Source organism: Zeugodacus cucurbitae, chromosome 3 (genome assembly GCF_028554725.1).
Source record: "Zeugodacus cucurbitae isolate PBARC_wt_2022May chromosome 3, idZeuCucr1.2, whole genome shotgun sequence".
Taxonomy (NCBI): domain Eukaryota; kingdom Metazoa; phylum Arthropoda; class Insecta; order Diptera; family Tephritidae; genus Zeugodacus; species Zeugodacus cucurbitae.
In genome coordinates, this window is record NC_071668.1 from 42,152,548 (window position 1) to 42,224,636 (window position 72,089).

Sequence of the window (72,089 nt, forward strand, 5' to 3'; positions counted from 1 at the left end):
AGTGTAACCAGGTCGCTCTCCACCTGGTCCCTCCAACGGAGTGGAGGCCTTCCCCTTCCTCGGCTTCCTCCGGCGGGTATTGCATCGAACACTTTCAGGGCTGGAGTGTTTTCGTCCATTCGGACAACATGACCTAGCCAGCGTAGCCGCTGTCTTTTTGTTCGCTGAACTATGTCAATGTCGTCGTATAAGTCGTACAGCTCATCGTTCCATCGTCTGCGGTATTCGCCGTTGCCAATGTTCTGAGGACCATAAATCTTGCGCAAAATTTTCCTCTCGAAAACTCCTAGTGTCGTCTCATCTGATGTTGACATCGTCCAAGCTTCTGCACCGTAAAGCAGGACGGGAATGATAAGCGACTTGTAGAGCTTGATTTTGGTTCGTCAAGAGAGGACTTTACTGTTCAATGCGCTGGATTTCGAGGCTGATATTGTTCGTGTTGTTGATGCTGGTTCCCAGGTTATATTATATTTATTTAAAAAAAATTTAAAACTATTCATAAAACACACATAATTTTTCAATTGTTTTGGAAAGCCACACGTCACTCTGTGGTTAGCAGAACCATCTGAAGTCGTTTGTTTGCTTCATCATTTTTATGGTCACCCCTTCGCCACAGGAAGTAGTCATTTGTGTGGTCACCGCCTATTTACTAAAATTTGGTTCGTTCATGCTACCTGTTATCTTTTATTTTGTTTAGAAATAAAAAAAATTTAAATTGTTGTTTTATTTTTGTGGCTATTATTTACACATTGAAAAAATTTACATATTTTACATAAAAATTTTTTTATTAATTATTAAATTTTTATAATTTATAATTTCTTAAAAGTTTTAAGTATTGATTTTTTGTGTTGTTATACAATACAAATTACATTTCACTACTATTACGATTCTTACAAATATTCGTAAATTCATTTGTATATAGACGCTAATTTAACAATATTTTACATTTAAATTAATAAATTAAGTGCCATGAGTGTCTGGAACGCATCTATGAGCGCTGCCCCGCCACGATGTCAAAATCGTGCTTGGCGATTTCAACGCTAGGGTGAGTAAAGAAGGTGTCTTTGGCACAACAGTCGGAAAATTCAGCCTCCATGACGAAACAATGGCCAAACGGCCTGAGGCTGATCGACTTCGCTGTGGCCCGAAATATGGTCGTCTGTAGTACCAGATTCCAGCATAAGAAAATACATCAAGCTACTTGGCTCTCTCCTGATCGAAACACGCGTAACCAAATCGATCACGTTGTAATAGACGGAAGACATGTATCCAGTGTTTTAGACGTGCGTACGCTCCATGGACCAAATATAGACTCGGATCATTATCTGGTTGCACCAAAGAACGCCCGTCAACAAACACAAGGAAGGTTCGACGTCGAAAAGCTGCAAACACAACAGACAGCCACGAAATACTCTACTCGACTTGCACTCCTGCTCTCTGAGAGCACTCATCAACATCTCGGTATAAGGGAACTGTGGGACGGCATCTCAACTGCGTACCGCTGCAACCGAAACCATTGGCTTTCGGAAAAGTCAAAAAAATAGCTGGTTCGATAAGGAATGCCGTCTCGCAGCGGAGAGAAAACAGACTGCCTACCTCGCAACGTTGCAAACGACCACAACACGTGCGGGATGGGATAGATACCGAGAGCTGAAGAGGGCAGCGAGACGCATCTGCTCGAAAATTTTATGAAAAAATGAAGCGACTTAACGAAGGTTTCAAAACCGGAGCATCCTCATGTAGAGACCAAGGTGGTAATCTGGTAACCGATGTCCAGGGCATACTGGGATTATGGAGGGAACACTTCTCAGATCTGCTGAATGGCAGTGAAAGTACAACACCAAAGCGGAAGGGCCGATAAATTACCGGCTGAGCTATTCAAATACGGCTGCGAAGAACTAATAAGGTGCATGCATCAGCTTCTTTGCAAAATATGGTCGGAAGAAAGCATGCCAGACGATTGGAATCTCAGTGTGTTCTGCCCAATCCATAAAAAGGGAGATCCCACAAACTGTGCCAATTACCGTGGGATAAGCCTCCTGAATATCGCCTATAAGGTTCTATCGAGCTTACTGTGTGAAAGACTTAAGCCTACCGTCAACAAACTGATTGGACCTTATCAGTGTGGCTTTAGACCTGGAAAATCCACCATGGACCAGATATTCACCATGCGCCAAATCTTGGAGAAGACCCGTGAAAAGAGGATCGACACACACCACCTTTTTGTCGATTTTAAAGCTGCTTTCGACAGCACGAAAAGGAGCTGCCTTTATTCCGCGATGTCTGAATTTGGTATACCCGCAAAACTAATACGGCTGTGTAAGTTGACATTGAGCAACACCAAAAGCTCTGTCATGATTGGGAAGGACCTCTCCGATCCGTTCAATACCAAACGAGGTTTCTGATAAGGTGACTCACTATCGTGTGACTTCTTTAACTTGTTGTTTGAAAAAATAATACTAGCTGCAGAGCTAAATAGAGAAGGTGCAATCTTCTTCAAGAGTGTACAGTTGCTGGCATACTCCGATGATATTGATATCATCGGAAGCAACAACCGCGCCGTTTGTTCTGCTTTTTCCAGCTTGGATAAGGAGGCGAAGCGAATGGGTCTGGAGGTGAATGAGAACAAGACGAAATATCTCCTGTCATCAAGCAAACAGTCGGCGCACTCGCGTCTTGGCTCCCACGTCACTGTTGACAGTCATAACTTTGAAGTTGTAGATAATTTCGTATACCTGGGAACCAGTATCAACAACACCAACAATGTCAGCCTCGAAATCCAGCGCAGAATCACTCTTGCCAACAGGTGCTACTTTGGACTGAGTAGGCAATTGAACAGTAAAGTCCTCTCTCGACGAACCAAAATCAAACTCTACAACTCGCTTATCATTTCCGTCCTACTTTATAGTGCAGAAGCTTGGACGATGTCAACATCAGATGAGACGACACTAGGAGTTTTCGAGAGGAAAATTTTGCGCAAGATTTATGGTCCTCAGAACATTGGAAACGGCGAATGCCGCAGACGATGGAACGATGAGCTGTACGAGTTATACGACGGCATTGACATAGTTCAGCGAATAAAAAGACAGCGGCTACGCTGGCTAGGTCATGTTGTCCGAATGGACGAAAACACTCCAGCTCTGAAAGTGTTCGATGCATTACCCGCCGGAGAAAGCCAAGGATGGGGAAGGCCTCCACTCCGTTGGAGGGACCAGGTGGAGAGCGACCTGGTTACACGTGGAATCTCCAACTGGCGCCGAACTGCAAAGGAAAGAGAGGAGTGGCGCGCTTTCATTGATTCGTCTATAACCGGCTAAACGGTTGAACGCCAATCACATACATACATATGCATAAACGGGTATTTAAAGAATCTAACAAGAATTGCCTATTGGAACTACACAAAAACTTTATGAGCTTGAAACGAGATGTGTTCGACTCCTTATTAAACAATGTTTTAACAAAATATGCCATGGTCCTTTGAATAGGTATTTCAAACCATCGGGTCCAAGGCAACAAGAATCAAAATCGTAATTTAATATTAATTCAAGTTTTTGAAGAAATGTAAAAAAACACAGGAGCTTTTACTAAGTTTGGCTAATCGTAAAAGTATATCCGTCTTCCGTGTTAAAGACAGCACACAATTGTGGATTTTGAAATATACATTATACATATAACCACATAAAAATATGCAAATTAATTCCTCTGAAGGCCAAGGCTTGAAAAGTTTGCGAAGCACTATCTACATACTCTTTCAAGATTATTTAGTGAAAATTATTCAAAGTATTTCTTAGTAATCGTATCTTTTAAAATTTTATAGTGCCAAATGCACCAACCCACGGATGTATTTATTTGAATACAATATTTTAGAAATAGTTGAATGGCATTATACATTTTTACATAAAATATAACTAACTTACCAATAAATAATAATTTAAAATAATCTTAATATAAATTAAAAAAAATTATTTTATTTGATATTTATTTAAGTACTGTTCATCGGACATTAACATTTTTGTGAAGATTAAATACTAGCACAACAGCGTAATTGCCACAATTGTAGCAAAAAAAGCGAAGCACACAACCCAAGTACGCCTCGGTGGTGTGTAGAATTATGAAAAATTATGTAATCAAACCAAATGTTTTCTACTGTATATACCGAGCTATCCATTGCGTAGATCCAAGGGCATCATAGAAGGCACGCCGAAAATTATTTCAACTGCTACTCCAAAAGTGCGATGTAATTTGTTGTACATCATCCGATGCCTGTAAAATATTTTTAGTTGGTTAGAAATAAATTAAATATCTATTTTCGTAGAACAAACCTTGTTATTTGCCGGTTGCGTTTTCGATTTCGACTTGTATTCTGAGTTTGAATATGTATTAATTGTTGCTGCAACTGCCGGTGTTGTTGTCTGAGTAGTGATTACTTGCTGGTTAAAGGCTTGCACATGTTACACTATTTGGCCACCATTATTTATTATAAGCATGGGAAGCAGAGAACTGCAATTATTCCCTTTTTTGAGTCATTGGTTGAGTAACACAAAAAGAAGTATTAGTGCATATAAGTCAAAAATCATCAAACACAAAGATCCACTAAAACACATTTACGCACAGCACACAAAGCGAGAACATGAAAAATGAGTAAGTTTCTCTTCATACGTATCGTTGAAGTGCTCAATTGTCTCATGAGACAATAATTCAGTCAAGTTAAACAAAAATGAGCCATACCACCAAAATAACACCAATAGTATAGCTAAATAAATAAAGTGATACGAATAGGATCAAAGTAAAACTGACGAAGGCTGTGCCGCCGCTAGGCAAAAGTGCCCTGCGGGAAATGACTAACGATGTGTTTTGTTCTTTGATGTCGTGTATTACATTTAATGTTTTAAGTTAATTAATGACAGTAAAGTTAATACTTTTAGGTTCTAATATATTTCTTTTAATAGTAATGTATTGAAAATAAATAAAGACGCACGAAAATGCATGTTCAATGATATAATGAAACATGTAATGTGACAAAGTTCCTACTGGGTATCTTTACTTTCGTGCTCAGCTACGAAGTCACAATTCCACTCATGCCGATCAGTGTAGCGAGCTCATTCAAGTTTATTTTCATCGTGACCAATGAACAAGTGAGTAAAATGAAATTTTTAATATACGCTCGTTTGAGTCATAAATTGACGGCACATATAAGTGTAGAAATACTATGAGTTTTTTTTGGTTTGGTGGAAATGAGTCTTTGTCATTTTTGATATTTGTATTAGTACTCATTTACACCAATTTGTTTGGCTCATGAGTTTGTGCACTAATTTCATTATTACTCAATGCAGATCTCTGATGGGAAGTAATACCATATCTGTTAAATAATAAGAATATCAAAATTATTGTTTTGTTTTAGTTTTGCAATTAAATTCATTTCAATAATACCTGTTGTTGTAGAATATTTTGTGTTGTATTTTTAGGTGCATGATTTTTGTTACTTCCTGACCCAAAGGACCACGAGTGCTTCTTCCATGATACGGCGAATTCTAGTTCGAATTTATATTGTACGATTGATGAGCGATTGCCGTTGTATGTGTTGAAGAACTGCTGGTAGGATTCCCCGTGGGAACTTAAGATGGTAAGTTTTTTTCCGAAGCTTGCAAATATCTGAAAAGAGTAATAAAAATATGATCATGATGATCTTAATCCTTCTGCTTCTATTTTTGGGTTCGCATGTTTGTGTTTGCATGTACGCTCGAATTAACTTCAAAAAGTTGGTATTGTGTATGTGTGATAAACTGAAAAACTGCATGTGTAGTGGTGTAAAATAAAATTTTAAAAATTTCTTGTATGTTTAATTAGGAGAACTTTTTTTATTATATGTACATATGTGTGTATGTACAATAATGCATCTGTTGCATTGTGTCCAAAATATTTATTTAGAATAATTTTTATTTTGATGTTAATAGGTTGTTTAGTTATTACAAGCATTAAGCTCTGTATATATATATACATATATATATCTACATACGTTTGTTTTTTAGCATTATTTATATTTTCATTATCCATTTCAGATATTGAAAACACAAATCTTCTTCTGCTTACGCGGTTATAGCCGAGTCCACAACAGCGCGCCACGCATCTCTTCTTTTGGCAGTTTGGCGCCAATTGGTAATACCCATTGGAGTGGAGGTCTCCCTCTTCATCGGCTTCCACCAGCGGGTACTGCATCGAAAACTTTCAGAGCTAGCCGCTGTCTTTTTATTCGCTGGACTATGCCTATGTCGTCGAACAACATATACAGCTCATCATTTCATCTTTTGCGGTATTCGCCGTTGCTAATGTTTAAGGGACCATAAATCTTCCGCAAAACCTTTCTCTCGAAAACTCCTAGTGCCGTCTCATCGAATGTTGACACCGTACACGCTTCTGCACCATAAAGTAGGACGGAAATGATGAGGGACTTGAAGAGTTTAGTTTTTGCTCAACGAGAGAGGACTTTACTTTTCAATTGCCTATTCAGACTATAAACACAAATACTTTGCACAAATGGAGGATTACAATAGCTACAACTTTTCTTAGGTTTGTACTACGAATACAAATATATTCATATTTTCTAATCGTTAATAACAATTTCTATTTCTAATATTTTTCAGGCATGATGAACAAGACAACAACAAATCCCATCGGACATTTAAATTAGCAGTTGCACAACCTATTTCCGACGAGCTGAACCTTTTTATGATGTACATATGGGATAGGATTGTGTGGAATTGATATCAAACAATATTGGTTCATTAGTTTTGTTGGATCCTTACATGATAGTTATAAGGAAATCGTTCGCATTTAGTATTAATTTATTCATTTGCTAATTCATAATTTAGATGTAAAATATTATTAAATTATACAAATGAATGTTCGAATACTAATAACATTCGTAATAGTAATGGGATTTTATTTGAATTGCATAACAACAACTACAAAAAAATAAAAATGTAATAATTAATACTAAATTTATATATGAAATATGTAAAAAGTAAAAATTTAATAATTAATACTAACTTTATTTTTAAAATATGTAAATTTTGTCAATGTATAAATATAAATGTATAAAAATTCAATGCAAAAACGTTTAAAAAATCAATGTATAAATAGCTGCAAAAACGTTTGTAAAAAGTTCACTTTGTACAATACTAATTTATATATGTAAATATATCATACAATTATAATAAATAAATAAAAATAAAAATAAAACAATTTAAATTTTTAATTTTTAAACGGAAAAGTAGGTGACCTATAGAATGAAGACCAATGGAGACCAATAAACCAAATTTAAGTAACGAAACGGTGACCCAACAAATGACCAATACCTGTGATTAAAGGGTTACCCTGAAAATGATAAATCGAACAGTCTCCACCTATAGATGGCTGATTAAAAAAAAACTACTACAGGGGGCTCTTCTAACCACAGAATGACATATGCCTTTCCAAAACAAAGAAAAATTAGAGCAGAAAGACATATGCAGCATTGGCTCCAAAATCAATGAGAGAGAGCGAACAAGATAATCACACCGACATGCCGTAAAAGAGGAGAAATGGTAACTTTTTTCCTGCTGCTAGAACAAAAGATACCAAAATAATAATACAAGTTTTCTTTACCGGTGACCAATATTCCATAATACTATGTTTACATATAACGATATTATCTCCATTTACGAGCTTAACTCGATAATCTATAATTAAGAAACGAGATTTCCCATAAAAAATTTCTCTCTGGATAATCCGAGATTATACAATTATCTCTTTTTATACATCTAGATTTTCGGTGTTATTCCTAGGTTTATCGATAATTTTGCGAAGAAAAGGAGAAATGTCAAATGAAAATATAAACAACAATGGCCGACAGCGAGAGAAATATGTGTAATACAACAACAAATGCAACACATTTGACAATTGATAATCTCATTTGGCTATATGTAAACGGTTAGATTATTGAACGAGCTTAGAACGAGATTATTTTCATATGTAAACATACTATAAGATAAGTAACTCTACCCGTCTTGCAGGGCTACTTTACAACTCTAACTTATAACTTGTTTACACTTTGCTCGACAACTCTCTCTTTAGAATTGTCCTCACTCGACAACTCTCTTATCAGAACTGTGTCTTGCTGCCAGCCCGGCAGCCCTTATATAGTCGATTGCTAGCATGTTATCGTCACTCGAACATTCTGGCAACTACGAAAATCGATGTCTAGATAGATTTGGCAAGTTATCGATTTCGATAGTCAATTCTAGTTTGTTCTGGTACCATTTTCGTTACAATATTATTGCCAATCAGCTATTATGGGAGTTTGCCTTTGCTGCCGTCTGTCACCCAAAAAAATTGGAACTGACTAAAAGCGCAGTTAATCGGGAATAACTTTGCTGTCTGTCTAGCCCATAAATCTCTTGCGAACGCATACCGATTGAGGACACGTATGTGTATCTTGTATGGCCACTTTAATGCACCAAATCATGACTATATAATTAATCTGCTTGTATATATACAATAATTTGTGCCAATATTAATATATAAATTTTTTAAACCGATGACACATACATTAATTATTTAATCTACTTCGATAATTCTAAACAGCTATTAAAGTTGAGGTTGGATTAAATGTACACACCCTAATAAATGATTTCGTTGTTAGAAATGACACAAGGCATTTGGCTTAATGAAAAGTGCTTCCAAGTTAAACATACAAAATATTTAACACAGTATTGTTTTTAAGAACTTGTGTTTAGATGTACCTGGTATTTACTTTTGTACATACTTCTTTAAAATATTAAATATGGGAAGCTCTCGTTCGTCGCGGAGCCCTTCAAAGCGACATCATCGTAAAAGCAAACATAAAAAAAGAGGGAAAGACCGCGATAGACGTAAAAATGGTGCGCATGGAAGTGATCGGTCTGAAGAACAATTACGGAATACTATATCTATTAGTAAAAAAACTAAATGCAAGGACTCTATAAACCATTATGAATTTGAAAAAGATGTTCGGAGAACTAGGCACTCAAAATATAGGTGTTCATTGTACTTGGCATTCATATATTCTGATGTACTATCTAAAATTGTCCATTCTTTTTAGAAAACAGACGTGTGTAGCCAATAGTTCTAGTGACAGTCAAGATTCGGAAGACTATTACAGTTATAGTGTTGAAAGAAAACGTAAACGACTGAAAGAAATTGAAGCAGATCGTGACGAAGAAGTCAACAGAATACGACGTCAGGAAGATGAAGAGCGGCAGGTAAGGTTTGCTAAAGAGTTGCTTCATTATTCTCTTCTACATGGCATTCACCCGGTATACACTTATAAAAAAATAACTGTGATAACTGATTTAAAAAAAATAACATAACGTTGAAAGATTATCAATTTGTACCATCATTCCTTAAACCAATAATTAAATAAAATTTTAAAATTAACAAAATATTCTTTTTGGCGATTGAAAGCTTTTTGGGTCGGTAAGTTAAAATAGTTATCCATTTATGTGTACTAAAAGACTCGATCCAACTCCAATCAACACTTCAGACCAGTGCTGAACCAGAATAGAGAAGCTACTAACATCTTCAACAACTGCCTGCATTGTAATAGTAACGGACTAAAAAATATTTGGTCATGCCATGAAAGCACTTTTTTAGGGTGTTATTCTTCGATATAATTTCCATCTAAAGTAACATTTGGTTGTAACGATCAATATTTTAAATCTCTAGTTATCATAATTTTTTTTTTGTTATTTCTATTGCTTTTACCCCTTATTTTAGTATACATAAAATTAGGTTTTGGAGTTTGAATACGTATACGTATACTATCACGTTTCAGAAATACTCTTCGTCGACGTGAGCCATTATAGAATCGTATCATATTATAAGAGAAATCATATTTTAAAACAAAACACTAAATAATTTTATGTATTTTATTAGTTAATTAAGGACGAAACGAGTAAGCGCATTGAGCTGTTGGTTAAAAAACGTGTAGAAGAAGAGTTAATAAGGCGGAAAGATGAGATTGAAAAGGAAGTACTGCGTCGAGTAGAAGCTGCCAAATCTGAAATGGAGATGGAACTGATGTTCGAACTGGAAAAGCAACGTGAGCAAATTCGCGAAGAAGCACGACATCGAGAGGTATATATGTTTAGTTATATTTTTTACTCTCAATTATGAAATATATTCGGTTCTTTATTGAATTACTAAATTTTAACATTGGTATTTTTAAATATCTGAAAAATTATTCACCGACAACTATCATTTTATAAGAATATAGCCTTAAGGCAACATTATTTTATATTTACATATTGGTTTTATAACTCAATCTCAAAATAGATGTATGACTTTACACACAAACTAACATAATTTTGTATATTTATTTCAAAGGAATTCGAGAAAAAGAAAAGAGAGGAGCTGGAAGATATATTTGCGGAAAACAACCGGAGAATAGAAGAAGCCCAACGGAAATTGGTATGTAAAGTTCAGAGTATATTGCTTGTTTATATCAATCTACGAAATTACATTATAAATCAACAACAACTTAAAGGCGTTTGATATGTGATAAGGTTTAGAGCGAGTATCCGAATTATATTTAATGAAACCTAATTTCGATGATTATCGAGAAAATTTTAACGCTAAAAGTATATGAAATCAGTCCAGACCTCCTTTCTGGTTGACTTTGTGCACATTATATAAGTTAATATGTGATATTTTTTGTTAACCAAAAATTTCGATGTTTTCCCAACCCTGGAACCCGCAACTTAACTGGCCTTGCAAAAATCAAAAATATTCTAAATACAAATTGTCATTATTTGACCTCGTGCTTTATAAATGGTCATAGAAAATGCTAGGCGGATTGAATACTCTAAATATTTGGAAGGTATAAGTGAATCTGAAGGAATCATTGGTATTCATGGTAGAAGTACAACTTCACCATAAAATTTTCCTAGAACATAGATTTTTCTAGAACATAGTTGACAACTTCATGAGAATCCACAACAGTGTCATTCGAATGTAAATTCATTATCAGAGATTGTTTGTTGTATTTTGTTAATCATCATGTTGCAAAATTTCTGGGAGTCCAATATTGTGTGTATCTTAATTCAATTGAACTTTACTACCAAAGACTAACATTTGCCCATCGAATTCAGACACTTATGGACCATTCTAAAGTTGAATGCGCATATAAAGAGTGAGAGCACAATTTACTGACACTTCGACAATGGTAAGATTCTTTCAAACATCTGAACGTCCGTATTCTTGGGGCCTTGTTTGGAATTGTTTGCATTAAATGCACTAACCACTCGAAAAACTTATTATTTTAGATTTTTAATAATCTGGGGAAAATACATAATTAAAAATAATGTGTATATGCATTTAAATTCTTTTTTTGTTATACTCTCTAAACAGGGAGTTGCAGAGAGTATAATAGTGTGGCGTAGCTTCGCTCCCTAATAGGTTATCTGTATATAACTCGCTTCTTTTGGGTCAAAACCATATCTCAAGAACTATTAGTTTATATTTGATACGTACTATTTTCTGATACCGATAGAAAATTGGTGAAATCGGTTTACGACCACACCTATTTCAAATAAAAGTATATATTTTGAAGTCTATCTGATTCGTTCACTTTGCAATATTTAAATCCAGAACAAACGAAGATACCGGAACAAATTTTTTTGCATAAACACTGCATCGAGATCGGGCTATACATTTTCAAGGCCGCAGATAACGAACTTGAAGACCACAGTGCCAATGAATAATTTCTTACCGAAAATGTTGGTAAAATTCTCCAATATTTTAAAGAAATTCAGAGGGAATCTTTTTCCTCTAATAATGTGCATCTGTTCCAAAAATGGGTAAATCAGATAAACATTTCCCTAGTCCCCATATACCCAATATTAACCCTCTCATGACCGAATTAAAATGGGCGGAACTACGATTTTTTTATTACAGATATACAGTGGAACTTCTCAAACTCGAATCACCATAATCTGCAAAAAAAAATTAAATAAGCATAATTTTTTCAAAAAGCTGTAAAAAATAGATTTCTACGCAGTTTTATTAATTTACTTCGCATAAAGTTGTATGTAGATACGTTAAAACATGTATTCTGTAATTTTGTTTGTTGCACTTTGCTATTGTTTGGCTCAAGAAGTTTGAAGTTTATTAGAGCAATATCATATTTTTTATTCTCCTTCATACGATATAAAATTGTGCCTCGATAGTAAAATTTTAAATTTTGTATTATGCGCTGGTCGAAAAGTTCGACTATGAAATTTGCCTTCTATTGTCATTTCAAGAGTTCGAGTTATGGAGATCTTCGAGTTATGGAAGTTCCACTGTATATTAGTCTTAACTCAAATATGAATTGATAAAAATTGCAAAGTACTTTGTATCCTGGTTCATTAGTTACAGGATGTTACCTATAGGCAACAACGAAATTATTATAAATAAACTAAACATTTTTCTCATGACTGATTTTATAGTTCACTTGAACACTTATTGTATAACCACTTTTGTAAAACTTTTTTCGCGAAACGATTTTGACTCACTCTGCGGAGAATGCCTACTTAATGAACACGTGCACAGTTCATAACAGAAAAAGTAACTGTAAGTTTGCTCAACAAATAAGTCTACATAATTGAAAACACCGCTGGTCAAAAAAAATTTAAATAACGAGAATTGCATGAAATCATAAAGGGTTAAGGCTTTTAGACTTTCCGTGATTTTTATAACGTATGGAATTATCTGTTAATGTGCGAGATATCTTCAAGTCTTGACAAAATTAAATGATATAATGTAGCTTAATGAAAAAAATAAATGAAATCGGTCCTGGAATTACCCCATCTCTCATATACTATATACACATTTTACACTTATAAATATTTTATTATATATTTATCATCTCAGTTTACATAATTTTTTCCTGAATGTATGTTTTTTGTATTTTTTAGGCTGAAGAACGATTAGCTATGATAGAAGAGCAGCGACTCATGGAAGAAAAACGACAACGAATGCGTAAAGAAGAAGAAAAGCGTGTCAAAGAAGAACAAAAAATGATACTAGGAAAAAACAATTCGAGGCCGAAGCTCTCGTTCTCTCTTAAACCTGGGGCCTCGTGATTTAATTTAATTTAATTATGTTACTACCTTAAGTTTTAATTTAAATATTTCATTATTATAGTATAACTACATAGAATAAAATATGCAATAATATATTTATTACGATTAATGATTATTACTATTTTCCGCAGCAAATTTAATTAATTGTCTACATATTTAAACTCTATAAAATTTTATTGCCGTGTAGCAGAGAATGTCCACAGTTAAAATCACAAGCATTGTACTACAGAAACAGCCCACGTCTTAAACAACATGATCATAAGTCCGCACATCATAAGTCAATATGGAAGCCAATAGACGATGCAAAATTTTTTAGTAAACACAACAAAAACGTTCTCATTCATGAACGCAAGTTCATAAAAGCAACGCCACAAACATCTTCGATGAAAAAAATCATAAATTTAATAATGCTCTAATGTTGCCTCCAAAAGGAAAAGTTGCAACATTGCAAAAACCTATTAACAACAGATACCATTGCTATTGTGGTGATTTAAAATATTTTTCAGCTTCAATTCTGAGGTTCGCAAAAATGTATGTCAATTTGTGCTGGTTTACACCGTTGACATTCCATATACAAATATTTAGAAAACTCACTTTTTAGATAATATTGTTTCGATATTTAGTTTCTTGGATCATATTTTGCATAGTAGACACAAACATTTTCATACATTTGGTAAGGTTTAGAATCATAGTTTTAATATTTTGATTAGATGGATTTGACAGATTTCGAACTCTGGTCTGTGATTCCTATATTTTCGCTCCAAGGCAGCCACTGTAGTTTGTAGGTGATTTCCTCCAATATTTCTACATTTTTTATTTGATTCCTCTTTTTTAACAGTATATTTTGATGTAGGGTGTAAATAATCAACACTGCGTAGAGCGCAATATGATTTGATATGCCTATAGTCTTGGCAGTTCTGCATTGTACCAGTGCATTTCTTTTATGTGGTGTGTGTTTAACGTTAATTTTACGATGGAGCAAATTTTTTAAATTAAATAATGGATTACTTAAAGTCTCTATACTTTTTACAACACCAGCTAGGCCCTTCGAGTTCTTCAGTTGGTTAGAATAATAGTTTTTATTTGACTAAAGATTAGCTATTTCCATAAAACTTTTATCAGTGTATACTGTATACTGTATTTTTGTTTCATCTATATCGCGTTTTTTCACTATATAAAAATTGTTAGTGTCATCAATAGTATTAGAGCTACCCTCGCTCAAATACATTGGAGGCGGTTTGAACTTCACGACTGTGGTGGTACCCTTCGCATCGTCCTCTGAACCATTGCTTAATAAGGCAAATTTGTTGCCATTTAAAGTTTCAAGCTTATTGGTAATAAGCGTGACGGGTTAATTTTTTTTTTTTTAGAATTGACCGCTGACTTTATTCGACTTGATTTCCTTTCTATATTAACGTAGCGATGAATGTCAATCTGGACAGATGGTCCCATTCTTTTTGGTACACAGTCACCATGTGTTGTGTTCTGATTTGACGTCCGCCCGTTTGATGATTTGTTGTTGTGCTATTGCTTTTTCTGTTTCAGTTGATCCTCAATGCTGTTGAGTTGGTAGCTTCGATGACTTATCTTTCTCACCGTTGAATTGTTTATTTGTTGAAGTAAATTTTGTAAACTGTTTTGGTTTAATTTTCGCGATAAATATTGCAGTTGAAGGTTTATAGATTAAACTTTCGTAAAATTAATTTAAAAAATGTTCAACACAAATTTTATATGCAGATTTTTACAACTATGTATATTAATAAGATTGTAAAAAAATATAGTTGAACTGATGGAGAAGTATCCTGAAGCGGTGCGAGGCAAGACGCAATTCGGAAGCAACAAAAACCAAAACCGGGTTTATGTTAGTAACGCGAACATAATGAAACACACTACAACCGTAAATACACTTTTTAAAAAAGTAAAGTAAAATATTAATTATGAAACGTTTCGCTTATATTTAGTCACTTCGCTCTAATACGTTTTTCCATAATATTTAAAACCGCCTTCGTATACATCGCCAGTCTAATGTCGTCAACTAAAATTGGATCAATTTCGTAATACAAAATTTTAGTTTTGTTGATCTGCAGTTGAATTGTCTTAACTTAAATTCCTTTAAACCAATATTTAAAAACACATTATTTTTGGCTTCAAAAGATTTGTTGTTACTAGAGAATGTTAGTTCAAAAAGATTTGTGCAAAATTAACTCAAACTCACTTACTAAGGGGCCATCCATAAATTACGTCACACGAATTTAAGGACTTTTTAACCGCTCCCCCCCCCTGACGTGACGTCACCCATTTTCCAATTTTATGGATTTAGCATAAAATAAAAAAACAGGTTATTCTATTTATTCTTATATTTATTGAATAAACTTTAATAAAATCAACATTTAGTTAAATATTAAAGTACAGAGACAACGAATGACTAGTAAAGAAATAATAGATACTTAATTATGCTAATTAAAAATACTTCAGAATACTACGACTTAGAAATTTATGACTGTTACACGGCAGAAGACGATTGCCAAGTAAACAATGGGAACAAATAGAAGTCACTGCGCCGGCGCGAAGCATGTGCGACGGCACTTGTCAGTCTTGCAAACAACAACAAGCATGCATACGCAAGCATGCGCGTGATCGGCGTGGTACAGAGCAGCCAGTCGTCTAGCACCCAGGAGCGCAGCAGAGCGGGAAACGATATTGCCCGAAATTTTGAAATGTGATATTTGTGATATTGTACGAGAGCCCACGACCAAAATTTTTGTCTCATAGCAATACGGCCAAAACCGCATCAAATCGATAGATACGATTATCTTGAACTCGAAAATACCAATATCAGACATTTTCCGCGTAGCGTTTGATCTGACCGAATTTTCAAAATTGTCAAAGAATTTTACAGAACTGCATCATAGCAATATGTCTGATTTGCAGACTGTAGTTGAATGATAGTTCTGAGATACCGGAAACATATTTTTCAGACGTTAGTGGTGTAGCGCAAACCCGTAAAATAACTTACAAAAATAAAAAATTAGAAAAAAAAAATGTCTCATAGCAATACGTCTGAAAATCTTTTTTATTAGTAAATTTTGGTTATTTGATGCGAACAAAACAATTTTCAGACGAAAATGTGAACGCATTAAATTTTGAGACCGTTTTGAAAATGTTAACAAATTTTACGGATCGGTATCATAGCAATATGTCTGAAAATTGTTGGACGTGATAAAATAAGTTGTCCACATGTGCAAAAAATTTATATCAGACAAATTAAGTGTAGCACCTTCTCTATCAGACAACTTTTCGATACCCAGATACCATTCCAACGTTTGGAGCAGCTGGCGAGTGAGCTGTATAATAGAAAGAAAGAGACAGGAGCGTAATGGCCTGTTTTCACTTTGATTAGAATTTAGTGGGAGTGAGCGAGTGGAGGAGTAAAACAGTGTGTTCTATGATATCTGTAATCTGTCAAAGTACTTATAATAGACAAGGGAGATTTTTGAATATCTATGAAGGCTGTAAATTTAAAAAAACATTTAACAGAGGCGTCGGTCAGGCGACTCCGAAACGTTATTTTCGTTTTTGGGAGTATATGCTACACTTAAAGTGTCTGAAAACAGGTTTTTGGTAATCCTGGCAGCAATACGAAAAGTTGAAAAAAAAAATTATCCGTATTGCTATGATACAGGTCGGTTAAATTTGTTGCCATTTTCAAAAATGCGCTCAGGCTATATGCTACGCGCAGAAATGTCTGAAAACAAAATTTTACGTAATACAATTATAAAATCTATGTACATTTTCACTATCAGACGTATTGCTATAATACCGACTGTCTTTTTTTATTGACACAGCAGAAATGGCCTACCACGCAGTTGCTACACTTCGACCGTTACTACACGCCTAGTCGGGTTCAGAATCATACAATCTAACGATTTTATAGGGTTTTTGCCGTATTGCTATGAGACATGGTTTTGGTCGTGGGCTCTCGTACTAAAAGCTTTTGATCCCCCTTGCCCCTTGTCACACAATGTCACTTCTGAATGATACCCTCCCCCCCTTCAAGGTGTGACGTAATTTATGGATAGCCCCTAACTTTTCGAAAAATATAGTTGAGCTACCACCGATTTCATTGAGTTTTGAGATAAACTCGTCTAAAGTTTTAAAATTTAAGTATGTAAATTCAAACAAATAGTTTATTTTGGCATATCTTAAATATTTCTTATTTTTATTGAGTATTTGAGCTCATTAACCCTTATACATAAAAAATTACCAGGCATGTTGGCAAGTTCAAATGAACCTTCCAAAGACATGAGTATACATTTTGCACAATTCGTCGAATTTTAAATGACAAGGTTTTATTTGAAAACAAAAGCAAAATAGATTATGTGAATTAATAAAACATTATTTTTTAATAATTGGTCTCTAAAAGCTGCTCGATGAAGATTATCTGGATTTTGCCCTTCGTATAAGCCGTATGAGTACCGGAAACAAGGAACGCATCGATTGTTTTAAAAAGTATGTTAAACACGGAAGCAAGAATAAATTCACAACTTAATTTTGGACAACCGCAAATTGAAGTTGACCGAGGTAGCCCGAAGGACGCATCAGTCAACTGGCAAAGCTATAACAAATATATTTTTTGATCGCATAGAATTGTATTCAATCTTAAGAAGAGGAAGAAAACGACGTATCTGCAAGATAATGACCATGTAACAAATCACTAAAAATGATGACAATATTGCTTACAATTCCACGTATGATCTGGATCTGATCCATCGAATTTTCCCTATTCTCAAACTTTATGAGAATGCTCACAGGGTAATGTTCAAACAATGGCTTTTCAGCGTGCCAGGTACGTTTTAAATATCTATGTAAATAAAATTAGTTTCAGCTTAAAAAAAAGCTTATTGGTTTAGCTTTTCCATTTTTGCTTATAACAGCCGTTTGTCCTGCAATAAAAGTATTTTTAAATGTCAACTTTGCAAAATGAGTCTGTGTATATGTACCCTCGTTATCTGAATAGTGTGCGACACCCATTTCATTCAATGATCTTATGAGTGCGCCAAGATTTGAACGATCGTCGAGATATTTGTTGCTAATACGCAGAGTAGTTCGCTCATGACTCTTCGTCTGTGTATGCCAAACGAGTATTTCTGTACAGTTATTTGCTTTAGGTTCAATTATATTCAAATTTAATCGGATACTGCGTAGAAAAAGGTCCTCTTCATAGCCCGGTTTATAAGGCATGCTAGCGTTTGGATACAGAGCCATATATGCCAAGTTCGTTGCAAATCCTGCCATATCCACTGGCCAACGCCTATCAGCTACCCATGAATCTAGAAATCCAACAACTTTCCCCTATCGATGGTAGCAATTAATAATTAAGAAAAACAATCCATTTAAAACTCACCTTTCTTACAACTGGTCCACTTACGTACTCTTCAATTAGTCCTACAGGAAGCATAGAAACGCGTTGTGTATCTCTTATTTCAGAGAATAACCTTAAATCATATGTATTGTCATCATCACCAAAATAGAGAATTCCGTTTGTGATATTTCGTTGCCGTAACCATTGCATTGCTGCCCGTCGGTTTGCTACACCACGAGGCATTGGCTTCTTCTTACGATAAGATTCTGGCATAGGACTTGCCAAATGCGTAAAAGGTAAACCTAATATAAAATATTAAGAGTTATAAACTTACCGTAAATTGTTGAATATATCATTAAATACAAATATTAAAAATTTCATCGACATCGACAATATGCGAGCGACGCTCCCTCACACATACGCAATGCTTGGTGAAATAATTTGATCAGACCTTTAACTCAAACATATTTGTAGATATCTTACCAATTTTTCTGAGTAAACCGTCAAGATAAGCATTGCAAGCATAATGATCATTTGCAAGAATCCAATGAATACGTGGTACATGAAGTAATGTATTTGACAACCGAATGAGCTCAGGTATTTGTTCTCGTCTAGGATATGTGGGCGTCACGAAATATATCATAGTTAAAGTTTCATAATCGTGGAGTCGGTGGTCCTGAACAAAAACTCGATGATCAACAAAAATTTCGTTGCAAACCAGGTAAGACTCGTTGAGCCGTGTATGCACTGTCTCATCTTTAAATAATAAAATATTTAATTATCGAAACAACTTTATAAACTAACTATTTTATTTATAAATATACATAAAATGTAAAATATTTTAATAAATATATTGTAAAAATTACTGCAATTTAATTTTACGTTGATCACTCTATATAATAAATTAATATTATAAATGCGAAAGTAACTCTGTCTGTCTGTTACTCTTTCACGCCTAAACGGCTGAACGGATTTTTATGAAATTTGGTATGGTGATAGATGATAACCTAGAAATGGTCATAGGCTATAAATAATCACGCCATCGTTCTTAGGGGGGTAGGCAGTAGGCAGATAACTAAATTGAGTTGATTGAGGTGATTTTTAGTCGTTTTTGTTGGGACTTTTGCTCTTTCACGTCTAAACGGCTGAACGGATTTTGATGAAATTTAGTAAGGTAATAGATGGTTACCTAAAAACGGATATAAGATCAAAATGATCACGTCATCGTACTTAGGGGATAGAAAGTAGGCAGAAAATTGAATTGAGTTAGTGATTTTTTTATGGTTTTTGCTGGGAGTTTTGCTCTTTCATGTTCCGGACGAAGTCGTGGGAAAAAGCTAGTAATAAATAAATAGAATGGATAGGGTGTAACCGAAAAATTTATAACATCGCAATTTATTTATTTACTAGCAGACCCGACCACACGTTTTTGTGGCTAAGGTATACATTAAATTATTAAATTTTTCAATATAGCGAAACAATTCTATCTAAGATCTGTATTAAGCGTAAATCATCATAATTTGTTAAACGTTGTATTTTTTAATCTTATATTTAAGTATGTAACAAATAAGCAAATTTCATAGCTGGCTCCATCTTGGCTTCGGTGACGATATTGATTACCTTCTTCACAGCCAGTCTTGTTCTATTGCAAAGTCGAGGTTGATTTATGTTACGCAGCATGATGACAACTCACACTACTTCTAATTGCGAAGTGTGTGGTGATCGTCCAGGCAATTTTAAATAGTCTGTGGGATAATTGACTACCACGTCCTGGTTTGTAGCTGTGTAAACTCTCCTGGAACGAAATTCTAAATTGTCACATTGAGATCATCGACATCTTTGTTTTTTACCACCAAAATAGGTAATTCAATCAGCCATGGTTCAATGGTTATTATATTGTGGTTTCATGTCAGGAAAAACACGATGAATAAGCTTCTCTTTCGAGTCAATGAAGTGACAGAAATCTTTTGGAAATATTATTAATCCATCGAGGTGTCAACTGCGACCCTACCATTTCCAACTGCTTCTACAATTGCAATTTGATATTGATGCAAAGAGATTTGTATGTAGTGTTAATTGGCTATTTCTTATGTGCCACAAAACAGGTGATTTTAGGCATGTGATTAGTTCATCAGCTTTGCTATTTAGGAGTAATTTCAAGGGCGAATGTACCGTTTATCTGCCTACTAACAGGTGCCCCTATTCCTACCTTGGTGGCGAAAATTAGTGAAATAGGTTATGATGATTTTTGTTATTCTAGTGGACTTTATGCCGAATATATGGGTAAATTGTGTGTAATTTTGATAAAAGTGTACTAAATGTTTATATTTTGATATTTTAAAAGTTGTACTTTTATCTATTGACTTGCAGGGCTTCTTGTAGAACAGCTGCCATGTTGTTTTAAAATTCAATATGTTCTCTTTATTAATGGCTTCAACCAAAAATCCCTTACTTTTAGCTTCTGAAATCAAGTTTTTGTACTGAGCAGGTACGTATATTCTATCTTTTCTTCTAATAAGTCTCTTGGCTGTTCCAAAATTACGATCACATTGCAAAAAGGAATGTCCTCGCACCGGAAAGTATTGATATATTTTATCAAAACGATAAAAAACGAAAAAAAATAAAAATGTCAAATTAAAATGACCTTTAATTGTATGACAAAAGGTTGTTAGTTGAAAGAAAGAAATAAATCCATCATTACTTCCCTTCTCCAACTTGCTTTTTTTTTGGCCGCTAGTATTACAATGGCGTTTGACCTTTTTATTTCTTTTTTCAACCTGACGCGTAGTTTTACGATTGAAAAGTGCTAATATGAGTAAAATTATATTTCGTCAAAAAAAGGGCTTTTATTCCTTTCTCCCAATTGGTGGTTCAATTCATTTTTATAACTATAGATTAGAAATTGTTTGTATGGGAGATTATAAAAGTATGGATTTTAGACTTTTAAGGCAACTTTTTTTATTTTTCTCTCCTTGTACTTCAAGGAATGTTCTAAAATAAGAATTAGCGAAATCGATTCAGCTGTTCTCGAGTTATGCGCTTAGCAACACATTTAGCGATTAATTTTTATACTCTCGCAACAAAAGTTGCTAAAGAGAGTATTATAGTTTTGTTCACATAACGGTTGTTTGAAATGAGCAAAATCGAACCACTGCCACGCCCACAAAATGGCGAAAACCGAAAACACATAAAGTGCCATAACTAAGCCATAAATAAAGCTATGGAAACAAAATTTAGATGTAATTTTTTTGGGGAAGTGGGCGTGGCCCCAACCCCAAATCGGTTTTTTGTATATATCTCGCAAACCATTAGAGCTATATAAACCAAACTTTCTGCAGTCGTTTTTTTTAGCAATTTCCTTATACAGTCCAAAAATGAAAGATATCGAATAATAACCACGCCCCACTCCCATACAAAGGTTAGGTTGAAAATTACTAAAAGTTGGTTAACTCACTAACTAAAAACGTCAGAAACACTAAATTTCATGTAAGAAATGGCAGATGGAAGCTACACTCAGATTTTTTTACAAAATGGAAAATGGGCGTGGCGTCGCCCACTTATGGGTCAAAAACCATATGTCAGGAACTACTCGACCGATTTCAATGAAACTTTACAATATATAAAGTAAGCACTAGTTAAGATATCGGTGCAGACCTTTGCACAAATACTATGTTTATAGTGTGGCAGCCCCATTCTAAAAATCGCCGAAATCGGACCATAGGTTTAAAGATTTCAATTGTCTCTTATTTAGCAAATATAGAAAACTGCCATCAGTTTTTGCTGAAAAAAAGCAATATGAAAAATTTAATTAATTTTCACCAATATCGTGCCAACACAAAATATGTCGTTCTTTCGGAAAAGAAAACCAACTTCACCCTATGACAATATGTGTTGTAACGCAAAATATGTATGTTGTTGTGTCGTAAAAAAAGTATAACTAATTCTGGCAGAACTGAGAAGTGTCGTTATTGTGGTTAAAAAATATTGCGACATAACAAGTTTAATAACGGCACATTCTTATTTCACCGCTTATTTTTCTGTGCATCGGAATGAAATTTGTATACAATATGGACGATGAAATTGCGCACATTTTTGCATACTCAACTCAAAAATCGTGTTTTTTGAGGTGTGACACTATTCAAGTAAATGAGCGATATGCACTGAGATCATTGTTGTTGTTGCAACGATTATCCATGTAGGTTTAACCCCTTACAATATCCAGAAAGAAGTTACTGTTCGTACTGTAAGATTAACCTCTTGAAACATTTTTGTATCCAAATTTGACATGATTTTTAATGTTTAATCTGTACTCCTTAAAGGACGATATAACCCTGATCGGATATATTAAGTATAGTTGTTCATCATTGCAGCAATTCCTCGCAGTATAAATGCGCAATATTCTTAAAATTAAATTTGATTTTTTTATTTAAATGAATAATATAGATACGTGACATAAAAATATTAGCCTTTTTCCAGCAGCGTAGCTTTATATAATAAAAGATTTTATTTTAATTGATCTCGATCACATCCCACATCAACATTCCATATATATCTTCTAATTGATAGACATTTGAAAAAGTTTATACTAAATTACCTATTTAAAATGTGCCTCGTATAAAATTTAAATTTCTCCTCATTATATAATGTTATGTTATAGAAGAAAACCGATTTTGTTGCTACAATAATAAATGACACATTACTACCAAATTTACGGCACGATTTTAGTTAATGGGGCGCCAAGATTTGAGACCATTTTTATGTTAATTAGCCCAAAATAAACACTTATGCATTGATTCATGTGTTATGTGATTGATTGACAAGTTCTTTCGCGCTATAATTACTTTTTGCATTGTCGGCCGCGCTTCAAAAAAAAAAAAAAAAACTCTGGTTGAGCCAACACCGGGACCGTGGGTTATCAAACATAAATTTATAATTTACATATGTACACACTCGATCAAATCACATAACTTAAAGTTTGTAGTAAATATTTAAGTTTAGTATATCTTCACCTATTGTCAAAAAAAACATTAGATTTATTTAAAATTACCTGAGAGAATGTCCTCGGTAGAGTCAGCAATAGTAACAGTCAAAGTCCCCCATAAAACATATAATAAGAAGCAAATGGCAACGAAAAGTACACCAACTTTTCGAATTGCACTGCCTTTAGTCCATGCATGTCTTGATGACAAACTTTCTCCACCCATTCCTAGTTCGCCAGCAATTCCTTTGGAGTAATAAACATTTTGCTTCCGAACTGCTTGTTTATATCGAGTCAACAGGTTCGTCATAATACTTTATAATTTTAGTTACACGAAAACATCAAAAAATAATCAAAATCAACCCATATCATCATAAACTCCATTTGTTTTCAAACAATTTTTCACTCACAAATAATTTGACGACCTTAAGTCATATGTTAATAAAGTAATCGATACCACAGTGATACAGTAGAAAACCTCTGGCACAGTACAGTAGAACCTTTTTTTTTGTACTAATGTAGTATTTAGGGTGTTGTGTTAGCATTTATTCTTCACAAAAATTTTAAAGTCTGACGTGCAACACATAAATAGATATTAAATATTAGCTGTTATCGATTGGCTAAGCGTTATAGGGAAGCCAAAAGAACGCACTATCAGGCAGCACTTATGGTGCAAGCCTGCGCTAAAATGTTTTCTTTATCATGCGAAATAGTGCTGAACCACTTTCTTAGGTGGAGAAATACTTAAATCTGCACAAAAAATTGTGTATCCCTTTGTTTCGAGCTGCGTCTATGTTTTAGGTGTTATTTAAAAAATTGAAATGTATTTCAAAGTAAAAGCAACAAACATATATATTTGAATTGTCATTTTTGTCTCAAATGTGTCCTTTGAGACGTTTTTACCATTGTGAATAGTATACATCTATAAAACAAAATTTGGCAGCACTCAACTAGCGGTGATAGCATTTTTAATGAGGTATCCGGATACTCTCCTGTACGAATTCAACTAGATAACTTTGTTGTTGCTTTCACATGTAAATTTTTTGACAGACGAGCAGCGCCCAAAGATAGCGAGCAGAGAAGTGACCAATCGATGACAGCTATTATAATATACAAATTTTTATTATTTTTGGGAGTAATACGCATGTTTATTCAATGTTATTGTGGTATGAAATGATATTTATTGCTAAATATTTAAGAGATAGTTGAATCGTATATCTTCTAATATAATTTATAATCATTTAAACTTTTTACTAGTAAACAAATTGAATAATTTTCACTAAATGCCCTTGAAAGGGCGTGTAATATTGCATTCTGTATATCTCAGGGAAGGAGAGGAAAATACAAAGCTTGTTAATTAAAATAACTCAAAATAATTTAATAAAGAACTGACAAAATTCATATGTAAAACGTGAATAAATTCGACCTAGAATAACTCACCGTAGAGGATTGCTTGTATCAGCGTTGTATTTTATAAAAAAACTCACCACTCACCAAATAGTCGCCAGTGTAGCTGTCCTGGCTACAGAAACTATATTTCATATTACGATAGTATATTTGTCGCAATATCCTAGAATACGCAGATAACAGCCCTGTTCTTACATTTGTGACAGTTTTATTTAAAGTACTTGGCAGCATTGTTCAAATGTGAGTGACAATTTGTGTAGTTAAAAATACAAGTTGTCATCGATTGGCTAAGCGTTATAGAGAAGCCAATAGAACACACTATCCAGTAACGTTTCAATTACTGGATAGGCAGTACTTATTGTGCAACCCTTCGCTAAAATGTTCTTATAAGCATCCCTGCAAGACAAGTACCGGCGAATTCTTCGGTGAAATGCCAGGGAGCGGTACCCGCAGTTTCAATGAAAGTTTCTATGCCATTCTTCAGGGCGAATTGACAAAAGTACACGAAACTCTTGTGTACGTGTGATCGTTCATCCCTTTCTTGCACATTACATTCATCATTTAGCAATGTATTAGCTGCTAATGGTGCGTCCAACTGAGGAGCCGGTAATTCTAAAAATACTGCAACTGTTTTGCCCTCTAGCTCATGATGATAAAAGGTTACAATAGCACCTAAACAATGTCGTTTCAGTTCTTCCCGGGCTTGTGTTGAGCAAAAGGTTTAATTGCACGTAAAAAAGTGACATTAAACCTAATATCTGGTGTGTAACAGAGAGCTGCAACGGGTATATCATTTTCGTGCACACTCGAATGTCCACTCTGATTTTGTTTGATCAAACTTTTCGGTATGAATACACGTATTGATTGACACTCGAAACACAAGCATATATGCTTGTTTTAACAGAGTGCCGAGTTGACACTCGTTTGTGAACGAGTTGGAACTCTAACCCGATCGTATTGAATGTGATCGAGTCACACACGAGTGTGCACAAAATTTCAGAATATGTATGTATGTAATTGGCAGTCATGCTATTATTGCGTAGTGATTGTCAACGATTATTGGTTTTGTTTGTTTTGTTTACTTTTTATAATTCATAATGACAACGATAGAAAATTCGGGTTGTGAGAACATTTCCAATGGCACAAACACCTTATCTGGTCTACACCTGAACTTTGTGATTTAAAAAAAATTAAAATATTTAAGTGCAATGAAATGTTTTTTATTTATGATTTATGAATTAATAAATAAAATAAGTTTTGAGTGAATTCTATTCTTAAATTGAATTATTCTTTTATAATATGTACTATGTACGTCTAATATTCAAATTATTCAACCAAAAAAGCTAAGACAGAACGCGTCATACCGACGCCAACATACATACATATGTGTGTACGTATGTTTATCTATTATTTTTTGGTCTTCGAGTGCCACTCGAGTGTGTCGATCACAATCAACACGTGCACGACACACCCGAAAATATAATATACATAAAATCCGAGTTTGCTGCTTGCACTCGAAGATAGGACCGTCGTGAATGTTCGTTTGCGTTATTTTCGCTTCGGGTTCCAAACTCGATCGAACACGTGTTTGAAGAGTGTTACGACACGCTCGTACCGAATTTAAGCTAGTGTGATTGAACACACTCGAACATACCCGAAGCTGCTCTCTGGTGTGTAAATGATTTGTGTTCGATGTAGCAGCGTTTGCATCCATAGTTCTGGATTTGCTTGCAGCACATATTCCATCGATTCGAAAGTTCTACGCTGCTACCAAAAGTGACACCAATTAGGTTGCGTACCTTTAACGGGTAGTATGAGGTTTGAAATATCTGTATGGAAAATTTTAGAATTTAAGGCAAGATAATATTATAATATTCAACAATTATTTACGTATTCAATGGTTTCGCCCTTGATGTTGACCATTGTTGGCGTAGCTTCTATTGCGTGCTTCGAATTGACAATGCAATGAAGTATTACTGTATCACCCTCTTCAATTCCATATTTTGGCTTTAGAAAACTTTTATTTTACGTTTTTAAAATGCGTGCTTCAATAATTTAAACTTTAATTAGGCTACAGATCACTTATTTAAATAAAACACGCAAAATAATACTTCACAAGCAGCCATGATATAGCTCAAAACAAAACTTGTTTAAAAACGAGAACTTTGGTTGTTTCTTTCTATCATTCAGGGTGCTGTACGAAAGAAGAGTTGAGGTAAATGTTTATGCACATTTCGCCCTTTGTTGCATATGTGTGTATGTAGTGGGGTTATTAAAATTTCTTTGAATATGTTGGAGTTTCGTACCCATGACTTGCTGAGATGTATTTAAATCAGTGTTGTCCAACGTGACTGTGTGCACGTTATGCTTGTGTTGGTTATTAGCGTACATTCGGAAAGCTACGAGCAGACAACACGAATACGGAACAGTGCGTACAAATAAATAAACGTACTTTTTAAAAATTACGGTCAACTAAATTATCTGTATTTATTTCTTTATTATATTGCTTAATTCTAATGAGATCAGAAATGTGATTGTTTGATGGTATAGCTGAGAATTTAATTGTAAATAAAATTTTCTTTTGTAATTATCAAGAAGATTTTTTCGGGCGTCTCCCTCGATATTTACAAGTTTTTTTGACAACGTTCATAATGTCTTTTTATATCATGTTTGCTACAACGCTTTAGTTTTTTATAACAAATTAAGCATTCTGCATGCTTTTCATTGTTCTCAATAAAAAAATAACATATTTCCCAAATTTGTTGGAACATTTTTAGCGCGTTCTGTTTTCTAGCGTCAACTGATCGCAAAATTCTGCTTTGCTTGCCTACGAAGTTGAATACAGTAGCACATTCGTGCTCTCACAGACACTTGTCGCGACATGTTGGTGTGAGGTGTTTGGCTTGTCCGTGCGCTATTGTGCGGGGGCAGCAGCGGTGGATGGATTGCCGGGTGTTAGGGTTTTGGGTCACCAGGTAATATTTTAATTAAATATATATTACCGATGGGCCGATTCCGTTTGAAGAAAAATTTTTTGAGTTCTGACGTTATAATTATGTGTATATATATGATTAAAATTATGTGTACCATATTTTGTATATGGAAGTTTATGTTCACAATATTGGATAATTGTTTTATGTGTAATTAGTAAGGATTAGGCTAGGTTAGGTTATGTGGTTGTCAAACGACGCACCTAGGCCATTGGGAGGCCCATTGTGATACCAGTGGGACTAAGGTCCCTCACACTATCGAGTCATCATTAAACCACCCTGTGGTCCTAATAAAGTGAAAAAGTTCACACAATTTGACATGAGCAACTTCGCCCACATCCTCGAGAAAACCGCGTCCAATAGTTGCGATTCTTTTTCTGTACAGAGCCTTGCATCCACAAAGAAGATGTGTAATCGTTTCTTCTTCTTCTTCTTCTTGGCAGCTCCTGCAGTAATCATTGAAAGGTAGGCCTAGTCTGCTGGCGTGTCCCGTTAACACCCCTACAAGGGTTCTTGTTTCATTCCTCTTAAATTTCAATAAGCGACAAGTACGGCTCTTATTCCACTCTGGCCACATTTGTCTACTTACGGAGCAAGTCCTTACTTGTTTCCATTGTGATACAGCCGTATTTACTGCTGTTATCGTTTATCGATTAAATATTTACAAGTCTAAGTGCCGATATATATTTAGGCAGTAGGTACAGAATAACATCTAAAGCCTGGCTCTGCGTTGTTCTGAGAACTCCACTGATACATATACATGCCGCTCTTTATAAACTTTCCATACACTTTACTGCGTACTTCTTGTCAATTATTGGCCACCAGACCAATATACATATGTCATAATCGGCCTTACCACAGCTGTGTAGAGCCAATGCGATACGCGGGGTGTTAGTCCCCATTTTGTTCCGACCATCCTTTTCCTGGTGTATAATGCTAAAGCCGCCTTCCTTACCCTAGCTCCAAATTTGGTTCCCATGATAGCTTCCTGTCTAAAATTAGTAATTATTGTTAGTGATGTGTCATTTATTGAAGGTGGTGGGAACTCTGAAATCTTGTGTTTCTTAGTAAACAACACTATCTTAGTTTTACTTGCGTTTAGGCTTAATCCACAGGATTTTGTACATCGATTCAACTCATTTAACCTTGTTTGCATAAGGTCCGGGAGGGTGCTTGGGAATTTCCCCCTAATTGAAACCGCCACATCATCTGCGTAGGCCACAACATGTATTCCCCTTTCTCTAGATCTAACAACATTGTTAAGATTCATAGAAGTGGGGATAGCATGCCTCCTTGAGGTGTGCCCCTATGGACAGATCTGCATATCATTGAAGTTATGAACCTGCCCAGAAGCATCTGTTCTCTAAGCTTCATGAGTGATTCCGACACATGCAGATCTTTGAGCTGATAATAGTCTTAGGCTGGATGTTGTTAAAAGATCCTTCTATATCCAAGAAAGTTATGAGGGCGTATTCCTTCATTTCCAGAGCCCTTTCAATCTCTGTCACCACTGAGTTTAAAGCTGTTTCCGTGGATTTTCCTTTGGAGCACGCGTGTTGCGAAACTGCTAACTTTTCTGGAAGTAGTCTGCTTCTTATGTTAATTTCTATTAGTCTTTCCAAAGTTTTCAGTAGAAATGAGAAAGGACTGATTGGTCTAAAGTCCATTGGACTGCTGTGAGAGCTTTTATCCGCTTTTGGTATGTATATTACCTTCACTTTTCTCTATAGTGAAGGAATAAAGTTCAATCGGAGAGTCCCTTAGAGAATGGTTACTAACCAACCCGTTACGTAACTGAACGATTTCATTTCCTTTTTGTATGACCTCAGAAGGCTGTAGTAACGGTCCCATTCCTGCTCTACTTGGGATAGTTTTGCTACATTGAATTACTTCCTGCACTCTCACACTCAATCTTTCAACTAGTCCTCCCTGTTCTTAGGTTGAAATGGATGAATCGTAGGAATATTCTTGTTTAGCTCTTGCATGTGCACTAGCCAGTTTGTTTTCTTATGATTTCTATATTTATTTCACTTAGTACAAAATCAATATACCGATGATCGAAAAAGTAGTGTTCTTCTAAAAACCTTCAATGTGTTACTCTATCTATCAGTTCATCCGACCCAAGTGTTATATCTAATGCTTATTGTCGGTTCCTAGTAATAAAAGTTGGCGTGTTACCTCTATTGCCCAACAGAGCTTAGTGCTTACTAAATAATTAAAGAGCAACTTACCTCTTACGATAGTATCTGCCCCATAGTGAATGATGAGCGTTTGAATCGCATCAACGTATTAATAACTTCTTGGACACCTCGTTTTCTCGTACCAACCTTTTTATAAGCAGCGATGGCACCTGTTCGTCGTCGTACGGCATGTAGCAAGAGACAAGCCGGTAACTACTTCTGCCCGTCTCCCAGCCGTAGTGTCTCTGTCAATATATTTATATAATATAAAAACATTAAGATCCTATCTACTGACGCTTGTTTGCTATGGTGAAGATTTATTTGTAAGAGATGGATTAGTTAAGGTTACTTCTACGTCATCTTGAGAATCACTTAAAACCTCTATCTCAGTATATAAATTAGAGAGCCTGTCCGCTAGTTCAGACTCTGAGGAGACTCACCTTGTTCGAAGCTATCGAAGTCGGTTGAGGACTCCATTGGATCTTCCTCTACTTCACCCATCTCGCTATCCGAGGTAAGATGGTCGATAGCGCCGGCATCTGCTTTGTATGTCTTCACTTTGACTTTAGTGAAGTCATAATTAATTTCACCGTCACTTTTGTTCAGCGGTTCAATTGAATCATTCATTAGCAACAACAGAATATGCATCGTGGTCCTTTTGGTCTCCACGCCCGATTCGGTTGTCGCTTCGTCGAACGACTTGACAAATTTCAAACCCTCCGTTGGTAGGTTTGGGTTGCAAGCTTTGATCAGCTTCATAATCTGTTCCGGCTGGGATGGTGTAGCCGGAATCAAAACTCTTGCCCTTCGCCTGGACGGTATGTCTTGTCTATCGATCGCTATTACTTTGGCTCCGGGATACACCTCTCCCGCCTTCGCTATAGCGGCTTTATATAGATGGACCGATCTTTCGTCATCACAAGCTACTATCTTGATATGGCCCATCCAGCATCTGTGCACGACGGCGGTGAACCTGTAGTAGCTGTAGTTCCAGCACTGGTGCCAACCTTAGCATTCAGACCAGGCTTAGCCACTATCTTCGTGCTAACTGTCTTAGAGCTCGTTGCATACGCTGCTCTTTTTTCGGAACAATCCTTTCCTTCCGGATTTATTATGGGACAACCGGACTCCCCTGGTTTTACTTTATTGTTTATTGATGTGTTCACGAGTGTAGGGGAATATATGTTCACTTGCGCATATCCCCCGCTATGAAAACAAGGCTATCTTATTACGGAGGGCGCCAGATATCCGTAAGCTCAGTTCAAGACTGGGCTATTTGAGGGCCCCCAGCCAGGTTGATCCTCGGCACGGGTCGCATGACACCTTGATCCAGCCCTTTGTTTTTCCCCATACGACTGCATCACCGAATGCTGTGCTAATGAAGAGCAGCAAACACTCAACAATGGAATCGTACCTTAGCTAGATATCACACAACTGTGGCAGAGGGCAGTCCTTTACCGGTTAGTTCGTTCCACAGTTACGGCACTGTGGTATCTATTACCAGCCGGCACCCTCGCAGAGGGATCAGCGGGGGATTTTTGTCGACCTAGTTAGGATTAAGTGTTATTTGTGATAGGTAGGGTTTTGTGATTTGTTTTCCATTATTTTCACTTGTTTAGAGTTGGGGCGGTTGTCTTCATCTGCATTACTTCTCTATTACTTTTTGGCGAGTAATGCAGAGGGGTATTTGTTTGAAGTAAACAATATTTATAATATATTCTATTATTACATGAGGCAATAATTGGTCCGTTTTATACTTACAGGTTAAGCCGCTGTTGTATATAAATACGGATCCAGTCCCCGTTCAAGCTCCTGCTCCGTTACATGTGGCATCTTCTGCTTCCACTCCTCCAGCACCAGCTACCTCCCCAACAGCCACATCGCCTGTAGCGATTTAAATCCTGCTCGTCACTCCACCGATTTATCTTCCTCACCATCACCCCTCATTTCACTTCTAATTAAATCTTCTCCAGTTTTATCCTCTCCTTCCGTATCTCCTCCCATCTTGCCTTCTTCTATCCCATGTCCGTCCGCTTACATCCCTTCTGATGGGAAATTGGCTGCAGCGAAAATACATGGAACAGTGCTGAAAAAAATGGAGGACCGCCAAAAGCGAGAGGAAGAGGCTATTGCTCCACAAAGGAAAATTGTAGAGCAAAATCAGCAAATGACAAGAGTTGCAATTGCTCTAAAAAAAATGGTAGAGCAAAACGAGCAGATGACGGGAGTGCTCAACCAAATTTCACAAGCACTAATCTTGTTTTCAGAGGTTATGTGTAAATTGTGTGATAAAATAAATAAATAGTAAGAAATAATAAAATAAATAATATAAGTTAGTAATAATCAGTAAAAACTGAATTATTTAAATATATATAAATGTCTATTTATTCATACTTACAGCCCTATTCTGTGCACTTGATAAAATAACAAAAAAGTTTAAAATTTTTTCAGATTTTTATCAAGTAAGAACTTTTATGGTATTCTGTGACAATTTTGATAAAATAAAATACGCATAGCTTTTCCCCACACGTGTGGGAAACAAAATAATGTAAACAGAAACTGCTGATTCTGTCCAATTATATTCGAATTGAATTGAGAAATTGATTTGAATTATTTTTTAACGTAAGTTTTCAAATACATTTCAATATTTGTTATGTTTAGCTTCAGAAAAGTTCCTTGGGGACTACGAAATCTAAACTTTGTTCTTTGTTGGCAAAAATTTAATAAGCTGTAATCGGATGCAATTTATAGAAAACAATTTCGTGTTACCCTCATTTTTTATACAAAAAACGGAAAAATAAACTTCTTAATATATTATAAAAACGGCTCAATAACGCGAGCCATCCACGTGTTCATATTTTTGCTCTTTGTTTAAAACTAACGACAAAAGTAGAATATCTCCATTGCAACAAATTCACTTTCACAACTATCCACAGCGAGATATTTTATTTGTCAAGAGCATTTTACTTCTTAATAACTTACAAAGAAAAGAGCTTTTTATTTTAGACACAGAATACGAAATGCTTGATAAATTAAAATTTTTTACAAATTAGAAATTTGTTGAATTTGTAAAGTGCACAGAATAGGGCTGTTAGTAGAAGTAAAATGTACAAAAATTATATTTATTTATATTTATAGTTCATAATGCCTCTGGAAATATATATATTATAAAGACATGATGTTGCGTTTTCTAACTCCAGCATCCTACCTAATATTGGGGTTTTCGAAATCAATTCCTGTGTCCTGTGATTCTTCTAAAACTTCTTCGAAAACAAGGTCTGCAGCCACTGTAAAATGTTGTGAAGAATTGTCAGAAGCCAGAGAACTTACTCGGGATGAAGCTGCAATCGTAAGCTCAAAGACATGATACCTTCCACACTTCCGTATGACAAACGTTAATAAGCCTGGTAAACAGTGCCTAGTATTTGATGCCACCGCCCTTGTCAATGGTCGTTCACTAAACAGTTAAAGGTAGCAATATCAGCTAATGTCGATGTTACTATGAATTTTGAGCGCCGTTTCAGTCTCTGTCGACATTAAAGATATGTTTCTCCAAATTTAGATCAAAGAATAGAAAGGATACGCCCAGAAATAACAGCCTAGTCACATTAGCAGTAGAACGCGTGCATGGAATTTATTGGCAAATCAACGATTTATTTAGCTATTGATTTAAATTTCACAACACAGTTCCAGTCGAACTAACGAAGAACTATTAAGCTTATTTATGCGCTTGGAATCCTGTCCAAATTTATAGTGAACGCAAAGCTACATGTACGCGAATCGTGGCGTTACTATCTGCGATGGGATGAGCCTCTGAAGGTGCCTATACATCAACAGTGTTCATGGTTAACACTCACAACCAATGATGCATCAATTGTCAAAGGACCGATTAACGCTGTTTATGAGGCTAATTTCCTACACGGGAATTTATTATTATGGTCAAGTTAAAGGAGCGATTGTTCGACGTAAAGAGAAGCATTGTTTACGTGCCTAACAATACGAACCATTCACCTGGAAGTCGCAGCCAATATTTTAACAGGTGCATTTCATACTTGTAATTTGAAACATTATCAATCGTCGCAGTTTGCCTGTGAGAATTCGGAATGATAACTTTAAGAATATCGTCGAAGCCAATTACGAAGGAAAACGATTTCACGAAATATTTTATTGTTCAGGACGATCTTGACGTGAGAGGAGTCGAGTGGATCTTCAACGGTCCAAACATTCCTGCAGGTGCGTGAAACTCATTCTCAATATAATACTTAGAGAAGTTGTGCCACGGGAACGCACTCAGCAGAGTTTGGTAATTGAAGCCGAAATATCGTCAACTCCAGAGCACTCACACTCCAACCTGTCGCTATTATGCCAAATGCCGAACACACGTCCGTAGTCGAGAATCCAGTCAAAAACACATGCGCACTGTGTAAACAGTGACCCGCCAGTTAAATGACATGTTCTGGCGACGATGGATCCTCGAATACTTGTCAACGCTCATATATCGAGCAAAGTGGTGGAAAAGGTCAAAGACACTTCAGGTGAGTGACCAGGCGGTCGTATGCGCTGGAAAATGACGCGTAAGTAGTGGTACTGAATTGTGCATCGGATCGATTCACGAAGGAGGCGATGCAACAAAACGGCAACTACTTGTAACGCCATCTTGAATTATCGCTATTGGTTATTAGCGTAGTGTCCATTTGTCTCTGTCGTTCAGTTCGGTGTCCTCAGTTGTAAGACACCGATCGCAACTCAACTGTCAAAAATTTTACATGTGAAAGCAACAACAAAGTTATCTAATGTTTAATGAATACCTCATTAAAAATTCGATCACCGCTTGCTGAGTGCTACCAAGTTTTGTTTTACAGATTTTAGAACCATTTTAATATTGTGAACAGCCCAAAAGACAAATTACTGTCAAAATAATAATAACACTGTGATAGTCAAAAAAAAAGGCAAGACCAAATTCGACGGTTTCCACCTATTTCGGGTCCTACGAATCGAACTGCATCATTACTTTTTTGAGTTACAATCATGGTTTCATACAAAATTTTTTTTTGAAGTTTTTCATCAAAGTGGCCCATTGTAAGAGAAAGGCACTTTTTTCTTCGGTCTCTAACTTTTTAATGTTGACTTTTTTGGTAAACTTTCTTTGGCAAAGCTTCTCAGAATAAGTCCGTCTTTAAGTTCTTAGATGACTGTAAACCCCAAAATCAATGTTTTTTGTGTCCTTATAGCCAATATGTAAAAAAAAACTGAAATTTAATCCATTTTTTTAATGTTTTTGCCCTCAGGTTTCGTCAATATTTTAATTTACCCTTTGATACTTATACATTAAGTGACACCCCATCACATTATAAACCATTGCTTAGGAATGCACCGGTCTGAAGATTGGAAAAAATATGTATATGACATGGTAGACGCTTTTGAAGAAATAGGTGTGAATATGTCCTTAAAAATTTATTTCTTTCACCATCACAAGGACCATTTTGAGCAGCAAGTTCCGACTGAATCCGATGAGCATGGAGAAAGATTTCATCAAGTCGCCGCCCCCTTGAGCATTGGTACAGCGGAAAAAAGCTTGACTCGTTGCTTGCTGATTTGTGTTGGACATTGATAGATGTCTTATTAAATTTAATTTAAATATTGTGTACAAATTTATGATACTTATTGATAACAGTTATAAGATACAAAAAGAATAAAATAGCATACAAACATAGTTAGTGTAGCTTTTTTAAAAAATACAAATTTTGTTAAGTTTCTAAGAACTTAAAGACAGACTTATTCTGAGAAACTTTGCCAAAGAAAGTTTACCAAAAAAGTCAACATTAAAAAAGTTAGAGACCGAAGAAAAAAGTGCCTTTCTCTTACAATGGGCCACTTTGATGAAAAACTTCAAAAAAAAATTTTGTATGAAACCATGATTGTAACTCAAAAAAGTAATGATGCAGTTCGATTCGTAGGACCCGAAATAGGTGGAAACCGTCGAATTTGGTCTTGTCTTTTTTTTTTTTGGAAAAAAACTATCACAGTGTAATTGATATACACAAATTTGAATTTGCAAATGACAGGGGAAGATAAATCGTAAGTATTTTTGTATTGAATTTATTGAATAAAAAACTTTAATAAAAATTAAATTTGTTGCAGAAAACGTAAGGTATGGACGGTAGTAGAAACCAAGGGGCTACTAAAATGCTATTTGCGGTGCTACTCCAAGTATTGCTCCATATATGGAAGATAGTGTACTGGCTTCAAACAGCCATACGCTCTCTATTGGCCTTATCATCAGGCAATCACTTCCCGTTACATCTCATGTCTCCACTACATTTCCCGTTCCGACTACAACACTACTAAATCGACGCCGAAAAACTGCCAAAAAGCGTTACTACGCTAACAAAATTAAAATCAAGGAGTAGAAGCTAGAAGAAAAATGACAGTTTAACAACTCTATACTCAAAAAGACTCCGAGATGGAGAATCTTAATCTGAGACTGCAAATCGTCTTGCAAGTCATTCTCTTCGCATCGCAAGCGCATGCCAGTGAGTCGAGTAAAGGACGCTCGCAGCTGCTTGCTGAACAAAATTTCAAAACCTCCCAAGTGCGTGCTTGAGGGTCGAGTATGGAGCGTGTGCAGCGGCTTGAAGAACAAATTATTAGAAATATACAAGCTCGCACTAGGGAGTCGAACTCTGAGCGTCCCCAATGCCTTCATAATCAGAGAGAAAGACATCAAAGACTAGAGGTCGTGTAAAATCTTATAACTTTTGAAATGTTTGTTTAAACCCTTGCGAAGCCGGAGCGGTCTGCTAGTAAAAAGATAAAAGTGAGCTTTATATAAATTATGGCTGACTTCCTTAACGTCCGTATGCAAAGTTTTTATGCCGTATGAGTACACACTCAATACTTTGTAACGTTGCTTCTTCTAAACTTTGTAACACTTTTGCGTTTAGGCACATCTCTGATGCCAAAATATGGATAAACAAAATATTTGGTTAGAAGATTGTATTGCATTTTTCGCGCAGCGTTGTCATTAGGAATACGATACTTTATCAAAGTTTGTACAACTGCGTTTGGGAATGTAATACTTTATTCGAATGCAAAAATGAATTGCTGTTCGTTAGTCTCGCAAAAAGTTGAGAACGGTCACACCGATCTGGCTAATTTTAGACTTGAAAAATTCTAGCAAGTCCAAGAAAGGTTTAGAAAGTAAGTAAATATGGAAAAATTGCGAGGAAGATAATAATAAGAGAATTTTATTTGAATTGACAACAAAAATACAAAATAAAAGAAAACAAAAAATAATAATATTTTGAAGGTTGTCATTATTGCTTTGTTAAAATATTTTTGTCATTTCTCAAATGTGTAAGGTTGTGCCGATATCCCAAACCAATTTGTAACCAATAAGGAATGGCTAAGTTCGGGTACAATCGAACATTTTATACTCTCGCAATTTATTGCAATATTTTTTTTAAGATAACACACAATCTGACCTATATATTCGGCATATAATACAGTAGATAATCATCAAGGTTAAATTGCATATTCGGCATTGAAATTACTCATAAATTGCAAATCAATGATAAACCAGACTGCAAAATCGCCAAAAATAGCGATATAGCGAAGATTTTCCAGATATTCAAGAAGTCGCTGGAAGCACTGCACAGGACTTTAAAGGATTTACGCGACAACTAAAACGTTTTTGTTAGAGACATGATTCTGTTAGCAGGTGATTTACGCCAGACCCTTCCAATTATTCCTGGATCAACTGTTGCTGACGAACTAATCGCATGCCTAATGCCTAAATCTAATTTGTGGCGACACATAAATAATCGCCAATTAACAACTAATATACGAGTGATTTCGAAACAATATCAAATTCCGATTGTGGTAGCATTTGGAAATGGTAGCGTCCCAGATGACACCTCGATGGAATAATAATATTTCAAACAGATTTCTATCACTTCATTGATTCGAAGGAGAAGCTTATTCATCGTCTTTTTTCTGACATGAAACCACAATATGATAACCATAAATGACTATTTGTGGTAAAAAACAAAGAGCTCGGTGATCTTAATGCTACAATTTAGAATTTCCTTCCAGGAGAGTTGACACAGCTACCAACCAGTATGTCCCACAGACTATTTAAAATTGCCTGGACTATCCCCACTCACTTGCAATTAAAAGAAGTGAGGGTTGACTTCAATATTTCTCGACTTTTCAATATAACAAGACTGGCTGTATTGAAAAATTTACTAATTTAATGTATACCTTAGCCACAAAAACGTGTGGCCGGGTCTGCAAGTAGTATATACATATTGTGACGGACTTTGTATAAAGAAGTAGAGAAACTATTAGCTGTTGAAACGTAAACAAACCACAGCAGAGAGGGGTTTATGGAGAACTCTCAAGTAGTCTCCGGGGGTGAGTTTCTTTTGGCATCCAAGATGGTTGATTTTTTACCGGAAAATTGATGCATTGTAGAATTTTTACGAAATTTATTGAAAGATTTTTCAAAAATTACTGACTATTTTAAAGCATTTAATATTTTTTTGATAAAAAAAGAGTTCCTCTGAAATGAAAGCATTTATTTGAGCTTCTTTTTATCTAATATGGTGGCATTATGTTAAGGGGCCATCCATAAATTACGTCACACCTTGAAGGGGGGGGTGGGAGGTTATCATTCAGATGTGACATTGTGTGCCAAGGAGCAGGGGGGTCAAAAGCTTTGTGACATCACATTTCAAAATTTAGGGCAATATCGTTTCCCGCTCTTCTGCGCTCCTGGGTGCTAGACGACTGGCTGTTATGTACCACTCCGATCACGCAGCAGTATAATTAGGTTAGGTTGGTCTGGTAGGCCTGCAGGCCACGCATAGACCAGTTATGGTCATTTGCGATACCAGAATGGAGTGCCTTTACGTGTTTCCTGAGTAGTAGTCATCGATCAGGATGCCTGCGCCTGTCGTGAATTTTAATAGTTTATAAGGCTTCACTGACGATATCTCCTCTAACTTATCATACTGTGGGGCCCCTAAGTACCTAAAACGCTGTCTCGCTAACGCAGGACAAACGCACAAGAGATGCTCCATTGTTTCCTTGGTGCCCCGCTCTTGACAGTTTCTGCATTCCTCCCGATCTGACAGCCCCATTTTATAGGCATGTGCCGCTACAAGGCTGTGACCGGTAAGAATGCCAACCATGGTCCTACAGCCCTTTCTATCGAGCTCCAGTAGGAACCTTGTATATTTTTGATCTACCGCTTTGCACATGATCTTTGCAGTTTTACTCCCCGGTAGATCCTTCCAGATATGCTTCTTCTTGCCATGCACCTGTCTATGTCATCGTATAGAATGTGTATGGGTTTAGCGATGTTGATCATGTTTCCGGGTGACAGCTGTACACCACTCTTGGCAATCCCGTCTACGATTTCGTTGCCCTCAATGCCTTTATGGCCTGGTACCCAGTAGAAGTGTAGCCTCATATTTCTGGCGACCCTTACCACTGCTGCCCTGCTGCTCAGGACACTTTTGGCCGATATTCGACACGAGGTTACTGCCTTGATTGCCGCTTGGCTGTCTACGTAGATGTTAATTTTAGAGTATTGGCCTTATGCGCTGGAGGCTAGCTCTGCTGCCTTCCCAATAGCAAAGACCTCTGCTTGAAATATACTGCAGTGGTTCGGCAGTTTGAACGGTTGTCTTATGCCTAATTCCGGACAGTATATTCCTGCACTTACCCCCTCATCCATTTTAGAGCCATCCGTATAGATATTTAAGGTGTTGCGTGTAGTTACGGTGCCCTTGCGCCAACCATCCTTTTCCATGTTTACCATGAAACCTCTTTCCCAGTTGTAGAATGGGACCAGATAGTCGCTACCTGTCAGACTGCCCTTAGCAACCGAGGTGTGTCCGAAGGATCTGTATGTGAATTCACCTATTGCCATCAGTCGATCCGCCGATTTCGCCGCGCAGCTTTCGGCCAAGAGATCTATAGGTGGCAGGTTTAATATTCGTTCTAGAGCAGCCGTTGGGGTGGTTCTTAGGACCCCCGTTATACATAGCGCTGCAAGCCGCTGAACCTTTTCCATCGGCTTCCGATACATAGATTTTCTGGTACCCGTCCACCATACCAGAACCCCGTAGAGCAGAATTGGTCTCACTATTGCTGTGTAGCACCAGTTCATGAGAGTGGCATTACTGGCTTTCCTCACTCTCTCCTCCACATTGTACTTCCACAGAAGTTTGGTGTCCAAGACTACCCCTAGGTATTTGGTACGGTCCTTGAGTGGGAGCTCGGTCCCATTTAGCGAAGGGGGCCTCCATGCAGGTATTTTGTACCTTCTAGTAAACACCAGAAGGTCTGTTTTTTCCGCATTGAGCCCCAGTCCCACTTGCGTTGCCCAGTTATTGACAGTGCTGAGAGTGCTGGTCATTATACTGCTGACAGTGTGCAGACACTTTCCCGTTATTAAGATGGCGATGTCATCCGCATACGCTGTTATCTTGGGAGCTTTGTTTTCAAACTGTTTTAGTAAGTTGTTTACCACTAATGTCCATAAGAGTGGAGATAGCACTCCGCCTTGCGTAGTACCTCTACAGACTTCCTTGGTCACACTGGCATCATTTCATTCTGCTTTTATCTTTCTTGACATCAAGAGGTTTTTCACCCACCTTTGTATGGCAAGCTCAACATTCATTGACTCAATACTTCGCAGTATGGATTCCGTAGACACATTATTGAATGCTCCCGAAATGTCCAGGAATGCTCCCAGAGCATATTCCTTGTATTCTAGAGCTTTTTCAATGTTATATACCAATGAATGGAGTGCAGTCTCCATGGATCTGCCTTTTGTATACGCATGTTGCGATTTGGACAAGCTGCCAGGAGGCGCTGTGTCCCTTATATGTGCATCTCGTATTTTCTCCAGCGCCTTCAGAAGGAAAGAGGTAAGACTTATGGGCCTGAACTCTTTCGAGTAGGTTGGATTGTTTTTACCTGCCTTCGGTATGAAAACCACCCTAGCCTCTCTCCATGAGTGCGGTACATAACCAAACCTTAGACATCCTCTGAATATCCCGGAAAGTGTACGCTAACTAGAACCTCTAAGGAGTCCCTGCAATTCTCCGTCCACTCTCCGTTGTTTCTGCGAATCAGGCCTGGCGAGGGGGGCTTTTAGATAACAGTTTTCTAAGTCTTGCCACCTCATTTGTTCTTTCAAAGCAGCTACAAAAGTTTTTCCAGGACTGTCATTTGCTCCTGCGCATTAACTTTTTGTAGTCTCTTAACAGATCCTTATATTCATTCCAACATTCCTCGCTCTCCGCTAGCTTGGCCAAGTTGAAGATTTTCCTTACACTGCGTCTACACGATTCGAGCTCCTTGTTCCCCCAAGGGGGTCTCGTTTTGCGTTTGGGCCGCAGCATAGGACAAGCGGAATGATAAGCCTTAGTAAGACTGCTACAGAAGAGATTCACACCCTCCTCTAACTCTTGTGGACAGTTGAACACGCACGGTCTAAGCCTTTTACCAAAGAGTATTTGTCGGTAACGTACCCAGTTTGTAATTCTGGGATTTCTTCTAGCCTCAAGTCTAGCTTTAACCCCCTTTCTAATAGAGAAATGTATATATCTATGGTCAGAGAATGACGGTGTACTTAGCACCGTCCTGTTCTCAACCGTTGTACCACCACTGGAGTAAAGTGTAAAGTCTAGGACGTTTTTCGAGGTTGGTCCTATATACGTAGGTTCTTCCCCCCGGTTTGCTATCACTAGACTACTTATTAATATACAGTTTAATAGGGACTCACCTGCAGTCGGTGCCTCGCCGTCATGTGGCAGGTAACAGGATGCAAGGAGTATGAGCTCATCCCTGCAATCCTTTACCGCCACCACCGTAAGGTCATCTGTGGAGAGATTTAAGTTAAGATGGGAATACAGCTTTTTGCTTACCAGTACCGCCGTTCTTACCTTGTTAGTGACGCTCAGAGTATATGTTATGTAGTTAGGTGACTTTAGTCCAGCGACCACGTTACCCGATGCTATCCATGGTTCTTGGACTAAAGCCACGTCGTAGCCGCCCTTCTCTAGATTGAGAAGGAGTTCGGCAGATGCGATCTTACTTTTGTGGAGGTTCACCTGAAGTACCGTCAGCACCTGGTTCATTAACCTTAGAGTACTGATCAGGTGACCCCTCCACCTCCTGCAAGACTAATGAAGTCGCCATTATCTCTTCAATTCCGAGATCTTTTTCGACTTCACCCGTCTCCAGTGTGTTTACATTGTCATCCGCAGGGTGGTGCTTTTTGAGGCGAAGGAATACGCTTCCAACTCCCCACGCCATCTTCACGAATCTGGCATATAAAATGTCGTCAGCCGCCTTATTGATTTGGAGTATGTAGCTCTGGCCTCCATTTGCGTTTGCAGTTTTAGCTACGCTCAGTACTCTCCAATCACTGGTCGGCACGTCCGGGTTTTGTCGTTGTAGCAGTCGAAGTGCATGTTCCGGGTTTACCACGCGAGGTATCACCACCTTCGCTTTGGGAACCGACGGAATGCTGCTACGCTTCCCCATGAATGCTTCCTTCACCCATGTCAGCGACAGGTCGTCCTTACATTTAGGGATTTTGACGCCACCAAGCCACCCCGCTCCATCAAACGTTGGCATTGGTGCTCTAGGATCGGCGTCCATCCTCGAGAAGGGCGCTTCTAGTAGCTTCATTTCGACTACTTTCCACCGCTCCTGCGACATCTGTCCCAGCGGGTTACTGCGGTCAATGAGAGCCACGATCAAGTGTCGCTTTGCCACCTCATTAGCTGCCACCGCTGCTCTGGACGTTGTCAGCTTGTCGTCCGCTCGCTTGATTTTTGCTTCTCAGCCTCGTCCTTTGTCTTCCTTTTCTTTGTTGGCGCCTTCGGTTAGCTCTCTGTCGACCGTTGCCTCTTCTCAGCGATATGCTCCTCGATACGGTTAGCAAATGCTGAGTTCGAGGCACTGCACCAGCTACGTGAGGCAAAGTGCGCTCGGTCGCTTTTCACCTCCCCTCTGGCCCAAGCCAACCGTTTCATCTCCTCTTCACTCAGGTTGGACTTGCCTTCGAGTCGGTTTCAAATGCCGACCTCCGCCTTGTACCTCGATTTGGCTTTCAACCCCTCCTCGCTGGGCTTCTTCCGGAGCCCTCTCTTGTTGCCAGAGTTGGAACCCTCGGTCGAATCCTGCGGAGAGCGAAGAAGCTCTTCTTCTTTGTCCGTATTTATGCTCCCAGCACTTTCTGGGTCCGAATCTTCATGGAGCTGCAGAGCTGGTCTGGCACTAGCATTACTACCACCGCAACCTGCTCCCGTTGCAGTGGAGGTGTGGCCGCTGGCGACACAGCTTGAAAAGTCGCTGGGCCCGCCGGTGGTAGCAGCCTCGTCTCCCACCGGCCTTTTTGTCCTCCATATTGAGTTTTTGTATTCGGGGGTCTCTACCCCTAGCGTTTTATACCTACCGCCAGGTACCTCACTGGCAATGGCTTATGTACTCGCGCCTCCACCGCCCTATGAGGATACATATAGAGCATTCCAACATATGATGATGGATGAGGAGTACATCAGCCTTAGCTAGATGGCGCCTGCATGCACTGCCGTGGCTTAGCTTGTCATAGACAGCTTGAGACCCCAGCAGTGCAGGCAGCGCCACCCATTGCCCAGTCGACACCCGCGCGGAGGATATAGCCAAGAGGAATTTTTGTCGACCTAATTAAGTATCTATTATTTCTTGACTAGTCATTCGTTGTCTCTGTACTTTAATATATAACTAAATGTTGATTTTATTAAAGATTATTCAATAAATATAAGAATAAATAGAATAACCAGTTATTTTTTTATTTTATGATAAATCCATAAAATTGGAAAATGGGTGACGACACGTCAGGGGGGTGGGGGGTGGGTGAGTTCAAAATGTGACAACTTTTGACAAGGAGGGGGGAGGGTTTAAAAAGTCCTTAAATTTGTGTGACGTAATTTATGGATGGCCCATAATATGGTAGCAAGAATTGAGCAACCATGTAATTTATTTAACAGTTTCTCTAGCTGTTGATTTTGCTTTTCATAATTAAAGCAAAAGAATAAAACGAACGAGATATAAAAAGGCAGAAAATACATATTAATTATGAAAAGGGGCAGAATGAACCGAATTTAATTTCATATAGCTAATAAATAATGTATTTTACTCATTTGAAAATATAGTGTAATCTTCAATTTATATGATTTATATTTGTTAAGCGTCAGCTGTTTAAAAAGATATTGGGATGGTAAAACCTACCTAATATATTGCAATTTATCTACATTTTGAAGCAAAAAGTTTTTTTTCTATATAATGTATGGTCTAAATATAGACAAATACATAAAATTGATAATGTAACAAATTTATATCATAATTAAAAGAAGGGATATTTTATTAACCGCTGTACGTGAAATATATAATAGTCACTTCTCTGCTCGCCATCTTTGGGCGCTGCTCGCCTGTCAAAAATTTTACTTGTAAAAGCAACCACAAAGTTATCTAGTTGAATTCGTGCAGGAGAGTATGCGAATACTTCATTAAAAATTCTAGAACCGCTTGCTGAGGGCTATCAAGTTTTGTTTTACACATTTTAGAACCATTTTACTATTGCTTACGGCCCAAAGGACAAATTACTGTCAAAATAATAAAAATTGTTATACCCAAATTTGAAATTGAAAATGGCGGGGGAAGATAAATCGTAAGTAGTTTTGTATTGAATTTATTGAGTAAAAAGTTTTAATAAAAATTAAATTTGTTGCAGAAAACGTAAGACATGGACGGTCGTAGAAAACAAGGAAAATAAAATGCGCTAGTGCAAAAAGATGCGATCTACGAAAAACTCTGCTGTCATGAAGAGAACCAGGTTCGCCACAAGTTATGTCTACGAATCTTTTATCAGCATCCACAACTACTTGAAGCACTATACTACAGTGACAGACATTCGTTTAAAGGCAGCCTTATTTTTCATTTTGCTTCATTCTCTCTCTTTTATCATTTACTTGCTTAAAACAAATTCTATGCTATATTGCTTGCTAGACTAACGGGAGTTTGTTTGTAGTGCAAAAATCTAGGTTCGTTGTTGTAGTTGTTTTTAATGCAATTTTTTTAATAGTTAATATGATAAAACAAGTAAGGAAGGGCTAAGTTCGGGTGTAACCGAACATTTTATACTCTCGCAATTTATTTAACTTTATTTATATTATATAATACACAATTTGACACACGTCATATATATCGTATAAAGTCCATTGAAAGTTGGAAACCATAATATTAGGTTAGAAGCACCGAGGTCCTCGTGTTCGGTATATGGGGTCTTAAAAACCTATGGTCCGATTTCGGCGATTTTTAGAATGGGGCTGCCACACTATAAACATAGTATTTGTGCAAAGTTCTGCACCGATATCTTCACTAGTGCTTACTTTAAATATTGTAATGTAAACGATTCAGATCGTCTTCAAAGTTCTGGTATATAGGAAGTAGGCGAGGTTGTGAAGCGGCCCTATTTTTTTCATGAAAAAGGTCGTTATTTGGATGAGTGTTTGTTTTAAACGAGCCTTCTTCATTGTGGCTTCTTTGATAAGTTTGATTTGATTGACCGATTGGCCGTTTATCAGCTTATCTATCCGATTCTGATGTCGAGATATCGACTGAAGCCTCCCAGACCTGATGCAAAGTATTTGGTTTGGTTTTACAACAATAACTATATAGATGATAAGATTTGGATTTCCCCCTAGTCTTTTGCTCCCCCGTAAAGTCATAGGATACTACATAACATATACTTATATATGTATATACATATGTCCTTTATAATATATTTAGCAATATTTCATTAATAGCAATTTTAATTTAGTTGGATGTTATGTTTAGCTTCAGAAAAGTTCCTTGGGGACTACGAAATCTAAACGTTGTTCATTATTGGCAAAAATTTGCTAAGATGTAATCGCATGCAATATATAGAAAACAATTTCCTCAAGTTACCCTCATTATCTCCACATTTATATACAAGAAATGGAAAAATAAACTTCTTAATATAAAAACGGCTCAATAACGCGAGCCATCAACATGTTCATATATTTCCTTTTTGTATAAAAATAACGACAAAAGTAAAATATCTCCATTACAACAAATTCACTTTCACAACTATCCACAACGAGATATTTTATTTGTCAAGAGCATTTTACTTCTTAACAATTTATCAAGAAAAAAGCTTTTTATTTTAGGCACGGAATACGAAATGCTGTACTTTAATATTTAACTAAATGTTGATTCTATTAATGATTATTCACCTGTTTTGTTTTTATTTTATGATAAATCCATAAAATTGGAAAATGGGTGACGACACGTCACGGGGGAGGGGGGGGGGGGGGGTTGAGTTCAAAATGTGACAACTTTTGACAAGGAGGGGGGGAGGGTTTAAAAAGTCCTTAAATTTGTGTGACGTAATTTATGGATGGCCCATAATATGGTAGCAAGAATTGAGCAACCATGTAATTTATTTGACAGTTTCTCTAGTTGTTGATTTTGCTTTTCATAATTAAAGCAAAAGAATAAAACGAACGAGATATAAAAAGGCAGAAAATACATATTAATTATGAAAAGGGGCAGAATGAACCGAATTTAATTTCATATAGCTAATAAATAATGAATTTTACTCATTTGAAAATATAGTGTAATCTTTAATTTATATGATTTATATTTGTTAAGCGTCAGCTGTTTAAAAAGATATTGGGATGGTAAAACCTACCTAATATATTGCAATTTATCTACATTTTGAAGCAAAAAGTTTTTTTTTTTATATAATGTATTGTCTAAATATAGACAAATACATAAAATTGATAATGTAACAAATTTAAATCATAATTAAAAGAAGGGATATTTTATTAACCGCTGTACGTGAAATATATAATAGTCACTTCTCTGCTCGCCATCTTTGGTCGCTGCTCGCCTGTCAAAAATTTTACATGTAAAAGCAACCACAAAGTTATCTAGTTGAATTCGTGCAGGAGAGTATGCGAATACTTCATTAAAAATTCTATAACCGCTTGCTGAGGGCTATCAAGTTTTGTTTTACACATTTTAGAACCATTTTACTATTGCTTACGGCCCAAAGGACAAATTACTGTCAAAATAATAAAAATTGTTATACCCAAATTTGAAATTGAAAATGGCGGGGGAAGATAAATCGTAAGTATTTTTGTATTGAATTTATTGAGTAAAAAGTTTTAATAAAAATTAAATTTGTTGCAGAAAACGTAAGACATGGACGGTCGTAGAAAACAAGGAAAATAAAATGCGCTAGTGCAAAAAGATGCGATCTACGAATAACTCTGCTGTCATGAAGAGAACCAGGTTCGCCACAAGTTATGTCTACGAATCTTTTATCAGCATCCACAACTACTTGAAGCACTATACTACAGTGACAGACATTCGTTTAAAGGCAGCCTTATTTTTCATTTTGCTTCATTCTCTCTCTTTTATCATTGACTTGCTTAAAACAAATTCTATGTTATATTGCTTGCTAGACTAACGGGAGTTTGTTTGTAGTGCAAAAATCTAGGTTCGTTGTTGTAGTTGTTTTTAATGCAATTTTTTTAATAATATGATAAAACAAGTAAGGAAGGGCTAAGTTCGGGTGTAACCGAACATTTTATACTCTCGCAATTTATTTAACATTATTTATATTATATAATACACAATTTGAAACACGTCATATATATCGTATAAAGTCCATTGACAGTTGGAAACCATAATATTAGGTTAGAAGCACCGAGGTCCTCGTGTTCGATATATGGGGTCTTAAAGACCTATGGTCCGATTTCGACGATTTTTAGAATGGGGCTGCCACACTATAAACATAGTATTTGTGCAAAGTTCTGCACCGATATCTTCACTAGTGCTTACTTTAAATATTGTAATGTAAACGATTCAGATCGTCTTCAAAGTTCTGGTATATAGGAAATAAAGGTCGTTATTTGGATGAGTGTTTGTTTTAAACGAGCCTTCTTCATTGTGGCTTCGTTGATAAGTTTGATTTGATTGACCGATTGACCGTTTATCAGCTTATCTATCCGATTCTGATGTCGAGATATCGACTGAAGCCTCCCAGACCTGATGCAAAGTATTTGGTTTGGTTTTACAACAAATAGTTATTGATGATAGTTATAGATGATAAGATTTGGATTTCCCCCTAGTCTTTTGCTCCCCCGTAAAGTCATAGGATACTACATAACATATACTTATATATGTATATACATATGTCCTTTATAATATATTTAGCAATATTTCATTAATAGCAATTTTAATTTAGTTGGATGTTATGTTTAGCTTCAGAAAAGTTCCTTGGGGACTACGAAATCTAAACGTTGTTCATTATTGGCAAAAATTTGCTAAGATGTAATCGCATGCAATATATAGAAAACAATTTCCTCAAGTTACTCTCATTATCTCCACATTTATATACAAGAAATGGAAAAATAAACTTCTTAATATAAAAACGGCTCAATAACGCGAGCCATCAACATGTTCATATATTTCCTTTTTGTATAAAAATAACGACAAAAGTAAAATATCTCCATTACAACAAATTCACTTTCACAACTATCCACAACGAGGTATTTTATTTGTCAAGAGCATTTTACTTCTTAACAATTTATCAAGAAAAAAGCTTTTTATTTTAGACACAGAATACGAAATGCTTTATAAATTTCAAATTTTTACAAATTAGAAATTTGTTGAATTTGCAAAGTGCACAGAATAGGGCTGTAGATTGTATTAATATACCGACAATCCAAAAATTACAACGTAATGGATACTTATGGTTATAACAATAAACAGAATTCGGAACAACAAAGCGGAGATAAAGTATTATTTCCATATAGGAAGGTAGCTACACTTGGTATGGGTGCGGGGAATCCTACCAGCAATTCTTCAACACATACAATGGCAATCGCACATCAATCGTACAAAACAAATGCGAATTAGAATTCGCCGTATGATGGAAGAAGCACTCGTAGTCCTTTGTGTCAGGACGTAACAAAAATCATGCACCTAAAAATACAACACAAAATATTCTACAACAACAGGTATTATTGAAATGAATTTAATTGTAAAACTAAAACAAAACAATAATTTTGATACTTTTAACAGATATGGTATTATTACTTCCCATGCTTATAATAAATAATGGTGGATAATCGTCAAATAGTGTAACATGCGTATGCCTTCAACCATCAAGTAATCACTACTCAGACAACAACACCGGCATTCGCAGCAACATTTAATACATATTCAAATTCAGAATAAATGTCAAAATCGCATAACGTAAGGTTTGTACTACGACTAGTGGCTGCCATACGACGCACCTAGGCCATTGGGAGGCCCATTGTGATACCACTGGGACTGAGATCCCTCACACTATCGAGTCATCATTAAACCACCCTGTGGTCCTATTAAAGTGAAAAAGTTCACACAATTTGACATGAGCAACTTCGCCCACATCCTCGAGAAAACCGCATCCAATAGCTGCGATTCTTTTAATGTAAAGAGCCTTGCATCCACAAAGACGATGTGTAATCGTTTCTTCTTCTTCTTCTTCTTGACAGCTCCTGCAGTAATCATTGAAAGGTAGGCCTAGTCTGCTGGCGTGTCTCCCAATCAGACAGTGTCCCGTTAACACCCCTACAAGGGTTCTTGTTTCATTCCTCTTAAATTTCAATAAGCGGCAAGTACGGCTCTTATTCCACTCTGGCCACGTTTGTCTACTTACGGAGCAAGTCGTTACTTGTTTCCATTGTGATTCAGCCGTATCTACTGCATGTTTCTCGATTAAGTATTTGCAGGTTGCCAGAGGTATATAGATTGCCTCTTTATCGGCCTCCAACTGCAGTGTGGTGCCTAGTCTGGCTAGTTCATCTGCTACACAGTTCCCCAGGGATGTCACTATGTCCTGGGACCCATTGTAGGTGTATCGTGAAATATGACGTCATTGTCAATAATAAATCCAAGCATTCTTTCACTATCTTAGAAGATATTCTATGAGATTTTAATGATTTTAAAGCCGCTTGACTATCCGAGAATATGGATATCTGTCTGGCCGCTAACACTCTTTTTGACGGAACGAGAAGGCTTTCTTTAATTGCAGTGATTTCTGCTTGGAACAACTGCAATGATCCGGTAGCCGGAAGGCGATTCTGGTATCTAGTTTTTCTGAGAATACCCCACCTCCAACTCGTTTGTCTAGTTTTGACCCGTCCGTATAGATACTTATCGCTGAATCTCTGTCCACTTTTCCCATATCCCACTCCTCTCTAGAGGGGAATGATATATGTACTTCAGATTTTAGATTCATATCTATAGGATTGCGAAAATCCGTCCTATTTGGTAGAAATGGGAACTTGCCGAGTATACTAGAATGTCCTCTGTTGCAGGTTTTCAGTAGTGAAGATTCTCTCAGTCTAAGTGCCGATTTCGCCGCCTGTTGCTTACAGAATATGTCTATAGGCAGTAAATGCAGAATAGCCTCTAACGCCTGGCTCGGCGTTGTTCTGAGAGCTCCGCTGATACATACACATGCCACTCTTTGTAGACTACCCATGCTCTTTATTGCGTACTTCTTGTCGATTATTGGCCACCAGACTAATATACCGTATGTCATAATCGGCCTTACCACAGCTGTGTAGAGCCAATGCGATATGCGGGGTGTTAGTCCCCATTTTGGTCCGACCATCCTTTTACAGGTGTATAAGGCCAAAGCCGCCTACCTTACCCTAGCTTCCAAGTTTGGTTTCCATGATAGCTTCCAGTCTAAAATTAGTCCCAGATAGCTTGTTTTCTCACTTACTGTTAGTGATGTGCCATTTATTGAGGGTGGTGTGAACTCTGGAATCTTGTGTTTCCTAGTAAACAGCACTATCTCAGTTTTACTTGCGTTCAGGCTTAATCCACAAGATTTAGCCCATAGATTTAACTCATTTAACCTTGTTTGCATAAGGTCCGCGACGATACTTGGGAGTTTTCCTCTAATTGAAACCGCCACATCATCAGCGTAGGCCACAGCATGTACTTCCCCCTTCTCTAGATGTAACAACATACTGTTCATTGTTAAGATCCATAGAAGGGGGGATAGCACGAATCCTTGAGGTGTGCCCCTACGGACAGATCTGCACATCGTTGAAACCCCCAGTGTTGAAGTTATTAACCTGCATAGAAGCATCTGTTCTATAAGCTTCGTGAGTGATTCCGACACATGCAGATCTTTAAGCGCGCTGATAATGGCCTTAGGCTGGATGTTGTTAAAAGCTCCCTCTATATCCAGGAAAGTAATGAGAGCGTATTCCTTTACCTCCAGGGCCCTTTCAATCTCTGTCACCACAGAGTTTAATGCTGTTTCCGTGGATTTTCCTTTGGAGTACGCGTGTTGCGAAACTGCTAACCTTTCTGGAGGTAAACTGCTTCTTATGTTAATTTCTATTAGTCTTTCCAACGTTTTCAGTAGAAATGAGGAAAGACTGATTGGTCTAAAGTCCTTTGGACTGCTGTGAGAGCTTAGGCCCGCTTTAGGTATGTATATTAGCTTCACTTTCCTCCATAGTGAAGGAATAAAGTTCAATCGGAGAGTCCCTTCGAGAATGGTTGTTAACCAACCCATTACGTAACTTATCGATTTCTGTAGTTGAGCCGGGACTATGCCGTCAGGTCCCGGTGATTTAAAAGGCTTGAAGCTATTAACAGCCCATCTTATCTTGTCTTCTGATATTAAGTCGACCATATTAGGATCTGGCTCAATTTCAGTATCAAATGTATATTCCGCGGTGAAGCTTTCTGAGCTGCCCGGGAAGTAATTTAGTAATTTTAGGGTTTCCTCACTGGATTCCGTCCAGCTTTGGTCCGGCTTCTGATGGTATCCAATGTAATGTGCAGATTTCGCTATTACTTTTCTTAACTGAGACGCTTCTGCAGAGGTCTCGATTTCTTCATAAAAGGATTTCCACGAATTACGTTTAGATTTCCTGATTTCCTTTTTGCATGACCTCAGAAGGCTGTGGTAGCGGTCCCATTCCTGTTATTCTTGGGATAGTTTTGCTACATTGAATTGCTTCCTGCAATCCTTCTGAGATTTCTGAAGCTCGAGGGACCATCATTGGGGCCTAATTCTTCCCTTACTGCGAGTAAGAGGACATGACATTGCCAGTGCTTGCTGATAAGATTCCGTGAATCGTTCAACTAAAGTGTCTAAGTCCTCTTTGTGCCTAGGTTGGAATGGAGGAAACGTAGGAATATTCTTTTTTACCTCTTGCATGTGCACTAGCCAGTTTGTTTTCCTATGATTCCTACTTTTTCACTCAGTACAAAATCAATATACCGATGATCGGAAAAGGAGTGTTCTTCTAGAACCCTCCATCGTGTTACTCTATCTATCAGCTCTTCCGACACAAGTGTTATATCTAATACTTCTTGTCAGTTTCTAGTGATAAAGGTTGGCGCGTTGCCTCTATTGCTCAAAAAGAGTTTCGTGCCTATTAAATAACACTGTCCAACAAATGAAGACTTTTTGAATGGAACAGAATAGCGGCCCCACAATTCTGAAAGGGCATGTTGAGTAGATCATTTTTGAAGAACAAACTTATGGTCCAGCACGTCTGAGTTTTTTTTTACAGTGGGTCAAAGTTTTCATTTTTTGGTCGAAGGGAGCATTATACTATATGAAAAAAATGTTGTAAGTTAATGTCTGAGAGAATTCTTATGGTCAGAGTTGTATTGTGGAATTGTATGAGGATTATTTTTGTGGAAGATCTTAACCCTCTAACTGGTTTCTTTATGGATCAATTTTTCGAGAAAATAAAAAAATATCCTTTAAAAAAGGACATTTAAGGATTAAAATATTCTACGAAAATGTTTGGCGGAAAATTTCAGTGGGGGTCACCAAAGACACCATTGTTGTAAATAAAGCTCTTTACGATTAATTGGCAAAATTACACGCCAACATATACAAAGCAGGTTAAAACGTTGTCAAGTTCGGCCGGGCCAAAAACTGAGTTCTCGCGTCTAGTCAGCTGTGACTTAGAAATCGCGTGTGATAAAATTAAGCATAATTGACTTACTAAGCAGTACATATCGGGTGTGATTTTTACTAAAATTAATATAAAAAAGAACAATTAAAGCCTAAATAAGCATGGCGGATTCTGTTTGCAAATTAATTGGTTTTGTTTTATTTGTGGACATTTTACGCACCTTCAAAGCAGAAGAAAGATATTCCCTACAATTGAAGAACCATATTTTCTTTTCATAGGAATACGATTTTTATATGAAGCTTGGATACCAAAAACTGTATGTACTACTTGCGAAAGTGGTCCTTTGATCTGGTACAAAGGCGGTACTAAGGCGCTGCCATTTTCTGCGCCTATTATATGGATTGAACCTGAAAATCACAAATCAGATACATGCTATTTCTGCGTAAATTACAAATTTGGTAGAAGCCAAAGGCACTACGCGATAATGACATACGAAGCAACAAATAATGTCATTTTACCAGAAGTGCGCTGTGAAGGAGTTCCGGTGCCTCAACCGCCTACACATACATTTTCGGCCAATATGACATACGCCAATACAGAAATAACAGCTATAAGTTACTTGCCTCCTGGTGGTTTAAACATATGTCCTAATTTGATAGACCAAGCTTATTTTGAAGATCTTGTAAGAGATTTAGGCCTAGCAAAAGAGAAAGCTGAAATATTATGTTCCAGATTGAAAAACAGGAATTTGATAAAAGCCGATGTAAAAGTTATATCGCCAAGAAAAAGACACGCCGATTTGGAAAGTTATTTTAAAAAATCAGAAGAACTTGTATACTGTTGCAGTATTGAAGAGGTTCTAAAATATCTAAAGCTTCCACTGGACTCTTCCGCTTGGCGACTATTTATAGATAGTTCAAAACACAGCTTAAAATCAGTTTTACTGCACAATGGAAATCAGCATCCATACGCAAATATTTCAAATCTCTTAAATAAAATTGAATACTATAAATATAAATGGGAAGTATGCCCAAACTTCAAAATGATTGCAATATTGACTGGAATGCAAACAGGATACACAAAATATATGTGCTTTCTTTGTAAATGGGATTCATGTGCTACCAGCAGCCATTATCATATTAAATATTTCGAAAAACGTAAAGAAAATAATATTGGTAACTTAAATGTAATCCATGAATCTCTTGTCCCAAAAGATAAGGTCATACTTCCACCGCTGCATATTAAGTTAGGCGTGGTGAAAAATTTTATTAAAAGCTTAAATACATTTTGCTTTCAAACGCATTCAAACAATGATTATCTGCAGCAAAATTAAAAGAAGGTAAAATACGGTTTTAAGAAATAATTTATATCATTTAAAGTAAACTACCTTTTCTAGGAATGCTCGTTGGACCCGATATAAGAAAATTATTACAAGATGAAGAATTTTATGATCAGCATTTGACTTTATGCAGCTGGTTATATCAGAATTCCTTGGAAACTCAAAAGCACAAAACTATGCAGAAAATATTGAAAGCATGCTAATCGATTTTAACAATATTGACGTTAAGATGTCATTAAAGCTACATTTTCTGCACTCTCATCTCAATTTTTTTAAAGAAAACCTTGGAGCGGTTTCCAATGAACACGGTGAAAGGTTTCATCAGGATATAAAGGTATTGGAAGAAAGATTCAAAGGGAAATCCCAAACTGTAATGCTTGCTGAATACGTATGGGGCTTGTACAGAAACCTTGACACATCGGAACATTCACGTCAAGCTAAATACAGGAAAGCATATTAAGTTTAATCTTTAATCCCTTGTCCTACTATTGCTAAAGCAAAAAAATAAATATGTACATACAATAATAAACCCCTATTAAAACAAAATTATAATTATTTTATCAATCGTATCAGCAGAAACTGAAAAAAACAGCAAGTGCGCAACAACAAATCAGCAGGCAACATCAACCAAGCAGGTATCAGCAAACGAGCGGACAACAATGGAAAAAACAATGCAAGGTGAGCATGTACCGAAGAGAAAAGTACAATCTGTACAGACTGGCATTGACCGCTACGTCAACATAAAAAGGAAATCAAGTCCTATCAAGACAGCGGATAATGCCAAAAAGTTTCAACCCGCCACGCTTAATACAAATAAGCCTGGAAATTTAAATGGCAACAGATTTGCCATACTAAGCAATGGTTTGGACGACGATGCGAAGGGTGCCACCACAGTCGCGAATGCTAAGCCGCCGCCAATATATTTACGTGAGCGTAGCTCAAATGCACTTGTTGATAAACTCAGTGAAATTGTAGGTACCAACAATTTTCATATCGTGCCTTTGAAAAAAGGCAAGATTGATGAAACTAAAATACAATCCTACACTGAGAAAAGTTTTATGGATATAGTAAAATTTTTGTCAAATAACAACAAGAATTATTATTCTTATCAACTGAAGAGCTCTAAAGGCCTAGTTGTTGTTGTAAAAGGCATTGAGTCTTCGGTAGAATCTAATGATATCAAAGAAGCCCTTGAAGAATGCGGCTTTGGAATTAAAAATGTGGTAAATATCTTCAATAGAAATAAAGTACCACAACCAATGTTTAAAATTGAATTGTTGCCAAACTCTAATCCAATAAAAAAGAATGAAACACACCCAATATACAATTTAAAATATTTACTCCATCGTAGAATTACCGTTGAAGAACCTCATAAAAGAAATGGTCCGGTACAATGCACTAACTGCCAAGAGTATGGGCATACCAAATCATATTGCACTCTACGCAGTGTTTGTGTGGTATGTGGTGATTTGCACCCAACATCAAAATGCACTCTTAAAAAAGAGGATACAAATAAAAAATGCAGTAACTGTGGAGGAAATCATATTGCTAACTACAGGGGCTGCCCTGTATATAAAGACTTGAAATCAAAATTGTCACTGGGAATTCAAGCTCGTCGTAACCAAATGTTGAATATCCCTCGTAACGAAAATGTAGTAATTACAGACCAGAGTTCGAAACCTGGTAATTCTAAGGATATCTTTGTCCAGGGAAGCTATGCAAATGTGGTAAAAGGCAACGCTGTGCAAATGCAACAACCGCAAAATCCACCAAGTGGAGGTATTGAAAATATGATTCTAAATCTGACACAATGTATGACACAATTCATGTCTACGATGCAAAATATGATCCAAGATTTGATCAAATCTCAAAATCAAATGTTACAAACTTTATTATCTAAAAAATGAATATACTAAATATTTGTATATGGAATGCCAACGGTGTAAACCAACACAAACTGGAGTTAATACGATTTCTGACTGAAAAAAACATAGATGTTATGCTGATATCAGAAACTCATTTAACAAATAAAAACAATTTCTTTTTAGCGGGATATAGACTTCATGTTACAAATCATCCAGATGGAAAGGCGCACGGTGGAACAGCAGTATTGGTTAGAAATCGGCTAAACCACCATGCTTTAGAACCACATGCTACAGCGCAGCTACAAGCTACAACAATATCATTGAAAAATCGAGGCTCTGACCTCAATCTGACGGCTATATACTGTCCACCTCGTTTTAAAATTACAGACTGCGAATTTAAAGATTTTTTTGGAACGCTAGGTCCAAGATTTCTAGCTGGTGGTGATTATAATGCAAAACACATGTACTGGGGCTCACGTCTTATTAATCCGAAAGGACGACAGCTGTACTACACTATTATAAATAAGCACAATAACCTTGATATAATATCTCCTGGTAAGCCGACATACTGGCCCAGTGATAGAAACAAAATACCAGACTTAATAGATTTTGCTGTAGTCAAAAATATAGATAGATCGCTAATAACAGCAGATACATGTACAGACTTATCTTCAGATCATTCTCCTGTACTAATAAAGTTATTCGAACAGCCCATGATAGTTGAGCCAAAAGTATCTCTAACATCTTTTAAAACTAACTGGTTGAAATATAGAAAATATATCAGTAGCCACATTAATATCGATTTAAAAATAAGTACAGGAAGAGACATTGATGAAAGCGTAATGGAATTCAATGATGTAATAAGAAATGCAGCTGTCTTGGCAACACCTAAAAGAAAAGTTAAGGTTTTTAGAAACATGACTAATAATGAAATAGAAAAGCTTGTAAATGAGAAAAGGCAAGCGAGACGTGAATGGCAGTTAAGCCGTTCCCCTTCTACTCTGCGTCAACTGAAATCGGCTGCACGTAAGTTAAAAAAAGCACTTAAACGCGATGAAGAAAACAATACTGAAAATTATATAAAGCACCTGTGTCCAAATTCTAGCAAGAAAAACTCCCTTTGGAAAGCCCAAAAGTATTTTAAGCCTCCAGTAGATTCCAAGATGCCTATAAGACAGTCGAATGGTAATTGAGCGCGCAGTAATGAGGAAAAGGCAAATTGCTTTGCAAATCACCTTGAAAAGGTATTTCAACCCAATGTACCAAAAAACAACTTTAAGTTGCCAACTTTGCCCAATATTGCAAACGAGTCAAGCGTGTCTATTAGGACGTCTACTTATGAAATTATCAAGATCCTAAAAGAGCTAAATCCGAAAAAGTCTTCAGGACACGATAATATTACTCCAAAAATGTTAATTGAGTTGCCAAATATTGCTATATCAGTGCTCTCTTTGCTCTTTAATGCAATTCTTGGTTTCGGGTACTATCCAATTTCGTGGAAAAAGTCGCAGATCATCATGATAGATAAACCTGGAAAAGACTTAACACAACCATCTTCCTACAGACCAATAAGTCTCTTACCATGTCTTTCCAAAATATTCGAAAAAGTTTTACTATCAAAAATGTCTCCTTTCCTCCACGAAAATAATATAATACCAACCCATCAATTCGGGTTTCGTGCTAAACATGGCACAGTAGAGCAAGTGAATAGAATTACAAACGAAATCAGGAAAGCATTCGAGCATAGAGAGTACTGTTCAGCTATTTTTCTCGATGTAGCTCAGGCGTTCGATAAGGTCTGGCATGAAGGCCTTTTATGGAAAATCAAAAACGTTTTACCTTACGAATTTCCAATATTTTAGGAGTCATATTTAAGAAATAGGAAATTTACGGTTAAAGTAGCAGATTTTATATCAGAAGAACGAGCAATAAGGGCCGGTGTACCTCAGGGCAGTGTATTAGGCCCCACTCTGTACATAATATATACAGCAGACCTTCCAATAGCTAACAACGTATTGACATCCACTTTTGCGGATGACACAGCCATAGTAAGCCGAAACAAATGCCCCATTAGAGCATCAAGAGTATTAGAGGAGCACTTAACTTGTGTCGAAGAATGGCTAGCCAACTGGCGTATAAAAATTAATGAGCAAAAATGCAAGCATGTTACATTTTCTCTAAGGCCAGAAACATGTCGGACAATTAAAATAAACAATGTGGGAGTACCCCAAGCGAATGAAGTAACTTATCTTGGGATTCACCTGGATCGAAGGCTTACGTGGCGGAAACATATAGCGAGTAGAGTAACTTGCATGAAGTTAAGAGCAGCAAATTTAAATTGGCTTCTAAACAAAAATTCTAAACTTAGCCTAGACAACAAAGTCCTGTTATACAATGCAATCATAAAACCGATTTGGATGTATGGTATTCAACTGTGGGGTACGACCTGTGCAACCAACATTGATATAATTCAGAGATTCCAATCTAAAATGCTTAGAACAATAACGGGTTCACCATGGTACATGCGTAATGAAAATATCCATAAGGATCTTGATATTCCTATGGTAAAGAAGGAAATAGAGGACAGCAGAAAGAAATATATTTCTAAACTTCGTGAACATCCAAACCCATTGGCAAACGCCTTGGTACATTCCAATCAAACTCGTTTAAAAAGAAGAGATCTACCTGCCTACTAAAGAGCAACGTTCTGCCAAAAAGCTCAAACACATTCTTGAGCTTACTTAGTTGTAAATAGATTTAAGATTTTAATACTTATTGTTAGGCTTTAAACAAAGCAGATTCAATAAATAAAGAAATATTGAAAAAAAAAAAAAAATCGTAAAGAGCTTTATTTACAACAATGGTGTCTTTGGTGACCCCTACTGAAATTTTCCGCCAAACATTTTCGTAAAATATTTTAATCCTTAAATGTCCTTTTTTAAAGGATATTTTTTGATTTTCTCGAAAAAATGGTCATATTGACCCATAAAGAATCCAGTTAGAGGGTTAAGATCTTCCACAAAACTAATCCTCATACAATTCCACAATACAACTCTGACCATAAGAATTCTCTCAGACATTAACTTGCAACATTTTTTGATATATATATAGTATAATGCTCCCTTCGACCAGAAAATGAAAACTTTGACCCACTGTAAAAAAAAAACTCAGACGTGCTGGACCATAAGTTTGTTCTACAAAAATGATCTACTCAACATACCCTTTCAGAATTATAGGGTCGCTATTCTGTTCCAAAAATGCTGTTGGACAGTGTAATTAAAGAGCAACTCACCTCATACGTTGGTATCAGAACTGCACCATAGTGAGTGATGGGCGCTTCGCTATCGTGTACCAACCTTTTTATAAGTAGCGATGGCACCTGCTCCTCGTCGTACGGCATGTAGCAAGAGACTAGCCGGTAACTACCTCTGACCGTCTCCCAGCTTACTGCCGTGGTGTCCTTGTCACTATATTCGTATAATATAAAAACATTAAGATCCTTCCTAGCCAATATACATGTCCTGTTCTTACCTTCGCAGTGTGACACGTATAATTTGTAATTCGGCGTCCTCAGACCGCAAATCCGCTCTCCATTAACCCATGGCTCCTGAATGAGGACAAAGTCAGGCTGATCTGTTGCCATGCGGTTAATTAGAGCTACTGACGCTAGTTTGCTATGGTGAAGATTTATTTGTAAGAGATGCATTAGTTATGGTTACATCTACATCATCTAGAGAATCGCTTAAAAGCTCTTTCTCGGTATATAAATTTGAGAGCCTGCCCGCTAGTTCAGATTCTGAGGAGCACTCACCTTGTTCGAGGCTATCGACATCGCTCGAGGACTCCATTGGATCTTCCTCTACCTCACCCATCTCGTTATCCGAGGTAAGATGGTCCATAGCGCCGGCATCTGCTTTGTAAGTCTTCACTTTGACTTTAGTGAAGCCATAATTAATTTCGCCGCCACTTTTGTTCAGCGGTTCAATTGAGTCGTTAGTTAGCAACAACAGAATCTGCATCGTGGCCCTTTTGGTCTCCACGTCCGATTCGGTTGTCGCTTCTTCGAATGATTTTACAAATTTCCAACCCTCCGTTGGTTGGTTTGGGTTACAAGCTTTTATCAGCTGCATGATCTGTTCCAGCTGGGATGTTGTAGCCGGTATCCAAACTCTTGCTCTTGGTCTGGATGGAATGTCTTTTTTTGTCAACGGCTATTAGCTTGGCTCCGGGATACACCTCTCCCACCTTCGCTATAGCGGCTTTATATAGCTGGACCGATCTTTCGTCATCACAAGCTACTAGCTTGATCAGACCCTGGTACCATCCAGCATCTGTGCATGACGGCGGCGGGCCTGGATTGCTTAATAGCACTTCCAGAGCCACGTTAGCCAGCGCAGCCTGTACTCATTTCCATTGGGTTCTGGGAATTTTTCCTTCGGGGTCTCCCTCATCCAGAACACCAATGACGATGCGGTACCGGGCCACTTCCGCAAAGGATCTGTTGGGCATCTCACCCCTTGTTTTAGGCCGCTTAGCTGACGGCTTAGCCTCTTCAGCTGACTTTTGCCTTTTAGTAGCGACAACTGGCGGTTCCAAGCTAAAGTTGGGTAACACCGCTTTAGCACACTCCAAGGTTTGCTGGAGCTCTTTTGTGAGCTCCTCCTTTGTTGGTGCAGCGCGTTTCCTCTCCGCATACTTCGCTTTTGATGGCTCTTCCACCTTAAAGGTAGGCCATTCTCTGGTTGATACACCAGCAACTACACACTTGGCATTTTCCTTTGCCTTCTGCCTCCGGTTGGTAGGCCTGGCTCCGGCTGCCTTTTTTGTTGTTGTTTTGCTGGAACTTGGCTTAACTGAAGTTCCAGCACTGGTGTCAACCTTAGCATTCAGACCAGGCTTAGCCACTGTCTTCGTGCTAACTGTTCTAGAGCTCGTTGCATACGCTGCTCTTTTTTCGGAATAATCTGTTCCTACCGGCTTTATTGAGGGAGAACCGGACTCCCTTGGTGTTTCTTTAGTTTCTTTTAATGTGCTCATATTTATTACGGAGGGCGCCAGGTATCCGTAAGCTCCGTTCAAGACTGGGCTATTTGAGGGCCCCCAGCCAGGTTGATCCTCGGCACGGGTCGCATGACACCTTGATCCAGCCCTTGGTTTTACCCCCAACCATGATACGACTACATCACCGAATGCTGTGCTATTGAAGAGCAACAAACACTCAACAATGGACACGTACCTTAGCTAGATACCCCACAACTCAGTTGCGGCACTGTGGTAACTATTACCAGCCGGCACCCTCGCGGAGGGTTCAGCGGGGGATTTTTGCCGGCCTAAATATTTCTAACAAACTATAAATATATTTCAGCCATCGGTTGATGTACAACAAATTACATCGGACTTTTGGAAACAGCTTCACTACTTATTTTCGACGTGCTAAACACACTGTCTCCTATGATGCCCTTGGATCTACACAATGGATAGTTAACAGTTTTAACAGAGCTAAAAATATTATTAAAAATAATATTGAGGCGCCGAAGTTGTTCATCTTGCTTATTTTATTAAGCTGAACTTACAATTTATAATTTTCAATATTATTTATCTTATAAATTTTGAACGTTCGCAATAGCACTAAATTTAGTAATTTAAATGTAAAATATTGTTAACTTAGCATCTATATACAAATGAATTTATGAATATGTATTTGTAACAATCGTAATAGTAGTGAAATGTAATTTTTATTGTATAACCTAATCTAACCTATTTCCTGATGCTAGAACAAGAGTGACTACAAAAGTAATACGGACTTGTTTTACTGGTAACCACCGTTCCATAAGATTAATAATTCTAACCGTCTAATGTTCCAACTCTCTTTTTGCTAGAGATTTATGGACAAACAGAAACTCCCTGCTCACTTTGGTTTGTATAATCTTGTATCTAACTCGTTTAGTTTTAGTTCAACCGTTTGTTGAAAAAAAACCATTATACTATTTGCAACATTTTGCGAGCGCATAAAGACAAATAAAAATTTAAACTTTTATTTTCATGAACAACAGTGCGGTATAACCTTATCAACTATATGGAGTAAATGGGGTTGTAAAACCAAACCACATACTTTGAATAAAGGTTTTGGAGGCTTCAGTCGATATATCGTCATCAGAATCGGATAGATAGGCTGATAACCGACACCAAACTTATCAATGAAGCCACAATGAAGAAGGCTCGGTTAAAACAAACACTCATCCAAATAACGATCTTTTGCATGAAAAATAGGGCCAAATAAAATTTTCAATTCAATTCAATACAGTTGGACAGAAATCAGCTGTTTCTGTTTACATTATTTTGTTTCCCACACGTGTGGGGTAAAGCTATGCGTACTGAAGTGCATATAATAGGGCTGTATATATGTTTAAATAAACTTTCTTACCAAATTAAAATATTCATTGTTTTCCATTTTCGTTTTTAACACAATCAACATTCGATATTTTTCAACTTTGAAAATTAAATTGTTTTGTTAGCGAACTGTCAAAGAGTTCAGTGCGACCAAGTATAGACAATTCGGTTTCATTGCTGCCAGTTCGTATGGAAATTTGGAAAGTTTGTTCGATTTGCTTGTCTATAGCAGTTAGCCAATCGATGGCAGCTAATATGGCCGATCGAAATCACATCACAGCAAGTCATGGGTACTGAAACTGCAACACATTCAAAGAAATTTTAATAACACCACTACATACACACATGTGCAACAAAGGGTAAAATGTGCATGAACATTTACCTCAACTTTTCTCTCGTAGAGCACCCTGAATGAGAGAAAGAAACAACCAAAGATCTCGTGTGTTTGAACAAGTTTTGTTTCGAGCTATATCATGGCTGCTTGTGTAGTATTATTTTGCGTGTTTTATTTAAATCTGTGATCTGCAGAATAATTAAAGTTTAAATTATTGAACCACGCATTTTTAAATAAGTAAAACGTAAAATATAAGTTTTCTATAGCCAAAAGATGGAATTGAAAAGGGTGATACAGCAATACTTCATCTCACTGTCAATTCGAAGCACGCAATAGAAGCTTCGCCAACAATAGTCAACATCGAGGGCGAAACCATGGAATACGTACATAATTGTTGAATATAATAACATTGTCTTGCCTTAAATTCTAATTAGTTTTCAATACAGATATTTCAAATCTCATACGGCGCGTTAAAGGTACGCAACCCTATTGGTGTCATATGGTAACAGCGAAGAACTCTCGAAGGGATAGAAATATGTGGTGCAAGCAAATCCAGAACTATGGACGCAAACGCTGATACACCGAAGACAGATATTTACGCACCAGATATGAGCATGATAGTCTTTCAATTTGAAATTCGTCCTGGTACATTTTTTATATGCAATTAAACCATTTTACCATCTACATACATTTGACAACCACAAAGTGCGAGTGCAACAAGCAAGTGAAATATTGGAACGACATGGTTTAGGTGATTTTGTAACCGTTTATCATCGCAACGTGTGTCAACTGGGTTTTACCAATGAGCTAGAGGGCAAAGCAGATGCAGTATTTTTGGAACCTCAGTTGGCCGTACCATTAGCAGCTCTTCATTTTCTTGACTGGCGTAGACACCGCTTACGCGGTTATAGCCGAGTCCAAAACAGCGCGCCACGTATCCCTCCTTCTGGCAGTTTGGCGCCAATTGGTTATACCAAGCGAAGCCAGGTCCCTCTCCGCCTAGTCCTTCCATCGGAGTGGAGATCTCCCTCTTCCTCGGCTTCCACCAGCGGGTACTGCATCGAATACTTTCAGAGCTGGAATACTTTCATCCATTCGAACAACATGACCTAGCCAGCGTAGCCGCTGTTTTTTTATTCGCTGGACTATGTCTATGTCGTCGAATAACACATACAGCTCATCGTTCCATCGTCTGCGGTATTCGCCGTTGCCAATGTTTAAGGGACCATCAATCTTCCGCAAAACCTTTCTCTCGAAAACTCCTAGTGCCGTCTCATCGGATGTTGACACCGTCCACGCTTCTGCACCGTAAAGTAGGACGGGAATGATGTTTGGTATTTGTTCGTCGAGAGAGGACTTTACTTTTCAATTGCCTACTTAGTCCATAGTAGCACCTGTTGGCAAGAGTGATTCTGCGTTGGATTTTGAGGCTGACCTTGTTATTGCTGTTAATGCTGGTTCCCAGATAAACGAAATTATCTACAACTTCAAAGTTATGACTGTCAACAGTGACGTGGGAGCCAAGACACGAATGCGCTGACTGTTTGTTTGATGACAGGAGATATTTCGTCTTGTCCTCGTTCACCACCAGACCCATACGCTTCGCTTCCTTATCTAGTCTGGAAAAAGCAGAACTAACGGCGCGGGTGTTGTTTCCAATGATATCAATATCATCGGCGTACGCCAGTAGCTGTACACTATTGTAGAAGATTGTACCTTCTCTATTTAGATCTGCAGCTCGTATTATTTTCTCCAGCATCAGGTTAAAGAAATCACATGAGAGTGAGTTACCTTGTCTGAAACCTCGTCTGGTAACGAACGGCTCGGAGAGGTCCTTCCCGATCCTGACGGAGCTTTTGGTGTTGTTCAACGTCAACTAACACAGCCGTATTAGTTTTGCGGGGATACCAAATTCAGACATCGCGGCATAAAGGCAACTCCTTTTCGTGCTGTCGAAAGCAGCTTTAAAGTCGACAAAGAGATGCTGTGTGTCGATCCTATTTTCACGGGTCTTCTCTCATCCGAGGCTCTTGCTTCCTTTTCATTGGGGGGTGTTTTTATGTGGTGGGTCCCAAACCTTACGCATAACCGCATAAGCGGGTTTCGCCTTCTCACTTTAGCTCGCCTCCAAACGGATGTATGTTGGCTACCCAGAGGATACTTGGTCTAAGACCGGAAGTCATGAGCTGCTTGAGCCACATGTAAAAGAAACGTTCCTGGCCATTGCCAAGTGAGCGACAGTCAGAAACTTTCCTCACTTACGTGAACTTCTACATATGACTCCATCCTCCTCACAGAAATTTGATGAATCTAGTACTAGTGAAATAAATGAAAGAATAGATCCTACAAAAACTCCTGAAGAAACCAAAAAAGTCCTGACATAATATGCGCAGATTACACTTCCAGGCCACACGGCGTATCCTTTGTCCGATAGCAAAAATTGTTCAACTATTCAATACTATATACATATGTATATAATGTAGTTCGATAATAATTGTATAAAGTAAATATAATAGTAAACACCTAAATGGCATTATATTTTCAATAAATATAAAATATAATTAGTGCTTTTGTTAATAAATTCTCATTTGGGATGTTGGCCGAAAATAGCGGGTATAGTTTCAGGGCTTTTCTGGGTCGCAATACTGAAAGTGCACATGGAGTTTTGGTTCGCAGTTTTGGGTCTTTCTTCCGTGATAGTACCAAGAACAGTACTGAAAGTGCGCATGTAGTTTGTGTTCGCAGTTTTCGTTCTTTCATCCGTGATTGTACCAAGATCATTCACCGAATTGTGCAAGAGGAAGACATTGCTAAATGACGAATGCAATGTGCAAGAAAGGGATGAACGATCATATGTACACAAGAGTTTCGGGTACTTTTGTCAATCCGCCCTTAAGAATCGCATAGAAACTTTCATTGAAACTGCTAATACCGCTCTCTTGCCTTTAATAGAAAAATTCGACTGTACCTGACTTTCAGGGATGTATGTCGTGCATGGCTTCATTTGAATAATTTTATCCATATTTCCTACAATAAAAATATACACAAGCATATTTACTTATGCATAAATTGTATTTTCCATTCCCAATTTTGTCTATAAATACTTATAATACTGTTTAAATTATTGCTAACTTTTAGTACCATATCGCATTACAATTGCTATTTCGAGCATCCCACTTATGGTAAAATAAATCTTCTCGTTTCAATTAAATACAATATTCTCAAATCACTCATTCCTCCTTTTTGCTTTTTGGCGCCAACTGGAAACACCAAGTGAAGCCAGGTCACTTTGCACTTGGTCTTTCCACTGGAGTGGAGGCCGTCCTCTTCCGCGGCTTCCTCCAGCGGGTACTGCATCGAATACTTTCAGAGCTGGAGTGTTTTCATCCATTCGAACAACATGACCTAGCCAGCGTAGCCGCTGTCCTTTTATTCGCTGAACTATGTCAATGTCGTCGTATAAATCGTACAACTCATCGTTCCATCGTCTGCGGTATTCGCCGTTGCCAATGTTTAGAGGACCATAAATCTTGCGCAAAACCTTTCTCTCGAAAACCCCATGAGTCGTCTCATCGGATGTTGTCATCGTCCACGCTTCAGCGCCATAAATCAGGACGGGAATAATGAGCGACATATAGAGTTTGATTTTGGTTCGTCGAGAGAGGACTTTACTTTTCAATTGCCTACTCAGTCCAAAGTAGCACCTGTTGGCAAGAGTGATTCTGCGTTGGATTTCAAGGCTGACATTGTTGGTGTTGTTAATGCTGCCGTGGGAGCCAAGACGCGAGTGCGCTGACTGTTTGTTTGATGACAGGAGATATTTCGTCTTGTCCTCGTTCACCACCAGACCCATACGCTTCGCTTCCTTATCTAGTCTGGAAAAAGCAGAACTAACGGCGCGGGTGTTGTTTCCAATGATATCAATATCATCGGCGTACGCCAGTAGCTGTACACTATTGTAGAAGATTGTACCTTCTCTATTTAGATCTGCAGCTCGTATTATTTTCTCCAGCATCAGGTTAAAGAAATCACATGAGAGTGAGTTACCTTGTCTGAAACCTCGTCTGGTAACGAACGGCTCGGAGAGGTCCTTCCCGATCCTGACGGAGCTTTTGGTGTTGTTCAACGTCAACTAACACAGCCGTATTAGTTTTGCGGGGATACCCAATTCAGACATCGCGGCATAACGGCAACTCCTTTTCGTGCTGTCGAAAGCAGCTTTAAAGTCGACAAATAGTGTGTGGATCCTATTTTCACGGGTCTTCTCCAAAATTTGGCGCATGGTGAATATCTGGTCTGTTGTTGATTTTCCAGGTCTAAAGCCACACTGATAAGGTCCAATCAGTTCGTTGACGGTGGGCTTTAGTCTTTCACACAATACGCTCGACAAAACCTTATATGCGATATTGAGTAGACTTATACCACGGTAGTTGGCGCAGATTGTGGGGTCTCCCTTCTTATGGATTGGGCAGAGCACACTAAGATTCCAATCGTCAGGCATGCTTTCTTCCGACCATATTCTACAAAGAAGCTGATGCATGCACCTTATCAGTTCTTCGCCGCCGTATTTGAATAGCTCGGCCGGTAATCCATCGGCCCCCGCCGCTTTGTTGTTCTGCAAGCGGGTAATTGCTATTCGAATTTCGTCATGGTCGGGTAATGGAACATCTATTCCATCGTCATCAATTGGGGAATCGGGTTCGCCATCTCCTGGTGTTGTACTTTCACTGCCATTCAGCAAGCTGGAGAAGTGTTCCCTCCACAAACTCAGTATACTCTGGTCATCAATAACTAGATCACCTCTGGGGGTCCTACAGGAGTGTGCTCCGGTCTTGAAACCTTCAGTTAGTCGCCGGATCTTTTCGTAACATTTTCGAGCATTACCCCTGTCGGCCAGCTTGTCAAGCTCTTCATACTCACGCATTTCGGCCTCTTTCTATTTTTGTCTGCAAATGCGTCTCGCTTCCCTCTTCAGCTCTCGGTATCTTTCCCATCCCGCTCGTGTTGCGGTCGATCGCAACATTGCGAGGTAGGCAGTCTGTTTTCTCTCCACTGCGAGACGACAATCCTCATTATACCAGCTGTTTTTTTGGCTTTTCCGAAAACCAATGGTTTCGGTTGCAGCTGTACGTAAGGAGTTTGATATGCCGTCCCACAGCTCCCTTATACCGAGATGCTGATGAGTGCTCTCAGAGAGCAGGAGTGCAAGTCGAGTAGAAAATCGTTCGGCTGTCGGTTGTGATTGTAGCTTCTCGATGTCGAACCTTCATTGTGTTTGTTGACGTGTGCGCTTTTCTACACAGAGGCGGGTGCGTATTTTAGCTGCTACAAGATAGTGGTCCGAGTCGATGTTGGGACCACGAAGCGTACGCACATCAGAAACACTGGAGACATGTCGTCCATCTATCACAACATGATCGATCTGGTTGCGAGTGATTCGATCCGGGGACAGCCAAGTAGCTTGATGGATTTTCTTATGCTGGAATCTAGTACTACAGACGACCATATTTCGGGCCCCGGCGAAGTCGATCAGCCTCAGACCGTTTGGTGATGTTTCGTCATGGAGGCTGAATTTTCCGACTGTTGTGCCAAAGACACCTTCTTTACCCACCCTGGCGTTAAAATCGCCAAGCACGATTTTGACATCGTGGCGGGGGCAGCGCTCATAGGTGCGTTCTAGGCGCTCATAGAAAGCATCTTTGGTCACATCGACCTTCTCTTTCGTTGGGGCGTGGGCGCAAATCAGCGATATGTTGAAGAACCTCGCTTTGATGCGGATTGTGGCAAGACGTTCATCCACCGGGGTGAATGCCAGGATTCGGCGACGTAGTCTCTCTCCCACCACAAATCCAACACCGAATTTGCGCTCCTTTATATGGCCGCTGTAGTAGATGTCACAAGGACCCACCTTCTTCCGTCCTTGTCCCGTCCATCGCATTTCTTGGATTGCGGTGATGTCAGCCTTTACTCTTACGAGGACATCAACCAGCTGGGCAGAGGCACCTTCCCAATTAAGGGTCCGGACATTCCAGGTGCATGCCCTTAAATCGTAGTCCTTTAAACGTTTGCAGTGGTCGTCATCAAAATTGGGGTCTCTCATCCGAGGCTGTTTTGTTCTTTTAATTGGGGGGGTGTTTTTATGTGGTGGGTCCCAAACCCTACGCACAACCGCGAAGCGGGTTTCGCCTTCTCACTTTAGCTCGCCTCCAAACGGATGTCTGTTGGCTACCCAGAGGATACTTGGTCTAAGACCGGAAGTCGTGAGCTGCTTGAGCCACATGTAAAAGAATCGTTCCTGGCCACTCCCAAGTGAATGACAGTCAGAAACTTTCCTCACTTACGTGAACTTCTACATATGACTCCATCCATCCATCTATTATTTAATTGCAATACTAAATAACATCATATTAATACCAAAAATTGACAATTGCAGAAACGGTGTCCTTTGCTCTAACGCACGAAACTGCCTCCTTACTTACCAACAAACATTTAAAGCTCATCGTGTAGAAATAGAAAGAACTGGGGCAAAGTTACGGACTGCAACTGGAGATGACACTTAAGTTCTCGGGGAAGTAACGTGCGAAATTGAAAGAGGAAAGATAGCCGTATTACATAATTGTATAGTGGCAGATATCGTCGACGAAGTCACAATTGGAGTAGACTTTCTAGGTAGTAAAGGAATCAAGTTAGACATGGAAAACAGAATTATGTCTTATACCAAAATGGAAGTGCTTCTTATGTTTGTTTATGATAACCAATGCAACGTTAGACGAGTGTTAATAACCGAAAATCAGAAGATTCCACCAAAATCAGAAGCAGTTATTTGGCAGAAATAGATGGAGACTATTTGACAAACACATTGTGAGTTGTGGAAGGCTCCAAAGAATCTACTCCAAACTTACTTATAGGAAAAACCCTGGCTATGGCACGACAAGATAAAAGAATTAATGAGTCATGTCAAGAAATTGAGGCTGTGCTAAATTTCGAAACACATCTTGAGGAAAATTCCAGGACTAAAAACGATATCTAAACGATAAATTTCGAAACACATCTTGAGGAAAATTCCAGGAGTAAAAACGATATTTCAAACGAGATTGATGTATGGACCAAGGAACTGGAGGTAGACCATAAAAAGAAGGCTAAACAACTTCTTCGCAAATACTCCACAATATTTGATAGAAATGAATCCAAACCGAGTAGAACCAAAATTGTGAAACATTTCATTAATACCGGAGATTCAAGACCAATCCGCCAGGCTCCTAGCCAAACGTGAAGTTGTAAGTCAAAACATACGTGTTATGAGCGATAGCGGCATAATTGAGCCATCATCGAGTCCATGGAGATCACCTGTAGTACTTGTAAAGAAGAAAGATGGTAACATGAGGTTTTGCGTGGACTACAGGAAGTTGAATGATGTGACAAAGAAAGACAGTTACCCATTACCTAGAATTGATGACACTCTGGACTCGTTATCAGGCACGAATTGGTTTTCAACTCTCGATTGAAAAGTGGTTATTGGAAAGTGGAAGTAAACGAAGTTCGTTGACGGTGGGCTTTAGTCTTTCACACAATACGCTCGACAAAACCTTATATGCGATATTGAGTAGACTTATACCACGGTAGTTGGCGCAGATTGTGGGGTCTCCCTTCTTATGGATTGGGCAGAGCACACTAAGATTCCAATCGTCAGGCTTGCTTTCTTCCGACCATATTCTACAAAGAAGCTGATGCATGCACCTTATCAGTTCTTCGCCGCCGTATTTGAATAGCTCGGCCGGTAATCCATCGGCCCCCGCCGCTTTGTTGTTCTGCAAGCGGGTAATTGCTATTCGAATTTCGTTATGGTCGGGTAATGGAACATCTATTCCATTGTCATCAATTGGGGAATCGGGTTCGCCATCTCCTGGTGTTGTACTTTCACTGCCATTGAGCAGGTCGGAGATCCGTTACTAGATTACCTCCTCGGTCCCTACATGATAATGCTCCGGTCTTGAAACCTTCTGTAAATCGCCTCATCTTTTCATAAAATTTTCGAGCATTACCCATGTCGGCCAGCTATTCAAGATTTTCATACTCACGCATTTCAGCCTCTTTCTTTTTACGTCTGCAAATGCGACTCGCTTCCCTCTTCAGTTCTCGATACCTATCCCACCACGAACGTGTTGTGGTCGATCGCAACGTTGCGAGGTAGGCAGTCTGTTTTCTCTCCACTGCGGAACGACAATTCTCATCGTTCCAACTGGTTTTTTGGCGTTGCCGGAGACCAATTGTTCGTCTGCAGCGGTATGCAATGAGTTTGAGATGCCGTTCCACAGCTCAAACTTCTATCACAACATGATCAATTTGGTTACGCGTGTTTCGATCAGGGGACAGCCACGTTGGGGACAGCAGAACTAACGGCGCGGGTGTTGTTTCCAATGATATCGATATCATCGGCGTACGCCAGTAGCTGTACACTCTTGTAGAAGATTGTATCTTCTCTATTTAGTTCTGCAGCTCTTATAATTTTCTCCAGCATCAAGTTAAAGGAGTCGCACGATAGTGAGTCACCTTGTCTGAAACCTCGTCTGGTATCGAACGGCTCGGAGAGGTCCTTCCCGATCCTGACGGAACTTTTGGTGTTGCTCAACGTCAGTTTACACAGCCGTATTAGTTTTGCGGGGATACCAAATTCAGACATCGCGGCATAAAGGCAACTCCTTTTCGTGCTGTCGAAAGCAGCTTTAAAGTCGACAAATAGTGTGTGGATCCTATTTTCACGGGTCTTCTCCAAAATTTGGCGCATGGTGAATATCTGGTCTGTTGTTGATTTTCCAGGTCTAAAGCCACACTGATAAGGTCCAATCAGTTCGTTGACGGTGGGCTTTAGTCTTTCACACAATACGCTCGACAAAACCTTATATGCGATATTGAGTAGACTTATACCACGGTAGTTGGCGCAGATTGTGGGGTCTCCCTTCTTATGGATTGGGCAGAGCACACTAAGATTCCAATCGTCAGGCATGCTTTCTTCCGACCATATTCTACAAAGAAGCTGATGCATGCACCTTATCAGTTCTT

At 37.8% G+C, this 72,089-nt stretch overlaps 4 protein-coding genes and 3 long non-coding RNA genes across 13 annotated transcripts; 3 read left to right on the plus strand and 4 right to left on the minus strand.

Moving 5' to 3' along the window:
• Positions 1-3,948: 3,948 nt before the first annotated feature.
• LOC114805114 (uncharacterized) lies at positions 3,949-4,540 on the minus strand. The gene is made up of 2 exons (XR_003753214.2): positions 4,323-4,540; positions 3,949-4,263 (listed from the first exon to the last, which is right to left on the minus strand). It is a non-coding gene; the product is annotated as an uncharacterized LOC114805114 (long non-coding RNA).
• A 722-nt stretch (positions 4,541-5,262) lies between these two features.
• On the plus strand, positions 5,263-6,961 carry LOC128920418 (uncharacterized). 2 transcript variants are annotated; one of them, XR_008470477.1, is made up of 4 exons: positions 5,263-5,347; positions 5,466-5,623; positions 6,060-6,567; positions 6,642-6,961. It is a non-coding gene; the product is annotated as an uncharacterized LOC128920418 (long non-coding RNA). The 2 variants fall into 2 exon arrangements; XR_008470476.1 differs by lacking the exon at positions 5,263-5,347 and having other exon boundaries at positions 5,355-5,623.
• A 1,757-nt stretch (positions 6,962-8,718) lies between these two features.
• Positions 8,719-13,234, plus strand: LOC105220182 (UPF0430 protein CG31712). 2 transcript variants are annotated; one of them, XM_029045672.2, is made up of 5 exons: positions 8,719-9,063; positions 9,119-9,278; positions 9,952-10,152; positions 10,402-10,485; positions 12,972-13,234. In XM_029045672.2, exons 1-5 carry the CDS (start codon positions 8,822-8,824, stop codon positions 13,137-13,139), a joined length of 855 nt encoding a protein of 284 aa, XP_028901505.1. In that variant the 5' UTR covers positions 8,719-8,821; the 3' UTR covers positions 13,140-13,234. The 2 variants fall into 2 exon arrangements, with proteins under 2 accessions (XP_028901505.1, XP_011194897.1); XM_011196595.3 differs by having other exon boundaries at positions 8,723-9,054.
• Positions 13,235-17,466: 4,232 nt separating this feature from the next.
• LOC105220180 (galactosylgalactosylxylosylprotein 3-beta-glucuronosyltransferase S) lies at positions 17,467-23,985 on the minus strand. The gene is made up of 6 exons (XM_011196593.3): positions 23,549-23,985; positions 18,985-19,257; positions 18,544-18,803; positions 18,140-18,491; positions 17,880-18,082; positions 17,467-17,824 (listed from the first exon to the last, which is right to left on the minus strand). Exons 1-5 carry the CDS (start codon positions 23,787-23,789, stop codon positions 18,021-18,023), a joined length of 1,188 nt encoding a protein of 395 aa, XP_011194895.1. The 5' UTR covers positions 23,790-23,985; the 3' UTR covers positions 17,467-17,824; positions 17,880-18,020.
• A 1,521-nt stretch (positions 23,986-25,506) lies between these two features.
• On the plus strand, positions 25,507-35,827 carry LOC114805116 (uncharacterized). Of its 4 annotated transcripts, XR_008470394.1 has the most exons (4): positions 25,507-25,731; positions 31,820-32,360; positions 33,257-33,527; positions 33,619-35,826. It is a non-coding gene; the product is annotated as an uncharacterized LOC114805116 (long non-coding RNA). The 4 variants fall into 4 exon arrangements; XR_008470393.1 differs by having other exon boundaries at positions 25,511-25,731; positions 33,257-35,827; XR_008470395.1 differs by having other exon boundaries at positions 25,514-25,671; positions 33,257-35,827.
• Positions 27,409-31,947, minus strand: LOC114805115 (uncharacterized). 2 transcript variants are annotated; one of them, XR_008470392.1, is made up of 4 exons: positions 31,818-31,947; positions 30,497-31,715; positions 30,108-30,301; positions 27,413-30,029 (listed from the first exon to the last, which is right to left on the minus strand). XR_008470392.1 is itself a non-coding variant. In XM_029045671.2 (3 exons), exons 2-3 carry the CDS (start codon positions 30,999-31,001, stop codon positions 30,270-30,272), a joined length of 537 nt encoding a protein of 178 aa, XP_028901504.2. In that variant the 5' UTR covers positions 31,002-31,715; positions 31,818-31,947; the 3' UTR covers positions 27,409-30,269. The 2 variants fall into 2 exon arrangements, 1 of the variants encoding a protein (XP_028901504.2); XM_029045671.2 differs by having other exon boundaries at positions 27,409-30,301.
• A 24,882-nt stretch (positions 35,828-60,709) lies between the features above and the next one.
• LOC128920318 (uncharacterized) lies at positions 60,710-61,342 on the minus strand. Its single transcript, XM_054227397.1, has one exon. The coding sequence runs from the start codon at positions 61,340-61,342 to the stop codon at positions 60,710-60,712; it is 633 nt and encodes a 210-aa protein (XP_054083372.1).
• Positions 61,343-72,089: the final 10,747 nt, after the last annotated feature.

Coding starts and splice junctions, on each gene's coding strand:
- LOC105220182 (XM_029045672.2), top strand. CDS start 8,822: ATGGGAAGCTCTCGTTCGTCGCGGAGCCCTTCAAAGCGACATCATCGT. Junction 9,064..9,118: donor TCAAAATATAGGTGTTCATT/GTACTTGGCATT, acceptor CATTCTTTTTAG/AAAACAGACGTGTGTAGCCA. Junction 10,486..12,971: donor AAGAAGCCCAACGGAAATTG/GTATGTAAAGTT, acceptor TGTATTTTTTAG/GCTGAAGAACGATTAGCTAT.
- LOC105220180 (XM_011196593.3), bottom strand. CDS start 23,789: ATGACGAACCTGTTGACTCGATATAAACAAGCAGTTCGGAAGCAAAAT. Junction 18,492..18,543: donor GTGGACCAGTTGTAAGAAAG/GTGAGTTTTAAA, acceptor TACCATCGATAG/GGGAAAGTTGTTGGATTTCT. Junction 18,083..18,139: donor ACACTATTCAGATAACGAGG/GTACATATACAC, acceptor CTTTTATTGCAG/GACAAACGGCTGTTATAAGC.
- LOC114805115 (XM_029045671.2), bottom strand. CDS start 31,001: ATGGGCCATATCAAGATAGTAGCTTGTGATGACGAAAGATCGGTCCAT. Junction 30,302..30,496: donor CTTCGATAGCTTCGAACAAG/GTGAGTCTCCTC, acceptor ATATATTGACAG/AGACACTACGGCTGGGAGAC.
- LOC128920318 (XM_054227397.1), bottom strand. CDS start 61,342: ATGAGCACATTAAAAGAAACTAAAGAAACACCAAGGGAGTCCGGTTCT.